Below are 69,832 nucleotides of genomic sequence, written 5' to 3'. Positions count from 1 at the left end.
CTTCTCATTTGTTTCCCTCATGAGATGGCATGTGATGAATAGGAAGAGGAATTCTTTGTGTGAGAAAAGAAAAAGAGAGAGAGAGAGAGAGAGAGAGAGAAAATCATGGGGAAAAAAGGGAGAACAAGTTGCAAAATTAAAGGGTTATAACTCAAAAGGTGCGAAAAGATGATGGGTAAGATAGAGAGAATTTTACATTGATAGCTTACATACTATTTGTTGTGATGTAATATAGAAGCTCTTGTTTTTTGTGTATATAAAAGGGTTAAAGTTTCATGGTTATATAGATAGATTCCTAATGTTTACTTCTTTGTCTGTTCTGCTTGTGGTTCGATTTCCATGATGTAGTTAATTTAAAATGGCTGAAGCTTCTGCAAAAGTGACATCAATTTTATGATGGTACTGTTGCCAGATTTTGACTAAACTTGAGAAGGAATATATATATATAATTTTTGCATAACAAAAATCTTAAATTAAACTTTCAAGTGTTAAAAATACAAGCTCCAGACACCCTAATAGCTAGCCTCCTACTGAAGCTAGAAACAACAGCTTCTAAATAGAGCTCCTGCTTTTGAACCTTAGCCATTCAAATCCAAGTTCCACTCCAACAAGAAGCCTCGGATCCTTCATTTGACATTGCTCAGCTTCTGCTCCTCGATTAAAGAAGTTAACTAAACAATAGCTTAAGGTTCTTTTTACATAAAAATAACATAGATTTGTGTGATTGATGTTTCAGATGTCCCTAAGAAAGAAATCATGATTCAAGGCCTCACATGTTAGGAGATTGAAAGCACAACTAATAGGGCTAGAAAAAAGATGGAAGGGTGGGGAACCATCAATGCCAACTGAAAGGTAAAGAAAGGAACCAGAAGTGTCAATTTACTTTCTTCTTCCTATACAAGCATATGCCACAAATTATTCACCCAAGTCACTGTTCTTCAAAAAGTGGCTCATATGGGCAAGTTCACGGTATCGTCGCAATCGAGACAAATAACAAAATATTCAAAAATCTAAAATTTAAACCATCCATTGGTTGATGGAAAGGGACCTCACCTAAGGGACCAGCAGAGATATAGGTCAGGGTCACACTAAAAAAGTATGTATGGCCATATTGTACCATGTGGGCCAAGAGAATTCGGCCTGCGGATCGCATCGATACGATCCAAGAAACCGTAACTCTCTATTTCACAATCAGCATGCCGTGCGTCGCCCACGATCACAATCATGATGTTTCATAACATTTTAGAGAGATGTAGCTCTGATATCTTTCACCGTCGACATGAATTTGTATTGAGGAGAGCAAACTAAAGGTTTTGACCACAAAACACATTGATTAAATGCATATTGTGTTTTAATAGTTATTCCCAAATAAATATCTATTTGGTCACCAGATTCTTCAGGAGCTTAAAAAGCAGCAGAAGTGAAAAAGTTTGACAAAAAAAAAAAAAAAACAAAACGACTCAAATTCTTTACTACGAAGGAAAGCTAAAACGAAATTCAGAGACCCAAAAGGGAAAAGCTTAAGCCGAAGCATAAAGCTATTGAGATAGAAAGAGCTGTCAAACAGTACTTCAAACAGTTCTATAACATTGCAATTTTGCAAAATAATAAGTGATATCTTTTTCATCTGCTTCTACTCCATTCTATATATCCTTATAAGAGACGAACATATTTTCTTTTACTTCGACTACATAATTTGAATTCAATTGTACCACCCTCCATATGCTAGCAAGATAAATATGTATAGCAGAATGGCCAATTTTAACACTAGGAACAGTTACTTTTGAAACATGCAATGATGCAATGTGACTAATTTGATGGTAAAATAAGCAGTACCATTTTGTGGACTATAATTGTGCATTTAGCTAGCAGACGTTCGGTCTCGCAGGAAACATTTGTCTCTAGATTCACATTTTTCAGGTATGAAAAGCGTGCATCCATGTTGATAGAATTCATGACATCCGAAGCGAAAAAGCAAAAAACAAATCCACCGGCCAAAAATGATCCAGCAGTGAAGAGAGTACAAGGTATGCCAATATTACGTGAACAAAAAAGAGTATTGATTCTCTCTTAGATACATAGAGCTATTAGTTAAATATACAGAAACAGTTGCAGATACTTGATGAAATGGGAGTATTAATTTGCATGTCTAAGAAGATAAAGAGGTCACAGAGAGTGAAATGATTGTCTTAGCAAATTATTTCACTATTGACCGTTAATAAGAAACTTAGAAAACTCTACTTTCAGCACTAGATAAAACATGCAAATTAAATCAGCTGAAAGGAGATACCATAAAACAAAATATTTCAATACGGCGTTTATTTATAAATACAGAGCAACAAGAATTTGATTACCTCAGTTTATTTAGAGCACAGATTGAGGGAGGACTTTGTAAGGGTTCAATATGCAGTTGGGGTCCAACAACTTTTTGATAGAAGCCATTAGTTGCACCTGACCATTAATTCACAAACTTTAGAAAGAATACTAAAACATAAAATGACTCAATAATAGGAGCAGTTAAAATGAAAGACAGCGTGAAGCATAAGTTATTTCAGAACCCACAAATAGAACAAAATTGATTTGCAAGTTTTATATCAGCAACTAGGAAGAAGAGAGTAGATTGTATAAAATAACCAATCCAGTGAATCCTTCCAATAATAGTACCAACACTTTTTCCAAAAGCGGCCTTTGTTTCTTGAGATTACAATGATGATCAAAACCAGAAGCAACTACTATTAATTCCATACGTAGCTAAGCGGATATTTTTGAAATAAATTGAAGTAGAAAGATAGCCACAGAACCTCAAGGAAAAATCTACTATCTCTTCAAATCAAACAGAATTAGTCGACAGCGAATATAATGCTTCACTTCAAAAGATATAATTACAGCAATTGATAAACCACAATTCTAGACTTTAAAAATGATGCTATTACACATAATGCTAATATCTAAGTTTATTCATATGGGAGTAAACTCACAGTTTCTGATGACTTGCTGTAGTGAATTTTATCAGCTTTCATTAATCCTAATCCATGCTCTGCACTGATACTTCCTCTGTGCATGGAAGTCCACTCATAGACGAAAGGTTCAATTTTTGCGAGAATCTGAAATTCATTAAATAAGGAAACATTTTTCAACGTAGTGAAATTAATATCATTTTGGTATGAGATGGATAGTAGCCAAAATTAGGAGTTAATACATCATCACTGTATTCGGCTGTCAAGATGTTTAAATGCAAGTTTCCATCTCCGAGATGACCATACCCCACTACCTTCGCCACGTCACCTGAACAAGGAGGATAAAGAACTGAGGGAGTTGTAGATATATCCCCACAAAATCATCTACTCACAAAGTTTTCGAAAGTGCGGTTGCTTACAAAAGTTCAATTATCCAAGTGTGGAGAGTCAATTGAATCTGTTGGTAGGAAGCTGATTTTGTATACCAGTTGTTTTTTCTAAAAAGGGGACATTTTGTCTGTACAAGGGTTTATATGTAAGAAATCAAGGACTTGAGCATGATACACACTAAGAATATACAGGGATGTTTATGTAAATATGACATGAATGAAATAATACTTTGCAGAAAGATCAAGGATGACAAAAAGATCGAGTTAAGGATAACTACCAAGCCGTTGACTCATTTCTTCAACGATATCATAAAGCTTCTCAACAGGTAATGATAAGTCATACTTGTAGACAGCTCCCAATTTCACTGATGCTTCTGATATACCCTGCAACCACAAGGCGTTCCTTGATTTCTAATATATTTTATGCTCTATGGCAGTAACAAAGTAAAAAAAGGAAAAATTACAATATAAAAAATCATCAATTAGAATTGAACCTAAACAGAAACTAAAAATATAAATTGGAGGATAGACGATATTTGTAAATATATTAGACAAAACATTATTGTAAAAGAAAACATAAGAAAACAATCATATTTGATGAAACTCTCATGAAGAGAGAAAAAACAACTCATAAGCTTGATGAACAATTCCAAAGGACTAAAGCTACATTTTGTTTCAGTAGAGCAGTAGCATACATTAAAAAGCAGTCATTTAACCATTCATTTAAATTTTTGTGAATTCACCCCACCTCTTTAAGGCCTGTAATTGTAGTAGATAAAAGTACACAACAACAACAACACTTAGGTTTAGTGCAATCATAAACATCTTTAATCAGAAGAAACCTCTCGAATTCTCCAAAATGTGGATGCTTGGCTTATATCTTGAGCTATCACTCCATCTGAAACCAGAGCACATTCCATCGAGTGTAACAGAAAAGCTTCAAGCTTTGCTCTACAAGATGGCATTGAAATAAAATAGTGAACTAAATGCTGCAAGACTTGGTTCTTGTAGTGAGTCCCACTAGTTTCAAATGGTACATCATTTGTAAATATTAGCCAAAGTGCAATATTTTAATATAGCATAGAAACTGAATACATCAAGAATGTTACACTCAGTAGATTACCGTTAATTTGCTAACCTTCAGAAGTAAAGCACCAGATTGCAATTAGAAGTCAAAAAAATTCATTGTGAGTTTCCATATATATATATATATATATGGATGCTAACACCATGATTTTAGTTCCAACTTGTTAGGTTCACCTATACTGAATCATTGCCCCCAGTCAACTATATATACCCACTTGCGTTTATGTCATTGCTCAATGCTTTCATACACGAGACAAGTAAGACAACTAAGAAATAAATTTATTGTTCTCACAATTTGGAAATGAACTTACTTGTCATATGATTCATCACTACCCGTGGTCTCAATAAGAACGTAAAATTTGTACGAGGATGTTGGTAAAGGATTGCGAAGTCCCTCTAAGTGACCCAAAACCTTGGTATCCAAAAAGGAAAATAAAAAGTAAAAACAATGAAAGAACTAATGGAAGTAATATTTTCTGGAAAAAACGAAAGAGTTCCTAGAAAATAATAATGTACATCAGCAGATCATACAATACATTTTTTTCGTCAAATTAACTAGTATTTACCATTCAATGAACAGAGATGTGTAAGGAGCCCAAATAGACAAAAAAAGGGGAGATACCTTAGCGTTTCTCAGATCAAAAAATGTGAACTAAAAGTCCAATGAGAGTGACAAAAAAAACAGCAATATATTCATTCCTCTACAGATATGACATTAATGAAACCAACTTGATGTCAGGGAATTGACACATGCCATACTAAATTAACAGTATAATAGTTCATGGGCCATAGAGTCAAAGCTTCATATCATGCTTTCATATACTAACACTGTTATATCAAATGAAATAGGAACAATAAATTTTATTTCGCTGCTCAGATATGCTGAGTAATATTCATCGGAAAGATTAAACTCAGCAATCTCATGTTCTATGAAACTCGATTAGAAAGGTTCAGGACCTTCAGGTGATATGTTACCAAACAGCAGAGAGCATAGGAGCAGAGATTAGTAAAGCTCACCGCAGTTCATTCGAGGCTTTCATGCTCTCTACTTTTGAATTTAATAAAGTTTAAACAGTAGAACTTTAGTTCAAGCAATCAAATATCAAAAAGTTCTGCATTACAGTAATACCATTTACCTAATTTGAAGGTGAGGTGCAACTGCACTAACTAAGATTCATCCTAACAACTTCATAAACTAATGCTAAATAGCATATTGATGGGGGGAAAAAATTATATTAAATGAACTTACCAAATCAATAGCATGGCTATCCATGAACTCAAATGCAGAAAGAACCTCACCTAGTTCCCGCTTGGCTTCAAATAATAATTTCTGGAATTTACACGTTAAAATTAGATGCGAAGTGTTTCCAATCCTCCCAACTCAGAAGATGGGCATTTACATGTATATATATCGCTGCAAAAATCATCTATAAATATGTGAAATATTTTTATCAGTATAAGAAATGAAAATTTTCAAGGCTATATAGAAAAAATTCAAATTTCGCAGTGTGTGTGTAAATAGAGTTTTGCAGGGTATATGTGTGTGATACATGTTTTGGAAAATAGGAATACACATAAAAATGCTTGGAAATAATATCATACCTGGCAGCTTAAGTAGTCGTTACATGCCAGAAATGCAAGGTTAGTTGACAAAAGCTTAGCTGGGGTGAGTATTGAAACCTTCGTGACAATCCCTAGAGAACCTTCACTTCCTGATCATATCAATTATATGCCTTGTTATTAGACAGTAGCACTACATCATTAAAGCACAACCAAATAAGTAATGCTCAATTCATACCTATAAATAAGTGTTTCAAGTCATATCCTGTATTGTCTTTGCGTAAAGTTCCAAGCATGTCAAGGACAGTTCCATTAGCTAGAACAACTTCTAGTCCTGGAAAGCAAAATGATATGTACCAAGAAGTAAATACATATTATATATTATCCAAAGGAGATGATAATGAATTTTACAACAGTGAAGGTTTTATCACCTCCATTAAGTTAGGCTCAAAATATAATAATTTATGAAAACAAGTTAACAATCCATTAACAGAGAGGTAGAGCAAAATAGTGAGAAAAGGAGAAAAGGAGTAAGAGACCAAAATAAAAAGCTCTTAATGCACTAACATTTTAGTTAGATTCACATTTATTAGATGAACACTTTCTGCTGCATAAAAGAGAAGCAAGAGATGATGATACCTTTAATTTCCATTTGGCATTTACAGTTTTTATATTTGGAACATAACAAAATGACAAAGTAATGGCTGAATAAATGCAAATAATGCCATCATAAACATGCAGGAAGAATCACAATAAAGCATTGAGATAGAATGATAGATAGCAACAGAAACAAACAGAGTCCACCTTAAAATGAGATTGCACGGTGGTTAAAGCCACTCTGAGTCAATAAAGCCATTGCAGATGTAATTCACTAGCATTTTTAGTTTTTCTACCATGAAACCATATGCAAAATAGAAGGTCTTTCCTCGCCAGAAGATGAGCTTGGAAACGTAATACCTCCTCACCAAGAATATGAGATCACAAAATCACTTGTAAAATCATCAAGACATAACTCTTTTGAAGATTTGACTTTTTCCCCCTCTGACTCAAATGTGGAGTAAATTATGAAAGTATAATATTATCCACCTTGTTTGCAATAGAAACAGGATAGCTACTCACCAAGAATATTTCCATGAAGTGATCCATAGCGTATGAAGCGCAAACCACCTGCATTAGTTGAAACATTTCCACCAATTTGGCAACTTCCTTTTGCCCCCAAGTCAAGTGGCATGATAAATCTAAATGAGAAAAAAGTTTCAGCACTATCAAGATGCCAAAATTGAAAAGAGAGTTAAACAAGCACTTCAATATGCTTATGATTTTTCAATCGAATGAGTCATACGTCAAAACAACGGCAAAAGAGGGGGAAAAGCAAAAACCTAGCCACCATTGACGAGTTCAAGGCAAACCCCTCTCATGTCTGATTTTGCTAAAATCAGAAGATGAGGAAACTCCAAATCACAATTCACAAGGGATCACAGTTCAATAACCTTTAAGTTATCTCTGTCCTAAACACCCAATATACAGTTCACAAAGATCACAGTTTCACTTCTGATAGTTACCCATCATAATGAATGTAAGTTGGATCAATTAGATTGGCCCATCATGGAGCTTGAACTAATACAATTCAACTTCAATGCTTCATAAACTTCTATCTGGACCTACGCTACCCTAATTAAAGGAGTCTTTCTGATTGACCCACACATCATATCTAAAAGTAATATGATTAATATCCAAACTAAGAGTAAAGCATGAATAACCATAAAAGGAAAAGAAAATAAAAAGGAAACCTTGTTTTCCTTATGGCCTACACATTATCTGCCATCCATATCTAATTTCCAATTAAAACAAAGCCACATAAATAATACCGATATAATAGCTTATAATAGTTACCCTTCACTTGTCAAATAGTTGTTTAAGTTCTCCAAAATACATCCTGCTTCACAAGTGAGTATACCATTGACCTGAAATGTCATCATAATCATACCTCAGGAATCCTTTGGTGCGATACACGCGACTGACTTTGACAAAATTTATCAAGAGAAACATTAGAGTTAAACTGTTATCTTGTTTTTCAACAATCTTGAAACAAATAAGAGGTTGGTAATTCACAGTAAAATATCTTTCTTATGAACAATTTGAATGATAGGCATTGAAAAAATTTCAATCTCACGCCAGTACAAGGAGTTATTAGGCAGACACAGCAGAAACGAGAGACAAAAAATGTTAAACAGAAAGTTTAAACTTTCAAAAAATTTCCAAGAGAACAAATACATGAACCATCACGGACCCAAAAGGAAGAAAAACTTTTGAAAAAGGGACTAAACCACTCCGCAAAAGACGGTGACTTTCTTGAATTGTCAAAGAACTCGCGGACATACATGAAATAAACCCAACAGCAAGGGAAATTATCAGCTCTATCCATATGGCATTTCAGACCCAAAAATTATTTAAGTTCATGTGGTTGAGGGATACTGCTTATTATGCATAGTATGGCGAGCATGAACACATTTTCTAGTTGAATGAAAAGTCAAGATGTGTATTGCTGAATGAATAATCCACAATAAGGGACTGTCTGGGGATTGTAAGCAACAAAAGATAAATCAACATCAAAGAGAGCGCATGAAATTTTAAGCCATAATCATGCCAATGAGTTTTCTACAAATTGAGACAATAGCATGTACATACCTTGTCAAGGGAAATTATCTTGTCCATGGAAGCCATATTGATGATTACCTGCACTTAAATATGTTACAATGATGTATCTATCTTGCCAATGTAGATTGCAAATAATCCGCGATCCACCAGCATGCACAAGATTTGAGTTTCAAAAACACAAAAAAGATAAGCAGAACAGACTCAAACAAATTCTACGATACAAGTTTTATGGTGTGACAGATACGGAAAAAGCACACGGAAGAAGAGAAGTTTTTTTCTATTTTAGGATGAACAAGTATTTCTATCCAAAATCAACCAAGTCTATTCTTCATGTGTATTATAGTTCTTAAACATTACAAGTCCAGCAAGAAAGGATTATAATACCTCATTAAAAACAGGAACACTACCCCCTACAAGACCAGTGTTGCCACCCTGGGGAACAACAGCCAATCGTCTGGAGTTGCAATAAAAAAGAATTTTAGATACCTGAGAAACCAAACATAGATACAAGGAATATAAAGTTAAATCCACAAGTTTGCATCTCTCTCACAGAGTCTAGTGGAAGGTACAACATAAGAAAGGCTTATACCTGAATCAGAAATATTATGAAAAAGAACTAAAAGACAGCAAGGGTAAATAAAATACACGTGAAATATATATTATTGTCCAATTCAGTAGGGATTTAAAATCCTACTTAAGTGACAAATTTGTTACTCTATTGTAGTCTTATAATAGATAGCCTTTTACACAATAAGAACAATTGGCTTGTTAACTAGCACTTTATCTCCGGTTAAAGTAGTGGCTTTACTCATTACTACACACTTCAAAAGTTTTTCTATATGATAAAAGAAACTAATAACATAAGATGCACGAAGAATAGCAGTGAAGCTAGTAAACCTAATGATTTCACAGTTTCTCAACCTTTGCTCATTACTCATAAGGACACAGTTTGACTAGTGTAAATGGAGAAAAATCAAATGGTTATTATGAATGCTCACCGTTACCACCTAAATACTACGTTGTTTTGACTAGAATAAATGCAGGTCACCAGTATCACATGAACTTTGAAGCTAATGAGAACAACGGACTGATTCTATGAGATGGGAGAAGTGGGAAGTTTTTTTTAAGAACTCCTTTAGAATTGTAGCTATATATCAATGTGTCAAAGCCCATATCTATCACCCTGACAAATTTCTGAATGAAGAATAAAGACAACTTGTTAGAAGCACAATATTAAAAGCAAGAAAATAGAAAAGAAATAGATTCATCTTGCATTGTACAAAAAAATTAGTATTTACAGCGGAAGTACCTCTTCAGTGGTTTTCGGTAGGAGCAAAAGCTGGCTCGAACCTTTGTACTTCCGCATCCAATCCGTATTAGCAGCCGACAGTCTATCTTCATCCTGAACTACATTCTTGTCGCCCAAAATACTTCTAAAATAGGTGATGTCACTAGAATTTAGCGTCGAATAGGATGGGTTCCTTTGAGCGTATGTGGCTGCAGAACTATACGACCGACCCTGAATTCCACATGGTCTATCAAGACAGAAAATTCTCGAACCTTGAACTGTTCTCGTGCAAACCCGCGGCATACTGTGGGGTAAAACATTACGCAACTTCGTATTGTATTCTCTTATAAACTGTTCTTGAATACGAGATTGGCCTGTAATAGTACATTACTAGAAATCAAGAAATCAAGAGAGAAAGAAAAAAAAAAACTCTCCCCATTAGTTATTTAAAGCATCAAGAGATCAACAAGTATATGTTTTGGCATTCCCTACTCAGAGATATCATTTAACTTAACCCAAAAGATTTGATTTAACGTCCCACCACAACACAAAACTATATTATGTTAGCTTTTTTTCCCCCTCCGGATCAAGATCGTGTGATTCTTGTTGAATTATTAAAAAAAAAAAAAAAAACCGCCTAATTTTCGATCATTTACAATGATTAAATTCTCCATTAAGAATCCATATAATATAATAATTATTACTCCAAGACGACAACCAATTAGCAAAAGAAGCTAACAAAGCTCTTGTTTTATTTTCTTTTTTTGTCTTGGGATTCAATCAAGAGGAGAGAGATTGAGCTGGTGACAGTACATAACTAAAAAGAATCAAGAAAAAATCAAGAGGAAAAAGAAATTGGTCTAATTAAGCTAAAATCTTGATAAAATCCAAAATTGTAAACATGAAAATAAATCATTTAATTTAAAACATAAAGAGACCAAAAACTATAATCTATTCACATTCCCTACTTGGATTCTTTTTCCTTTTCTCCCCCTAATTTTCGATCATTCGCCATGATTAAACTCTCAATCAATAATCCATACAATAATTAGAGATTGAGGAGGGGGGATTCGATCGAGAGGAGAAAGAGATGGATACTACCTGCGATTGAGGATCCGCACGGACGCTTCGAAAGGGATCGGGTTTCGCAGGAGACGTATCGTAGAAGGATTTGCGAGGCTCTCCGATACCTCTCCATGGCGATATACTACTACTCGTTCACTGATGCGAGAGAGAAAACAGGTTTTGGGCGTTAAAGAGTGGCGTTTTTTTTTTTTTTTTCCATTTTTCACACTAAATTACTAAAAAATATATTATTTAAAAGTGACAAAGCTTATATTTAACTCATTTTAATACAAATATATATATATAGGTAATAAAAAATAATTAAAAATAAGTTGATGGAAGCTTCGATCAGTTTATTATGAAAATTTATTTCGTACTTCTTCTACTATTTTAACTTATATCTCTTAAAAAAATTGTTAGATTTTATTCAAAATAATAAATTTGCTAAAATTAATATAAAGATTAGTGAAAAAAAAAGTGGTAATATTTATGAAAGATAATAAAATATAATAATATAATAATAATATTGTTCAAAAAAAATTTCTTAAGTACAGTGCAGTAAGATAAGATGTAATTAAGCCTTAAAGATAATAGATAGAGGGGCAATTATTTGCTTCAACCAGCGGTTACACTCCCTTCTGAATTTTTACACATTTTTTAGATGCTTCAAATTGTAAAGTTTCCTTCCTTTTTGAATATATTTCAATTTAATTTTATAGTATTTTTCAAATAGATGTGTGAACTTTAAAAATAATCATAACATCTGTTCATTCGTACCCGAAAGACAAGAAAAAAAAAAAGAAAAAAAAAAGCTTCAGAATTATACAGAAGCACAAAATGAAAATATAATGACAAAAATAGTAACAATTATACCGCATAGCATACATTCCAAACTCACTCAATTGTGTCATGTAAGATAACACAAGGTCTAATCAGAAATAATATGATAAATTATAATAAGATAACATTACATGATCTATACCGTAAAAGAGCATCATCTTTCAGTAAACTCACCATTATATTGATCAAAGCTTTAGTTAGTCTAATAAACAACAATATCGTGACAGTAGCGGAATCGTTTCGCAAGTCACAATTCGACTATCCGACTGAGAGACGCAAACTCTGCATCAATATCCGACAGCATCCTCTGATCAACATCAACAGCAATACATACAAAAGGAAGAGAATAAGAGAAAGAGTTAGTAGTCTCTGCTTCTTCTTTACATGCCGAAGAGTCCCCGACGTTCAATTCCTCACATTTTTCCGTTGCATTACTAGCCGAGTCTCTGAACAGCTGAGACCTCATTTCCAAGCAAGATATCAAATCTTCCTCGCCTCGCGCTCTATTCATCTTATCGATTAGATCGTTCAGTGCTGCAGTCCTCTCGCCGCGTTTTTTAATGCTTGCTAGGTCATCTGAGAGTGCACCCTCTTCATTGCTTCGCTCTTTTTCGCGCAACTTCTCCAGTTTTTGATCCAAGATGTTCCTTATTCTCTCTCTAAAGCTCTCTTCCTTGTCAGAGTTAGACTTTAGCTTTATTTTTATCTCAGATACCAATCTCTGCATCTTGTCTTCTGAAGTGCTTTCAGCTGCGGCCCGATTTTCTTCTTTGAGCTCATCTGGGATGACAAATATTTCCTCAAGTAGAGCCACATTCTGCAAGTACCTCTCAAATGCTTCATTTTCTGCTTCGATATTACCTTCAATGTACTCCCTTAGTTTTGCAAACTTCCACTTGTTTATATTCGCAACATCCTAGAAAAGTTGCGAAGGGTGGCGTTTAATTTAGATAAGAAATTATTTAATAATCCAGTAGAAAGATGGAAAAGTGTTAAAACCTTTTTGTTAAGAGGTTTCTTCGCTCGAAGTGCATTCAAGAAATTGTGTGGAAGTTGTTTGAGTGCGTTCAACCTCCAAGCAGAGCTGTCTCAAAAAGTGTAGTCATGTCAAAAGAAATTATTGGCAAATAATGTATAGTAGGAATAGGAATTGAGTCGAGTGCTTGAGAATTACCCAGTAGAAGGTATATCAATTGAGGGTTGCTCGATCGAAGGAGATCTAGATGGAGGTGGCTTGTCGGGTAAAATACTGCTTTGCTTCAAAACTGACACACCATACCCATAAATCAGTATTAAGATCAATAACAAGTTCTTAAAATGCATAGTAGTACTAACCAAAACTATAAAGGGTAAATTAGACTTTTAGTCCTCAAACTATGAGGAGCGTGGCACTTTGTTCAACAAACTTTAATTTGTTGCAATTTCTGGTTCGAACTTTCTGAATTGTTGTAATTAAATCCCACAACCCAATTTAGTTGGCTAAATGTTGATAAATTGTTGATATAGAAGTGACGTAGCATCTTAATTATTGCCGCATCATCAATCACAATATTTCCACGTCACTTCCACATTAACAATTTGTCACCATTTAGCCAATTAAATTGGATTGTGGGACTTGATTGCAATAATTCAGAAAGTATGAGCAAAAAATTGCAACAAATTAAAGTTTGAGGACCAAAGTATTATGCACCTCGTAGTTTGAGGACCAAAAGTGTAATTTACCCAAACTATAATGATAATCTTTACATAATATGAACTCATGTTTAGTCTATAGGAGCATCAATTTATGCGGCTGATTACTACATAGAAGAAGAGGAGACCAAATCCACTTTGCTGAGTCTTTCTGCTGTTGGAAACAATACACATACCATGAATATGGCATGGATTCTGAGCTTTGAAGCAGCAACTCTTACAACTCTGAAATGGGCACCTGGGAAACAAGAAGCATGTCAAATATATTGAAATGAATACCCACTAGCGTTAGACAACTGAGTCATTCCAAGATTCATATGGATATGATCATGTATTTGTGGAGATCTACACAGAAGTAATAAGATATTACAGTAAAGACGCATTCCAACTCTAAGCCACAAGATGAAAAATAGTGAAGGATTCCCATTTTTTATAATGAGAGAGCACAATAGCAGAATTACAGTCTGAATATGCCCGCTCTTAGAATTACAACTATTTTTTAAAGAATTTTCATAAATATAAGATAGCTCAGTAGTACGCGTACAGGTTAAGTAAAATTCAATTTCTTGATACTTTTTTTTTCTTTTTTGACGTAGAAAATCTTTTACTTCATAGATATAGCAGAAATTAAGATACTATACTGATACCTCAATTAATACGAGATTATTACAGAGAAGTATAGAGCAGACATACGTACCTTGAGCGAGCAACATTTCCGCACTTGATACACTTAGGCTTATTAAGGCCACGAAGATTTGGCCTCGGTGTATCAATGACAGTAGTACGTTGCGGTGTTGTATTGCCATTTATAGCAGCAGTACTCCCGATGGAGTCGCCGCCTTTGCTACTAGAGACAGGAGAGGAAGTAGCCATCTAGTAGATAAAATGTAAAGTGCCACTGCAAGCATCTAGAAATTAATTAGAAAGAACCATTCATTTTGTCATTTCAGTATCATTAACCGAAATCATAACAGTGAGTTCAAAATAACATATTTTTTCTTGAAAATGCACAGGATAAGGAGTATGGGTTTCTAAGAATCAACTATAAAAGCTACATCTCTATTGTGTATATATAGAATATGCAAAACTTTTAATCTGCGCAGCTGCCGTGCAAACCATGCAGAATAAAACAATAATAATACAAAGATCATAAATTAGAAAAGGTTAGGATCTTTAGGGATGTGTAAGAGTCTCAAGTGGAAGCATAAAAGTGACCGCCAAGAGAAAAGGAAATAACGATTAAAAGTGATAAATCAAGAAAATAGAAGAGAGTTTGCACATAATTTAGATAAAAGGTTGATAAGCATACACAATGTAGCGAACAAATAAGCCCTTTTAAATCACATAAAGGTATTTTACACTTCAATTCATCATCCCCAATCCCCATAATTCCATATTTTTTAGATGCCCTGCACTCTATGGACCAAAAATCCATGTTGAGAGCATGCTATGAGGAAAACAACATCAATATCAAAGTTAGTATCAGATTCAATGAAATATGCCAAAAACCTACAATAACTAAAAAAAAACTAAGATAAATGTTTCTCTTTGATGGAATTAGGGTTGCAAACGAGCCAAGCGTTGTTACTCTTGTTCTCCTAAGATACAGATCATGAAAATTTTTTAAAAAAATCAACAACTTTCGAGCAAAGATTATAACTTTTTTGCACACAATCACACGTTTGATCTAAAGGAGCTCGAAATCAGAGATTGAGCTAAAACTCGTCGCACACCCACATCGAGCTCAAGGGAACAAAATACAAGAAGGCCACGAGCAACTCACCGAAACCCTAGACGAAGCGCGGCGGCGGCGGCCGCGAGAGGCGGTGGCGGCGGCGGAGGAGGAGGTGGACGGCGTCGGATCGGATCGGGCGATTACCCCGGAGAAAAAGGAGGGGGAAATTGAGAATTAGGGTTTTGTTGTAGGGGAGACGAAATAGACTCGACCTTGCGGTTTAGGTCGAGAATTAGACCACGATTTTTCCTAATCGAACCTGATTCGGACGGGTTTTTAACCGGTTTAAGAGAGCGGGAACCGAGCCGGTTTTAGTTATAATTGGTTCGGTTGGTAACTGGCACGGTTCGGGTTTAGTAAAGAGCTTTTTGCACTTATACCCCTCCTCAAAGTCTTAATTTACTGACATGTCAACCTTAGAGGCAGCTGATATTTGCACGTATAACTATCTTAATTTTATTTTGAGCTATTTTTGCATTTGGCCCCCTCAAAAAAAAAATATTCAAAAATAACTCCATCAAATTTATAATTGTAATTTTGACCCTATTCCTGTAATGCAGACGCCACATCAGCGCCACGCAAGCTGGCTGGGGAGGGACCTCAAGTTGAACACAGTGAAACATTCACCGTGTTCCATATTTCTAGGCACGGTAAATCATTCATCGTTTCTAGACACGGTGAATGAATTACTGTGTTCAACGTATTCCAGCACCTCCATCCTTATTTGTGTGGCGCTTACGTGGTACCTGCATGGCAGGGATATGACCAAAATTATAATTATAAATTTGATGTAATTATTTATAAAAATAATTTTTTTGAGGGGGCCAAATGCAAAAAAAGTTCTTTTATTTTTTATATACATCTTTCAATTCATAAACTTTTTACATTGTGGGCGTGTTTGGTTTGAAGTCAGAGTCGGAATCGGAATCGAAATCAAAATAAACTGGAATCGGAATCGGAATGACTCATTACCTAATTCTGTTTGGTTAATCACCTGAATCGGAATCGGAATAAATCAATTCTCATTGTCAGTGTTTGATTCAGATGGATATAAAAACGTAATCAAATTAACATACTACATTATCTCTATAATATATTAATTTAAATTCAAATTAAAAATTAAATATTAAAAATTTACATCAAAATTTTGAAATAATGTCAAATGTCAAAATTTTAAATCTATTTTTTTAAAAAAAATTAAACTTTGAAGTTGAGTGGATAATTCAAAATATGAAACTAAATTTTAATTTATTCAAATTCAAACTTAAAATTACAATTTAAATTTTAATTTGAATCCATAAATTTAATTTAAGTTTGAAATAAAATTTGAATAAAACTTTATATAAATTAAAATTTAATTTAAATTCAAATTCATAAGTTAGATTCGAAATACTTGATTAAATTTTAATTTTTAATTTAAGTTCAAATTAAATTTTAAAATTATATATTTAATTTTTAAAATTTAACTCATATTTTAATTTAAAAAGTTGAAAACATAAATGTAATCCGAATAAATAGATTCAACTTCCAATCCGGCCTTCTAAGTCAGATTGAAAAAAGATGTGATTGAGAAATTTCCATTCTACTCTGGAATCAAAATCGGAATGAGATTCCTGCGTACCAAACACCCACAAACCGAATTCCAGGGTAAAAAACAAGCAAACCAAACACGCCCTGTAACTGTAGTGTGTTGGAAATAATGGTCAGTGCAATTAAAATAAATCTTTAGTATATGAAATTACTAAGCTTTGATTTTCCTATACTCAGAAAGAGTTGATTAACTTAACATGAAACAAAATAAGCAAGCAGAAAAAATAGTGCAAATACTAAACAAATGCATCATCAGCAATTACAGCAATTTAACTAAAAGCCCAGTAAATAGTTTTTGATCTGATACTCGCATTGCGCACAGATTAGGTTCAGACAAATAGATGAAAACATGAAGACGATCCAAACAGAATAACAATATTTATTTAAACATTGATGGGCATAGGAAAATTTATTTTAATTAAATATATATACTAGACAATATAACCCAAATCAGAATTCCTGCAAACCTGTCCATATCAGGCCTGATCAAAATGATGAACACTTTCACCTTAGTATTGGCTAACCAGGAGGAAAAAGATATCTACCATTAAGAAACCACAAACGGGCAGTAACATAAATTCAAGGAACTACCGTTAAGAAACCATAAACGGAAGTGAACATAAATTCAAGGAAAGTACAAATTATTCAAGATACAATTTATTCAAGACACTCTTTTCTCAGTTCTTATGCAACGAGCAAGCTCGCTCTTCAGCTCATGTTCGAATTTTGGTGGCAAAGGAAGACGCTCTTCCAGTCTTAAATAATATATTTCAACCAGTTAGGGCAGCATTAAGTGCACTGTGGACGTCAACACCAATTTGTGCCTCAGCCTTTTCCAAATCCGTAGTAGCTGAGTTGAGCTTCTGGGTGAAGTCAGCGAGGCCCTTCTGTACCAGGCTAGAGTCGATGCGGTCAAGAGGGACGGCCTCGACTGCCACTATATCCGCAAAAGAGTTTGCATGGATGAACGCAAACCCACTGCTCACAAAGTACTTGTTCACCTCATTCCCTTCATGCACAGAGAGAAGGCCAGGCTTGAGCTCTGCGATCGTGGCGACGTGACCGGGGAGAACACCCATTTGCCCTGTGGTTGCTGGTATGATCACCATATCGACCTGAAATTAAAGAACATTTGTACATGGAAAAGAGTAGGACGAATGGTCATGACAAATAATAAATTTTGTATCTGATGTTATTATAGTAGCAAGCAAGGTTGCCTCAAAGATGTTCAGCAGACACAAGATTCAGCAAGAACCTAGAGGTGCATCCAGCACCAATGGAACGCATGATAAGGGAAAAGAGAAAAACAAGGACAACTCCACAGAACAATGGTAACTTAGTTGAGTAAACATATAAAAAACAAAACACATTTGAAAAATACCAAGAAAATCCTGCAGGAAAGCACACACAATTATCAGGTAATGATATATGAAAAGGAGTTGAGCAGTAAACGAAGCATTAATGTGACGAATGGAAGATAGATAATAACCATATATAGTGTGCAATTTACAGAATGAATGGTCATGGACATGAGGAACTGGAGTTCTTCCTAGTTATCCTAGATAACCAGATCCAAAAGTTAAAAACTGCTATCCACTGCCAAAATATGTTGCATAAGAACTGGGGGATAACTCGAGCTATTCCCTGCTGTATAAGGATCAACCACGGCATTAAGAATCAATTTAGTTTAAGACTTGTAGGTCTATCGCAAGATTCAGATTCCCAAGAATCCAATAATGGGAACAAAACAACCAGGAAGTGTTGTGTTTAGGCTATGCAGTGATCATGTATCAAATTACTAAGAACAAATGACTATAACTGATAAATAGTGTAGAGATGACGAACAAGAATTCATTCCAAATTTGCTCCATTGACCACCACCACCACCAACGAACATCTTTAAGCACTGCCATTCACACCAGCTAACCACATTGGTTAGCAATCACCACTTTTGCATCAACACTTTTGACCACCTCAAATTACCACTAGCCATCATTTGCTATCCCAGCTACCACTATAATGGGCCACTTCAAGCTATGGTCAGCAATGACAACAAATGCACAAAACCAACTCATGTTGACTAATTAACCAAGCACCAACTGATTAAGCAAATTCAACTATCATAATATTATGCATGGACATGGTAGTACATATCATTTCTGTAGATATCAAATTGCCCAGCAAGGAGATCCATCACGTGGCCTTTTTGTCCAAAATTCACAGTTTTCAATTAGATTAGATCAAGTATTCGTCCAACTTAATTTAATTCGAAATATTCAGATTCTAGCCGAAACTTGCTAATTATCTTAATATGGCTCAATTGGAGATGATATAAATCATTGTAACATAAAAATCTGCTGGAGAAATCACTTCTCGCCACAAAGTCTTCTCTCCTAGTAGCAGTTTTGCACACTAGACTACAGTAATTCTAATTCTTGTGGGAAATAGATGGCATGCGAAAGTAAGGCATAGAGTCAAGAAAGGAAGAGATAAAATAAAATAAAATAAAATATAAATATACATAAAAAGGGATGAGAGGGAAGAGAAAAAGAAGGCCAACGGCCAAAATTCCAATCAGATCTCTAAACATCGCCCACAGATAGTGCTTCATTCTGATGTCTTCTTTCAGAATTGATGGAACAGTTGCAACCTTTTTTCTCCTCTTGTTCTAACTCCTCTCGGTTGGGATCCTTCCACTAGATAGCATTCTCCAGCAGATAACAACAGACAGCTAAATTTGAGTCCACTAGGGCTCCAACCTAATCAGCTAATGTAACAGAAACCAAGAAAGTAAAGTCCAAGCCCAAATGCATGCTAGATCAAACATGACCGGACTAAGATTAAAAGATTAAGGATTGCCTCCATACAGTTTTACATTACTTACATGTAATCACTTTTGTAGTCCTAGTCGTAAAGCATAGAGGATCCTAGGAAGGGAGAAGCGTGACCCGAACAAAGCTCCACTGTGCTCTTGGCTACTAGCCGAGTCTGAACAGTGTAATGTTACCTGTAGGACTTGCCATGCAAATCTGGTAACCTAATAATCTAATATTCAAATAGAAAACTGGTATTACGAATTGCAAATCTATGTTCTGCCCTAATCCTCGATTCTTGTTTTATCGTAACTAATAAAATTATTTTCTGATTCTACTATCTTTTCGTTTTTTCTACTGCTTGTCCTTGAACATACAAGAGTATGTCATTAGTCGATTAACACAACCAAAAAATCCAAGATATATGAATAGCCAGCATTTTTTCCATTTTTCTAATTCATATTAGCAAGTTGATTATAATCTAGATGCAGTACCAACACCTTTCGACTTCAAGAATTTTCACGTTATGAGTTCGAGTACTAATCTTAACAATTCCAGCTCCAAAAGAAATTTCTATATGATTGCCAACAGCCACCGTTTTGATGTTCCATTTGGTAATATCTTCTCCTTACTAGGGTACATTCAGTATTTGATCCATATTGATCGACACTCCACAAAAAGGGCTTGTTTGGCTTGGATATGGAATGGAATTCAATGATTCTGATAGTTGTTGTTTGTTTTACCGGCATCAAATTCTGATTCCCATTTCAAAGTGGAATGGGAATAAATGACCCAATCCGGCTTCCTAGATTGGCCCAATCCAAAGTAAACAATTCAAAATCTTCTCACAAACATCTCCTCCTCCTCTCCCTTGATCACTCTCCTCTTTCAAAATTCTAGATGTCCTGATTATCTATTCCAATTTCCATTCCAATAATGAACCAAAAAGTTTGGATGATTCATCATTCTACTTCCCATTCTAATGCAATCCAATTCCATTTCTCATTCTCATTCCAATCATGAACCAAACATGCCCTAAAGTAAGAAATTTTGAATCAAATCGAGAGAACCACAACCAAAACCAAAACCAAAACTGAAACCCTAGGTAGTGCCGAACGAAACCAAATATGCACCGAAACAAACGTACAGTAAAGGGCATTAAGAGGAAAATAGATAGGGATCTGGACCTCCTTGTTGGAGATCTCGGATTGGTAGGGGAGGACGAAGTTGACGGTGAGCTTGGAGGGGATCGAGGAGGGGGTCGGTGGTCGGGGCTTCATGAACGCCGAGGGCGTCTTCGGGGGCTCCAGGCTCGGCGCCACCTTGCGCCACGCCTCCACGAACCCCGTGTCCTCCGTCGCCGGCGCCGGCACGTCGGTCGAGAACGCCGCCCGGGGCCCCGCCGCCGCCGCCGCCGCGCGGCCGCCGGAGGCGGAGGAGGAGGACGATCGGATCAGGAGGCGCGAGGCGTGGCGATACATGGCGGCGCTTCTCTCTCTTTTAGCTCTCTCTCTCTCTCTCTCGTCTCTTTGAGGCTTGAGCTCTCTCTCTCTCTCTCTCTCTCTCTCTCCACGAATGCGGAGCGGAGCGGAGCGAAGCGGAGCGTATGTTGATAGCACATTGTAGGATGTTGGCCTATGGGCTGTAAAGCCTTTCAGCCCAATTTGTTTGTGGGTCCGGGTAATTTTTCTTTTCTGGTTCAAGTCCGGCCCATTATGAGGCTATGCAAGGCAAAGGTTATTGCATACCTTGGGATGAAAAAGGGATAGGATATTGTCGTGATAAAACTATATCTACATCCATATTCTTTTCCGAATATAAATGCGGATATAGATATGTATTAAATATTAAATTTTTATTATTATATTTGCTAAAAACGGATTCAAATACCGTTAAGATACTTTTTCGAAATGGAATATAGATTGAATAATAATAATAATAATAATAACAATAATAATAATAATAATAGAATCGAGCTCCTATGCTTTTAAAAGTACCAAGTTATTAGTGCTTATAGATTTTTAGCCATTGGATTAAAAGATATGCGGTTAAGATGATGTGGGCTCCCTAGGGTTTAGTGGGTGGGTTGTTGGTTGAATAGTATAATCTAATGGTTGAAAATGATCCGATGACTAGATCTAACGGTAAAAAACTTACAAGCACCAAGTGCTTGGTACTTTTACAAGCACCATAGCTGGACTCATAATATATATATATATATATATATAGTAGGGCTAGAATACTTGTAAAAGTATCATGGGGGTGATACTTGTGTGTTTTTAGCCCTTGGATGGAGAGATGTGAGGTTGAGATGATGGTGGTAGGTGGTGGTAGGTGGAATAGTGTTTAATCTAAGGGCTATTAATAATCAAAAAGTAGATCCAATGGCTTAAAACCTAATAGTACCATGATGGTGATACTTGTAAAAGTATCATAGCTCAACTATATATAATATTGTATATATATATAATATATATATATAGAACTAAGGCTACTTGCATAATTAGCACCAAGTCATTCTACTACCAATTTTGGCCATATGATTAAGCAAGATGTGGCGTTTTGATGATTTTAGGATGACTGCTGGGCCCTTACGGGTTGAGTGTGTGCTTGGTTGAATGAGTATGATCTATACAGGAAAAATGATCAAAAGAGATCTAACCGCAGAAAACTTGGTACACCAATTCTTCGTGCTATTATAAGCATAGTAGCCGGACTTTAATAATATAGTATATATATATATCAGTATTATATATATATATTTAAAAGTTGTAGCTCCTCCATCTTTTTAAAAGTCATCAGTCATTGATCTTGTAAGTTTTTATTCGGCCCTTGATTAACAGGAGTGCGGTAGATATATGTGGGCCCCTTATGGTTGAGTGGCTTAGTTTGTTGAATAGTGAATATCTAACGATGAAAAATGATCAAAGGACATAAATCTACGGTAAAAAATTTACAAGCATCCAAATTTTTTGTGCTTTATAACAAGCAACCATAGCCGGACTATATATAATATAGTATATATATATATATATAGTATATATATATATATATATATAAAATTGAGCTCCTATGCTTTTAAAAGTACCAAGTCATTGGTGCTTGTAAGTTTTTAGCCCTTGGATTAAGAAATGTGCGGTTAAGATGATGTGGGACCCCTAGGGTTAAGTGGGTAGTTGGTTGAATAGTATAATCTAACGGGTGAAAATGATTAAAGGCGTAGATCTAATGGTAAAAAATTTACAAGTACCAAATACCTAGTAGTTTTACAAGCACCATAGCCGGACTCTATATATATATATATAGTAGGTCTTCCGTGTTTTCGAAAGTACGGAGGCCTCTGTGCTTGTAAATTGTTTTCGATGATAGGACATCCGATTCGACGATCGGCTCCATTAGCCATAATCTATGCTATTGGAACTATCTAGAAACCAAATTTTATAATTTTTCGACTTCATTTACCAAATGATCAAAAGCTTTCAAAAATGACTATTTTAACGGCCGATGTGGCACGTTTTTAAATTCAACGGTGTAGAAATATCCAATTACATGAAACTTTAATAGAAAATTCTACTTAACATCAAGAGCAAGAACAATAATTCCGATTTGAAATTTGAGTCATTTATCGCTGTTTTTTATGAGATTTTTATTTTCTGCCGTTCATTTTGTGGCTACTCGTTCACTAGGCAAACGAAGCTAAAAAATTATGAAATTTGGTTTCTAGATAGTTCTAATAGTGTAGATCTTGTCTAACGGAACCGATCGCCAAATTGGACGTCCCATCATCGAAAACAACTTACAAGTACGGAGGCCTCCGTACTTTCGAAAGCATAGAAGCCTAGCTCTATATATATATATATATATATATAGAGAGAGAGAGAGAGAGAGAGAGAGAGAGAGAGAGAGAGTTTTGACGTGGGTAACAATCGATAGTAGAGCTGCTCGGTTTACTACAATTGTTTTGATGATAGAGCTTCAAATTGACGATCGGCACAGATATGACATGATCTAAACCATTGAAATATCTAGAAGAATCAAATTTCATGATTTTTTTGCTATCACTAACTGAACGATTTAAAGGTAGTGATAAAATCATTAAACCTTTTAAATAACTGATATGGCTACTATAAGAAGATTCATAAATAATAAATTTTTGTTAAATAAATCTGCTTAAGGACTATTTTAAATAACTTTAGTATCATGCTACTTTGTGGCAGCGAATATTCATTTCCAGCATTTATTTCTAGTTCATTGTAGATGGACAAATAACAATATCGAAAGAGTAAATACATGAAAATTGATGTTTCCAGATTCAGTTTAGAATAGTTTAGATCATGTTATAACGGTGCAGTTTATAGTCCTCTGCCGATCATCAATTTGGAAGCTCTATCATCAAAATAAATTAGTAGTACCGAGCGTTTTTTAATACGATAAGTATTCGTAGCAAAACCTATGCCATATATATATATATATAGTGCACACATATAAATATAAATTAGAATTGGCAATAATATAACTAAAGTTTCAAATGCATATTCAAAGTTTTATATACCTATATTTGATTGAATACAATTCAATATTTAGCAAACACAAATGAAATATTTATATGAAAATCATAATAAATAAATGATATTATTACAATCAAATTTTATAATCTTATTTAGTTAGCTAAGTATTGATATATACCTAGTATTGCAGTTGCAGCGATGAATTAAAGTTGTGATGGGTAATGTGCTAATAATTAAAATGTCACATCACTTTTACACTAAAAATAATGTATGAATATTTAGTTAACTAAATTGAATTATCCAATTAAACTAAACTTTTGCCTCTCCACTAGACATTTATACGTGGGGTTGTGTGTATTAATATATGACGTTTCCAAGAGTACGATTGGACTAATCCATACAAATCCATCCAATTATTAAAATAATAATAATAATACTTTTCCTTGGCACTATTTTTACATAAAACTTTTTAAGAAAAACTATTTTGCTGCACTGTTAAAAATAAAAAGTAATTTTTATCTACCGAAGGTGCTTCTAACAATTTCACCATATGTTAAAAAAAAAAAACTTATATAGTATTATTATTATTATTATTGCAATAATTTGTTTTTGATGAATTTATAGTAATATAAGATTTGCCACGCAAATCCAAATTTTACTTTCACAAATTTCTCTTGTTTCCTTATCTATTGTCACTCCTACCAATTTTACACAATTTTGTATATCGATCCTCTCGGTTTAAATCGAATTTTCGAATCATAATGAATCACTCCATTCGGTTCAATTTTTTATATAATTTGATTTATTTCAATTATAAAAGTTAAAAACTAGAAAAATTGAATAAACCAAATAACCCGAAATTTTAGTAAAATCAACATATATTAGTCTCAAATTTTAGAGGAAAAAATTTGTATCTTGATTTTAAATAATAATCAAATAATTAGAGATATTAACGTAATAATTTTAACATAAACTAATTAGGACTATATTTTATTTAAGTAGTGTTAAAAAATTTAAACTAAATAAAAATATTTTATGAAAATTAAATAGATCCGAATTATTTTTGTGCAATTCCATTCGATTCAATTTTGAAGAGCTCTTTTGTTTAGGAATGTCAACGGGGCGGATTTCGGGTGGATTTTTAAAAATCCGAACCCCAACCCGACTCCGAACCCCAACCCGACTCCAAACTTGAATCTCAACCCAAAACCTGAATTTCAACCCAACGGATTTTAAAAATTCATATCCAAATCCAAATCCGAACTCAAAAATTTGAAACCAAAACAATTATTTCTCATTTCATATACATATTATATAATATTAAATTTTCATATACATATTATATAATATTAAATTTATATATACATATTATATATAATGTAAAATAAATTCAGATTCAAGTCGAATTCGAATAGGGTTTGAATTCAGATCGGGTACAATCAAAATTCATATCTATCAAATTTTTATTTTTAATATTTATATCTAAAATTATATTTATTTAACATAAAATAAATTTAATCCGTTCAGCTTCGAATTTGGATAAAATTTGAGATATCCGTAACCATTTACATCGTTTCGTATGGCCAACACCTGGTAAGCGCATACGTCAGCATACGTCAACACCCAATAGCATTTCGATGTGTGTAACGGAAAATATTGACCAGCTCCAATTTCCTAATACGTCGAATCGAGACGTATATTTGGAAACTATTCATTCATTCACATTATATACGTAGGAATATGGAGGTCAACGGGTCTGATTAGATTTGGGAGGGATTTTTAAAAATTCGAACCCGACCCTCATTCCAAATCCGAAATCCGAATTCGAATCTAAATTCAAAAAATTTTAAAAATTTATATCCAAATCTGAACTCGTACCCGAATATGAAATTCCAAACCTAAAATAATTATTTCTCTTTTTAATATTTCAAAATATNATATATATATATATATATATATATATATATATATATATATATATATATATATATATATAATGTAAAATAAATTCGAGTTTGGGTCAGGTTTGGTTTCGAGTCGAGTACAATCAAAATTCATATTGGTATCCATATCCGTCAGATTTTTATTTTTTGATATTTTCATATCCGAAACCATATCCATTTAATGTTGGATAAACTCGCTTTCTTCGGGTTCGGGTTCGGGTTCGGGTTCAGATAAAATTTCGGGTATCTGTATTCATTGGCATCCCTACGGAGGAATGGCAAAATGCATGAAGAGGTCAACACTTGTGGACGTTTTGGAAATAGCCCCTATATTATTTTTGTAAAAAAAAAAAAAAGAAATTGGCATCTCTTTAATTTATAACTTTTGTAATTTGAATCAAAAATAAGGGATTAAAAAAAATTGAAAGGTGATTTTTCAGAAACTAATATAGGTGAGGGATCTCCATGCATTTTTGTACATGGTGCACGAGGAAGGAAAGAGAGCGAAACGGAAACTACGAACGTGGGCAATTACGTAATTTGACACCGCCTAATACGCCTATATAAACTCCTCGATCGCCGGTAGGGTAAAAGCATCGAGCATTTCGGTTTTTTGTGCTTTTTTATTTATTTTTATTTTATATTTTGCGATCCCACCGAGGAAGAAGAAGAAGAGAGAGAGAGAGAGAGAGAGAGAGAGAGAGAGAGTGTGTAGAGAGGGAGGAGAGAGATCGATAATGGCGGAGGAGGGAGCCGTGATCGCATGCCACGCCGTGGAGGAGTGGAGTCGCCAACTCCAACAGGCGAATGAGTCGAAGAAGCTGGTGATCTCTCTAACCCTAAAATTCTCTTTCCTGTTTCGTTTGATCTCACATTTTAGCGTTTTCTTTGGAATTAGTTGAATCCTATGGCACATTTGGTGTGGATGATGAGTCGTTTGTGATCTTTTAATATTTTTAAACCAAATCAGTAAATGAGTTTTATATGAAATCTGTTTAGGGTTAACATTTTGATATCATAGTTAGAAATATCTAAGATTTTTTTTTTTTACTTTTTTTTATCAAAATGTAAAATTTTCATGTATATAGGCCTCAAAATTGCAATTTTTCATATATTTTTGGATATTTTAACAAAAAGTTTAATCAGGGATCTATGGTAATTGTTTATTAACTTTGAGTGTTTGAGAATTAGGTTGTAGGTATATTGAGTTATGGCACATTATTCGTGGGGTGTTCATTTCATTTGAGAGAGATTGCGAAATGTTGCGTAAATGTAAGCAATGGGTCAGAAGCAGCAAGGAAATAAGGGAGAGGAAAAGGAGTAAGAACAATAGTGAGAAGTAGAGACAAAGTATATATATATATATTGAAAAGTGTGATTAGTCTCCTTGTTTCAAGATCAAAATTTCCAGTTTTTCTCTGCTTCATGCTCTGTTTGTGCCTTCATTTGATAGGTTTATTAATTTGCATAATAAATAAAATACATTTATGTGATTCACTAGATATTATGTTCCTTGTATATTTGAAAGGTGCGATTAGCTTCTTTATTTCAAGATCAAAATTTTCAGTTTTTCTCTGCTTCATTCTCTGTTTGTGCCTTCATTTGATGGATTTATTTGCATAATAAATAAATTGCATTTATGTGATTCACTGTATTTATGATGCATCTGTAAATACTTGGTGTGAGTACATGATGCCGCATTGTCTCCTCAAACAGTATCCACGATGCTTGTTCTAAAATATACAATTTGAGGGTTTGTTTAGCTCACCTATTTTAGACTGTAAAATCAGAATGAGATTCATTAACTCTGATAGTTGTTATTTCTTTTACGGGAATCAGATTTCTATTCTCATTTGACTCTGGAATGGGAATAACCCAATCCATTAATGGCACAGTTTAGCTTTAAATCTCGAATTGGTTCATTCCAAAGTAAATCATTCAGAGTTCTCTCTTACAAACACCTTCTCATTCTCTCCATTCATCACTTTTCTCTTTCTTAACCAAAATACTCTCACAAAGTCCTAGATGTTCATTCTGATTTTCATTCCAATAAATAAATGAAATATTTTTGAATATTCGTCATTCCATTTTTCATTCCAATACAATTCAATTCTATTTTTCATTCTTATTCCAATCATAAACCAAACATGCCCTAAGTGTGTATGTCACACCGGTCTTGTTAATAGGAGTTTCAGTATTACTTTTGTATTATATTTCCAGCTTAAAATTGCCCCTAATACAATGCAAGCTTTTTCAACTACCAAATGTTTTGATTTCTTATTTTTTAGCTTTAGATGTTTTCCAATTGATTGCGTTTTGCGAATTATATAGGCAATGTATCGGCTAGAAGTCTGCTTAGATCTTCTTGTTACTCTTACACCAATTTTTCTACCTCAGCTTGATTTTACTTGATCATTCATGTCGTTCAACTGGTTATTTTAACTAGTAGGCAAAATATATATACATATATATTATTATTATTTTAACTTGGCGAAACCTAAATTTCCTTGTTTAGGTTGTCGTTGACTTCACTGCTTCGTGGTGTGGCCCTTGCCGTATGATTGCTCCTGTTTTTGCTGAATTTGCCAAGAAGTACCCTGGAGTTGTTTTCCTGAAGGTGGATGTTGATGAATTGAAGGTGGGTCGCATTTCTCTCACTCTAACACTCTGTGTTCTAGTCGAAAACCAGCTCTCGTTTTGGACCAAATTAAATTGGTTTTTATGCGACATAGTTTGATTTCCAAATACAGCCTTATATCTAATTTTGCTACTATGCTGACAGAAGCTTTTTCTATTCGCAGGGCGTCGCACGTGAGTGGGAGGTCGAGGCGATGCCGACCTTTGTTTTTCTCAAGGAAGGGAAAGCCGTGGATAAGCTCGTCGGTGCTGTGAAAGACGAGCTGCAGAAGAAGATTGAGCTGCTCAAGTCAAACTAAGCGCGACTAGTCGCTCACATATCATCAGCTTAACTTATGCTATATAGATATTAGGTAAAATGTGTTTGCAGTTAAGAACTGAATTTGAGACTTGTTTAGTTAGTAACTGTGTTATCTGGATATATTGCTGCAGTGTTGCTGGTTTGTTTGTGGACATATGCTTATCGCTCTTGTTTGAAATAAACTTGTTGCTTTTATATTTGCTCTCTCTCTCTCTCTCAATAATCTGATTTAATAACTACTTGAGACTACCTTATATGCAATGTCCTCTTTATTTTATATATATTATTATATTTTACATATCGCAATAACTAGTTACGATATAATTTCTTATAATTTTACCAGCAAACACTGATTTGAAATTCTAGAAAGGCTCCAAACTTACATGGGTTTCGGGACCATCTGCTAACGCCTCCAGTTTTTACTATTTGGTTGGGTAATCAAATCTAATTTTCAGAGCAAATTCCTTGAGCTCTCGTTTCTCCTACTTTTTTAACGTGTTGGTAGGTTTGAAAATAAAAGTTCCATATAGTCTCAAAGTCTCAATGACCTTCATAAATCTTTTACCAAAAATTCAAAAAAAAAAATGACAGAATATTAGTGTGCGACTTGGAACCATTTATAATCAAGCAATGCATCAGTTAATAATAATAATAATAATAATAAGGGGGAACAAAAAGAAATTTAAATGTTCAATGATCTAAAGTTACCCATTTTTTTTTTGGACCGTGGGGAGGAGACTCCCCCTAAGACTCAGACAAGCCTCTTCAGTATCAATTCTTAATAGTTCAAGTAAAGCTCAAATGGCAAGATAAGGATTAATCTATTCACAGCTAATATATGCACGACAGTTTTAAGCGCATTCAATCTAGAATACAAAGAAACCGGTTCTAACCAAAGCTGCTATGGCGAAAAGCTGTGGTTTGAGCATCGACAAGCGACCAGAATCAAACCAATAAAAATGAAAAAGACCTTTTAAGAAGCTAATTTTGTACATGGAAGGCTTCTGCTTCTGCACATTAAGTCCGATACCGTAAAACTATGATGGGTGCGATTCGGCGCCGTCGTGTAGAGCACAGCAAATAGCAGCTTTATGATGCCCCTGATACACCCTGATGGTTTCTCCCGTGGACATTGTCCATAGTCTTGCAGTTGTATCAGAAGAAGCTGCATGTCAACATATTATTCATTAGGCAAAATTGGCTCGCGACGCCTACAGTTATCATGTTTACCCTCATAAAGTTGATAATTAACAAATGCCCCTGTACCCTTTCAGCCACCTGCAAGATTGATAATTGATTTTAATGTGATGCAATGTCTTACCTGTTATTAAATATGCACCGTCAACCGAGAACACGCAATCCCAGACCCAGCGTTGATGACCTGAATATGATTTATGTATGAGTTTAAACACGCTGATGAGTGTGCCCGTGAAAACAAAATTTTGAATTTTGAACATCTAACAATGGTAAACAATGCTTACCTACTAAAGTTCGTTCCAGTGTAAAACCATCGACGTTCCATATTTTAACCGTGTGATCCGATGAAGCAGTTGCAAGATACCTAGAAAAAAGTTCGACAGAAAAAATGTCAGATTCCAACTGTAGCGGAACATATGTAATCCGTGGTATACTACTCCATCTTTTCATGTAAGAACAGAGCTAAGAGCAAATCGAAAATTCTAAGATAGGTCACTAGTACGCTTCCCTGCTATAGACGATTGATGTTTCAATACAAGTTGATGCAGTAGCAGCAATAATTCGTAGTTAATGCTAGATTACATACCTCTGCGGATCACAGAATTCTGGAGAAAGAAGGCACTTCAGGATGTAGCCATCATGGGCTTGTAATTTATGCAGCGGCTCAAAGTATGTCATTGTCTAAATAAAACAATCTGTTAGCTCAAACATAACTAAAAAAAATAAAAGATAAAAATGTTCATGGCCTACAGAAAAGGGTTCAGCAGATGCGTATTAATTGATATTTAACTTATTGCTACCATGTGCTCTTATGGACGTCAGAAATTTCTGACGGAAAACTAACCAGGGATGACATTGTAAAGTTAGCTAAGTTTGAGGACTAATCTGTTTAAAATTATAAAAAAGGGCAAATTCCAACAAATTCCAACAAATTCAATAGTTCAGGGAACACCGCAATGTTTAACCCAAGAGCAAGCTTAATACCTGTGTTCCCTTGAGCAAACGCCACACATAACATGTCCCACGATTGTTTGCAGCAACCACCATGCTTCCATCCCACATCACAGTTAGAGACCTTATTGCGGTATCAACCTCTGGTACCTGCATTCAAGCGAATTATGGCGCAAACTCAACTACGGCAATCTTTCATTTTATCTTTTCATTAAAGATGTAGGGAGGCAAATTGTGACAGCTGAAGACTAAGAGCAGCAAAAAATGTACTCACCAGCTCACAGCTGCATGAATTTGCAACTAAATCCCACACTCGTATATTTCCATTTTGATCGCCAGATATTAGTTCCTTCTGCAAATGTTGGCGAGATACTGATTACATAAAAGGGTTTCTAAGATCTGAGAATGCTTGCTTGAACTACAAAATGACTCATTGAAACGACGAGTTCTATAAATATGTTCAAGGACACAGAGGTCAAAATCCAAAACATATTCAGGTTCTATAGACAAAACTGAAGTAGCGTGAAGATGTGACCAGACAATGAAATGGGAAACCAACAGATTGAATTCAGAGAAAGTCTGATCTTCATGCATACTTTCTTTCACAACTACAAAAAGATCAGAAATGGAACAGTACATAAGTCAACCTGATTTGGGTGTAGAACGACTGTGTTGACAGCTGCACGACTTTCATACTCCCGTTGACAAGTTGCTGTCCTGAAACCAATTACGATAAGAATATAGTTATTATCCATTTAGAAAATAAAACATGTCATGATAAATAAGAGAGTCCACAAATCCATCACTGCACATATTTTTTAGCATAGTAATTGAATTAGAATAACTGCTTGAGATACCTTATATCCCAGATCTTTACAGTTCCATCTTCAGAACCTGAATACATCCAATTGCCATCACATTGAAATCCCACTGCCATCACATTGTTTGTATGCGAATCATAGCTAATAACCTGGCAATGGGGCAATGTAAGAAAAGAAAACACAAATAGATGGCACCGGAAGAGTCAATTAACTTCACGGAACATGGGCATACTGGTTGAGGGCTGTTAGAATTGACATCAAAGAGGCGGATGTGAGGATTTCCAGCTGCAGCCAAGAATCGCTTGTCAGGAGTTATCTCAAGCCGATTGATTTGCTGCCAATATGAGATAAGAAATATATTTAGAATCAATAACATTACTAACACCGTAGTAATCATGCAGTAAACAATCACTTAGTTGCTCGGGTTCACAGATTTCTTAATGCAGTAATAATTCAGATAACTGAATTGCAGCCGTAGTAAAGTTAGATAGAGATAATATACAAATCACACAAAAGGAAACAGATAAGCTGGCTACGACATTTGAAAACTCACGGAATCTGGGTACTGAATAGTGCGGTAACAGCGCCCGCTCTTCGCCTCCCAGAACTTAATAGTGTGGTCATAGCTGCCAGTGGCAAGTATCACAGAAGGCTGGCTCATCTTGAACCCGTCAATCAGCCTCCCCGACAAAACTGATATAGTTCAATAAACCAAGAAGAAAATATAACTACAGGATAAAGGAACAGAAATGAAGCTATACAGACAAATGTGATTCACCCTCCCAATCATCAAACTACTCAGATGTTAGTCAATTGCATAACATTTTCAACAAAATACCAGATCTATCACCAAGGAAAAACAAGATTCCAACCTCAGAATCTCTAATTTGACCTTATTTAACTCCAATTGATAACTATGATTAATAAAAGAATGATGATTATGAAACAAAAACACGAATTCAATCAACTGTACCAAGTGTCAGCATAAAATCAGATTTTGATTAAGAGAAGAACAAAGAGGAAGCAAAAGAACAAAGAGATGCTGAAAATTTTGAGTGGTTTCTAATCCTTGCCTTACATATAATCAATAATACAATATAATACATCAAATTTATGCCATAACTCCTGAGAATATATTCTTTGCAGTTCATAAGCCTTAATAGCATTAATACTAGCAATAGCATGTTCCTCCATACACTAATACTGCAAATGAAAACTTAAAAACCAAAAAGGTATTAACTTGTTAAGGAACAAAAAAAAAAAAAAAAAAAAAGTCTTCTTTAAGCACCAAAACTGCAATCAACAAATAATGTAATAAAACCACTGCACTAAGTACACAAAATATTGCGGCCAAAACCTATTTTGGACCCAATAATCTCGTATTCAATTGTTTCAATTAACCAAATTAGATACAATCCACACAGCAAAACCGCAATTATCAAATCAGGAACGAGCTAAAACGAAACCAATAAAACCTAAACGATTTCGATCGCAACAAAAACCAAAGAACAAGCACAAATGGATCGCATGAATCTATATCCCCAATTAACATAAAATTACCTCCCTTTTCACATCGCCCCGAACCCTAGGTTACCACATGCGATTGGAGCATTGATTCCAAACTATTCTTCGACATCGTTACCCCTCTCTCTCTCTCTCTCTTTCTCTCTCTCGTCCTTGAGCACGCCACAGGGACGCAGAGGAGAGAGGGTTTACATTAGTGGCCTATGGGAGTATAAATGGACCGGGTCGGGTCCTGATCGAGTTTAATCCAAACCAAGCCCAATAAATCTATTAGTAGGCCGGGTCGGGCTCATAGCCTAATGGGGCGGGTTTTGTTTGATCCGGATTTTGCCCATGCGAAATTGGCCTATGGGCTAGAGATGGGCTTCAAAAGTTGGACTCGAAATGGTTTTGGGCCTATCCGTGTTTACTTAAACCATGCTTAAACCCAGGTCAAACCCACTCAATCATGATTAATTAATGATAAACACGCGCGTAACTTGCATGAACTATCGACCACTTTGAGTCCACTACCAATCTTTCAAAATTTTGATTTTACTACTCTACCTTTCAATTGTTTACTCGTGAACCGCGCTTTAATTTTAAAATTTAAATGTGTCGTTTAATTACTATTATTTCATTTAATTCTCGCAACTGTAAATTTATTAAATTGAGTAATTAGCCTAAATTTTAAGTCAAAATGTCGTTAACCAACTCAAATTAAACGAATTGAAAGGTAGAATAGTAAAATTAAATTTTGAAAGGTTGGGTAGTCGATTCAAAACAATTTATAATTCAGATAAGTTTTGTATGTTTTTACCTTAATTAACTTATCTATCTTTTATTTAGTACAATGAGGCAATAAAATTTCTTTTAATTTAGCCTAAGTTGTGGCAGTAAATTCAATAAATTTAATTAAAAAGTCAATTTTCTTTTTTTGGTTTTTTCGAGGATTAAATATTTTTATTTTTTAAGTTATTTATTTAAATTTATCAAATTTGGTGAGAATCTGAGAGACTAAGGATATTTTGTCTATTAAATTATATAAAACAATCGTTATTTTTATATTTTTATATTATTTACATGATTTTATACTTTATATTAGAAATTCCTCCTCTTCTGAGATGGAGAATTTTTTTATTGGCCCACAACGTAAACTTGAATTAAATAAAAACAAATCAATTATGCCGGAAATTAGCTGTTTCTCGAATTAAAAATTTTCTACTCTAATATCAAATTATATAAAATAACTATTTTTCTTTAAAAAGTTAAATCAATAGAAAATGATATTTTTATATTTTTTATATTTAACAATGCCCAGATTCAAAGGCTTTTAGCCACCGTCCATTTTGCATCCCAAGCGTGGTCGGTGGCTTTCCCATAAAGTCGGCGCCGTACCATACATTATTCCTAAATTACCTCACCACCGCCCACTTGAACTCGGCGCCGAGTTCACCCCATTAAAGAAAACATAAAAAAATATATAATAATATATATATATATTTTTTTAAAAAAAACGAAACTATTTATAGGTCGCATGCAACTCATCTCCTCTTACTACTACCACTACTATCGCAAGTAATTTCTCTCCTCTCCTTCAAAGTTAGCTCTCTCTACCGCATAATTTGTATTATTATGGGGAAGTACGCAGAGTGGCTCGACATGGGGGTGAGGATAGCCCTTCGTTTCCACTCCCATTGTCCGCATACGGCGCGGAGGTACTACAAACCCCCATGCGGTAATGAAGTCGGCGGTAACCACACAGCAGGTGATGGGATTCACAGCTCCAGGGAGAATTCGGCGACGGGCGGGGACTCGGCGACGACTTCCGCAGTGAGCGGACCGCTTGCCGAGTCCTTCGGGGACGGGTTCATGTTCGTTGTGTTAGCTGAAACGTAGCTAACATTATTTTATTTTATTTTATTTTTGTATGTGTGTGTAAAAGAATTTTATAAATGTTTAATAATTGTATAAATATATATTCTAGGTATTGTTATATGAGGATAATTGGAGGTCTATGCTTGTATTAGAGATCCTCCATTCTCTTGTTTTTTTAAAGGCCTTAATATAAATATAAAGACCTAACCTGCTAGCAATAAAAATTTATTGGGCCCAAACCATTGGCTAAAAATACTTAAACTCGATTATTATTACTAATTCACATTATTTCTTATATAACCAATCATAATCCATTCCCATCCGATGTAGGATTAATGAGGTATTACAGTTTTTTCTTAGACTTTTAAAAACCTATATTTTTTTTACCCTTAAAATTTTAAAAATATTTTTTAGGAGATATATTACAGCGTCAATGAAGAGGAGGAAATAACCAGATTATCCTTAATTTTTCTATAAAAAAAATAATTTTTTAATATATTTTTATTATTATAAGAGATAGACGAAAAAATGATGGAATCCTGTAAATTTAAAATTTTAAAAATCAAAATATAAATTTTAAAAAATAAAAAAATAAAAAATTATAGCAAAACTCTTGTATTTAAGTTATAAAAAAAAAATAAAAGTTTAAATTTTGCGTGACATTCGTGTATGAAATGTGAACAGAATCTTTCGCGTGAATGTGAATCTTTGAATCTTTGGCTATTGAAGTAGCATTGCTATGAGTACCCAGGCGTCCCCTAAGAAAGATATTATCGTGTTAAAATCTATTTGGTATTGAGTGCCATCTTAGTACTATTTGATAAAACAAAATTACGAAAAAAAGCATATAATTAAAGATACATTTCTTTATTTTTTAGCCAAATCATAAAAAAATATATGATATTATGTACCGAAGCATACAAAAGGAGTATTTTTCTATCATAACTCATCATTGCACGTAATGTTATTTTTCTCATAATTTCCAACGGAGTCGTAGAAAAAATTATAATATTGTATTTTGTTTGGATGCTGCAAAATCAAAAATGCCAAAATCATTCAACATAAAGCTTTAAGCTTGTAGGACAAAATCCAGTAGCATATATAGGTCTAAAACTACAGATTCTTTAATTGACTTGTCTTTTGAGAATTAAAACTGTACTTTTAACGGCCTTATTTTATCTTCTTATTTAAGAGAAAATTGTAAGATTTTTTTTTTGGAACAAAAAAAGAAAACTACAACTTAAACAGGAGGGCTAGAGCTCATTTAGTTTAAAATAGAAATAAAATTTTCAGACTCCAAACACCCATAAATGAATTCATTCATTTCGATTCGAATTTTTATGTAAAAAAGAGACGAAGCATATACGAACCGAACAAGCCCATTATGCCTTAACCATGTGTACTCCGATGGTTTAACTTACTTGGGGGGACATTCTCGGGTACACTTACCCAACCCCAATCAACCACCATCCATTATTTAGTAGGAGAATGGACGGTGGAAAACACTCTAAATTAATTAATATGGTTAATTGCATATAATTTTCTATAAATATATCGAATAGCAGATATATTCCTATAAATTTTAACTTTTTATATTTATCTATATAAAAATCCTAACGTTTTTAAGTATACTCCTATTTTTAGGATCCGTTAGAAAAATTATAATTATTAAATGAGGTAAATTGGTTTTTTTTCTCTCTTATATTATTTGTAATGGTAGAAAAAAAGGAGATAATCGTTAAAAAATTTGGAAGGATATTTTTGTATAATTCTAACAATTTAAACTTTTGAATGGACATATTTGTAATGGTAAAAAAGTCATTTTACTTATCTTTTGTTAAAAATAAACTATACTTTAACCATAACAAATCAGAGCGATAAATAAAAATATTACTGAACTTTTGTATGAATAAATATGAAAAGTTAAAATTTGAAGGGACATATTTGTTATTAGATATGTTTACACAAAACTGTATAAAATTAACTTTAAAATGTGAACTCATATTTTTATTTTTATTATTTCAAAAATACCCAGAAATCAACTGTGTGGATGGAATTTGTTAACACGTGTTTCTTAATAAAGTCACGCTATAATAGGGGGAAAAAATGTAAGTGGACCCTCTCAATTTTAGCTCTTTTGCAAACAACCATCAAATCTTTACAGTTTTGATAATTTGGCCTCTTAAATTTTATCAAATAATTCAGTAAATTCCTCTTCTCAATCGAATAACTAGTTACGCAATTATTTTGATCGCGTGCCGTCCTCTTAAATTTGTAAAACTTCAAAATCTAAAGAATTTTATTTTTTTCTCCTCTAACTTTAATGATTAAAGAATTAAAAATTAGGCTGAGCTAACTGTCAATTTTTGTTATGTTTTATATGCTAGAATGAAAAAAATAAACTTTTTTATATTTTAAAACTTTATAAAGCTATATATAGGATATACAGCTAAAATACTTATATAATTAGTAACTTTAATTAAAAAGAGAAATTTATTAAAAACTATTTGATAAAGTTTCAAAAGCCTAATTGTCCAAAATTGAAAAATCAGTCAAAGTTCACGGGTCCCTAAACTTCTTTTCCAAGCAAAATGAAGGGACAAAAAAAAAAAAGAAAAACCTCAATATGCCCCCTATGATGTAATGCACTTTTATTTTATCATCCGATAATTTAAAGAATTACACTTAATTATTCTATAATTTATTTTTATCAAAATAAATTTATCGTGAAATCGGATAGTAAAGTAAAAGTTTTAAAAAAACCACATAATGATACATTGAACAATAGATTCTTATAGTGAAATAAAAATAAATTGACCAGATAATTAGTTTAACTTTTAAAATATATAGTATACCACAAAATACTCAGCTGCAATTTTTTGAGTCATGAGATGGCAAAGTAAAAAATAGCTCTACCAAGGGCAGGCAAATTAAAGTTTACCAAAAAAAAAAAAAAAACACTAAATATACACTTCATTGTTGGATGTACCTCCTATAACCCTTTAATACAAAGGTTTAAAAATTATATTAAAAAATTGTATTAAAAAGACAATAATAATAATGTGTCAAGTGCAAGAATATACATTTTTTAAGGCTAAAGTGTAAAGTTTATACCATAGCCTTATATAGAAAAAAGTCTAAAATGTATCAGTTATTTTGTTGATATAGTATTTTCAACCAATCAGACTACTTTTTTGGATTCACCAAACCACATCATGATTATTAAAAAAACTAATTTTATTATACTTTTCTTTTGAAAAAAAAAATGATTGACTGATTATTAATGATGTGATATAAGTGTTACAAAATAGACTTCCTCCTTATATAGGGATGCAAATGGATTCGGGTTAGTGGAGCTCCTATCCTATTCTTCTCGAACGGGTAGTTAGTGAAAACAAAAAAAAAATGTAAAAAAAATATAACCCATCTCAAATTCTTTCCATTCCTTCGAAAATCTGCTCTCACTTAGATCGATTCCCAAAAAAACAATAAGTAAGATCCAAAAATATAATTAAAGTTAACCCGCCCCAATCTCATTCAACTCGATAAGAAACAGAGCGGAAGGTGGAGCACCCCTTGTGCTCCTAGATTCGCTCCGTTTGTATCCCTCATAGCACAGGGCGTACGGATAGTATTGCTAGAAAAAAAAAAAAAAAAAAAGATTTAATAAACTATTGTTGTGGTTTTGCACTTTCTTACTTCAGTACCCTATGATTTAAAGTGTATAAATTTGGTACCCTATGGTTTCATTTTTTTCTTTTCATCAGCCCCTCCATAAACGTTTCTTTAAATCATATACAAAAAACTTCAGATCCTCTACCTATAGTTTATTAAATATTTACTTTAGTATCCTTTAATTTTAAGGTTGTCACTAATTTAACAAAAAAAATTAGTGAAGGAAATAACAAAAAGAGAAAAATAAAATCACACGATACGAAAGTGATATACTTTAAAGGAAAAACTTCAAAAACCCCCCTCGTGGTTTCAATTTTTTTCACTTTAGTATCTTGTAGTTTAAAATGTATCGAGTTAGTACCCTGTGGTTTCTCACTTTATCACTTCAGTATTCTGTGGTTTAAAGTGTATCAAATTAGTACTTCGTGATTTTGCACTTTATCACTTTAGTACCCTGTGGTTTTAATTTTGTATTAAGTTAGTGCCCGTGGTTTTTTAAACCATAGGGTACTAAAGTGATAAAGTGTGAAACCACAGGGTACTGAAGTGATAAAGTGCAAAACCACATGGTACTAACTTGATACACTTTAAACCACAGGGTACTAAAGTGATAAAGTGAGAAACCACATGGTACTAACTTGATACACTTTAAATCATAGGATACTAAAATGAAAAAAATATGAAACCACAAGGAGGGTTTTTAAAATTTTCCCTACTTTAAATCTTAGAATACTAAAGTGAAAAAATATGAAACTAGGGGGTACTATTTGAAATTTTCCCAAAAAAAAACGAAAAAGAAAAAACCTAATAAAAGGCGGTAAGCTCACCTCTTTGACGCGGCGCGAGTCCAAACGCGGTCTCCAACCCCCCACCACTATAAATAGACGCCGTTCTCTCCTCTTCTCCTCCTCTTCTATGGCCCCTGTTTGGGACGTCTTCTGATTTAGCTGCTATTCTCCCTCCCCCTTTTCCGTGTTTCTACTCCCTCTCCGTCGAGCTCGCACCTAAGGAGGAGGAGGAGGAGGAGGAGGGGACGATGGGGAGGTACGCGGAGCTCTTGGACATGGGGGTGAGAATAGCGGCGCGGTTCCACTCCCACTGCCCCCAAACGGCGCGGATGTACTACAAGCCCCCCTCCACGCCCACCAACGACGACGACGACGACCACCCCGGTAAGATCACCGCCGGCGCCGGCGCGGAAGGCCCAGATGCTGCCATGTCAGCGCCGGCGACGACGTGGCGCGCCGCGGCGTCGTCGATGTCGTCGGCCGGAGCTCGCTTGAGGGTCAAGAAGCCCTTCGACACCGCCCAGATTATTCTTTACACCGTTGTTTGAGTACTACCAAAAAAAAAATAATAAAAAAAGAAAAGGAAAAAATATATACATGTGAATTTGTGGTGGTTCGAATGCGTTGTTTACATCCTATGAAGGGAGGAGAGATTATTACTATTATTTTTTCTTTATTATTTGTTCAGTTTTTTTAAAAAAATTTACAGGAATTTTATGAGCAGCAAAGTGTTATTTACTCGTTCTCTGTGGACTTTGATGAGATTGCATGTTTGATAACTTGGAAATTAAAAAAAAAAAGGAAAAAAAAAAAAGCTTCATATTTTTTAACCTTCTCAATTTTTAGGTTTTCCGAAAAACGTGGTTGATCAGGAAAGTGAAACGAATGTGATAGTGCAGGCCGGTACGCATTAAAAATTTAATTAATTAATTAATTAATTAATTAATAAGGAGAGGAGAGGAGAGAGATTCCACATTCCAGGAAGGCCGGGGAGGGACGAAAAAGTGCGTGGGCTGGCTGGACTTGTTCCAACTTTCAAGCCCGCCGAACGCCTGCCAATTAAAGAAAAGGAAACAGTCTGCGCGCGCGCTCTCGTGATTCGTGAATGTGGAATTTATTCTTCTTTTTGACCGCATATGCTCAACATGCGGTGGAATACATTGAACCACCATAGTAAAGATATTTTTTGATACTTTATTTCATTTGATTTCAGACGTTACAACTTAACACGTGGCGTGTTTGGATTGGGTAGGACTGTTTCATTATTAGCGGTGGTGGTTCTACTTCTAAGTTCTAACACGCGTGATTTTTTAACGAATTAATTGCGTACAGCATCTCCTATGAACATACGGAATATTAAATATCTTTTTATAAAATTTAATTTTTAATTTTTATTTTTACAAAAATTTTAATATTTTTAGATATTCCCATGCTATTAGAATTCATTAGAAAAATATAATTAAACGTGAGTAAAATACTTAATCGTGATTAGATAAAATATTTTTTTTGAAAGGATATTTCTGTATAATTCTAACTCTTGAGACTTTTGGAGCGATATATTTATAAGAACAAAAATGTCAGTTTATTTATCTGCTATTAAAAAATAAATAGTGCTTTAACGGTAATAAATCAAAAGGAACAAATATGAATATCACTGAACTTTTGCAAAAATAAAAATACAAAGTTGAACTTTTTAGAAATATATTTGTTATTCTATATGTTTATAGAACGATGTATACAATTGGCCCTTCTTTTAAAAAAACTGCTATCTCAACCTCTGCGCCCCTATGTTGAGAGAAAGCCTACTATGTAACACCTATATTATATCATCAATAATCAATTAATCACATTTCTCTATTTGGCTAAATATACAAAAAATACTTTTTTAATAATTATAATGGGATGGATGAATTTAAAAAAAATAATTTGATTGGTTCTAGACTTTTTCCTACATTGGTGTATATCTTAAAAAAAAAACTTTTATTTTTTTTTATCTCTGACTACTACTTAAAATTATTAAATTATTTTAAATTATCAAATTATTTTTCTAAATTTTAATTTTTATTAATAAATTCTAGGAGATTGCAGATATTTGAAAGAATTTTTAAAAATCAATCAGGGTATTTTGGCCAATCATATTAGATATATTTTTGAAGTTTTGAAAAATATTTTATATATTATCCCTATTAGATTTTTAGTATAATAATAATAATAATAATAATAATAATAATAAGACTTGTGAATGATTTCTAGCCGTCCAAAATATAGGGTGTAAATACTACAATTAGTTTTTAGGTGTACATATAGTATTGCTCAAATTTTTTTAGGCTAATTGCAATCTCTATAGCGTTCATCACTGTAACTTTTTATTTTTTGCAATCAAATTCGTAACTTTTAAAATTAATTGTACTATTGGTCTCTAATCTTTTTTTTTTTTTTTTTTTTTTTTTTTTTTGATCTTTGGTTCCTAACCTTCTTTGTCAAATGCACACACACATCGCGTCAAGTCTAATTTTACTATCTTTGTCGTCATCCTCTGCACCTATGACTATCTCGACAAAAATCAATGTCAAATTCGACTAAAAGTTATCGGACCATGATCCTGGCCTATATGAGTGATCGGAATTTTAGTGGAGATGATGTGGACCATTTCATCGAGATTAACAAAAATTTAGATGGTTGTAATTGTACTAAATCAAAATATAAATGTTATAGACCTAACAGTAAAAAAAAAATTAGAATTTTGAAATCAATTGTGAAATTAATTTTTTTTATTATTAAATCACGAGTAATTGAGATCTTTCATTTATGAAAGAACTTCGGAAAAAAGTACTTTCGGGTGGAATTGTTGTCCCATTGGAACAACCATTCCTTCCTTTTATAACTCTACTAAATTAATAATAAAATATTATTAATTAATATATTATATATTATTTTATTAACTAATTAACTAGATAAATAATTAACCACTTGATTTATTACTATAACAATTATTTAATAAACTATTTGAGTCATTAATTTATTATTCATAATTAATTAGCTAATTAAAAAATAATTATTTATTGTATTTATGCAATAACTAATATTTACATTGCTTAACTAATTAAGTAATATTTTGACCAATATAACTAATTAAATAATTAACTAATTAATTTACTAATCTATTAATTTATTAACTTAATTTGTTAATTTATCAAATTATTTACAGTTAGTTATTTTATTAATTAATAGTACTCATGGTTAATTAATTAATGATTAATTAATGTCCTATTTATGATTATCTAATAGTAGACATGATTAATTAATTAATCAATTTATTAAATTATTATTTAATTAATATTTTGTTATTAATTAATTATATAAAATATCATTATTTTAAAATTATAATTGCTCTTATTCTTATTGTTCCTATCTAACTATTTAAACATTATTTTTTTTAGGGTAAACTTTAAATACCATCCCAGTGGTTTTCCACTTTCTCACTTTAGTACCATGTGATTTAAAATGTATCAAGTTAGTGTCATGTAGTTTTATTTTTATCTTTTCATCAGCTTTTTTGTTAATATTTCGTTAAATTATATGCAAAAAACTTCAGATAACCCACCTAGGTTTATCGAATATTCATTTTAGTATCCTTTAGTTTTAACTTTGTCAGTGATTCAACGAAAAAAATTAGTAAAATCGATAATAAAAAGATAAAAATAAAACCACATGAAACTAAATTGATACACTTTAAACCACATGGTACAAAAGTGAGAAAGTGTGAAACCACAGATGTGGTATTTGAAGTTTTTTTTATTTTCAAAAATAACTTAATTATCATCTAAATGTAAAATTGATCTTATCTCTACTTATTTCCCAAGTTGTATCTATTCCAAGAATAACTAAAAAAAATTTATTTCTGAACCAAACGATGCCTTACGCAGAAAGGAATAAATTAAAGCGCGAACTTCGTGGTGTCTTAAATAGAAAGAAACATGCAATACAGATTATTTTATTTTTATTTTTATTTTTATTTTTGTATGCGTGTCGCAGCGGAATTAAAGGTGCCAAACCCACAAGGCTATATTAGAGATACGAATTATTTTAATTAAGTATAGAAGTATCTATGTCAACGAAAATATATCCTATCTTTAAGTGCAGTTATTTTGAGTCTTAAAAAAAAAATCTTTTGCAAATATTCTGTAAAAGTCTTGTGCTACTTAAAATAAAGCCAAACAAAATTTCTGGTTGAAGTATTCAAAAAAAAATTTTAAAAATTACATATATTAAGTCGCACCGATATTAATTAAAATCGAATCGAATACCGAAATATTTTTTATTAATATAAATATCTTACTTGTCATTGTCCAGATAAAAAATAATAATAAAAAGAAAAATTGTTTCAGAATCCAAGCCAAACGATTGCGTCGATAGGTAACTATCATGTACGCGTCTCAAAGTTCCTTTTGTGGTCCAGCAATTACAGTGACCCCAAATTCTGGGGCTAGGTATCAAGCAGTTGTTGCAGTGCCTCTTTCGGAGCGCGAAGAGCTTCCGCGCAATTTCTCAACAGCGAAAGGTGTTTCGTGTGCGCAAAGGTCGTCGGTCCCTTGACAAGATCATTTGGTAACGAAAAGAAAACACGGAGATGCTGTTCGTATCTGGCGTAATTGGTTAAGGCTCAGTGATTGTTATTCGGGATCTTAAGCTCAAAACTAAATTATTTCATATTTTTAGCTGAGTTTATTTTAAAAATTAAACAAAGCGAATACTCTACTGAGATAAGTGTCAAATAGACGAGAGCACATGCACCTCATACACTAGCTATTATTTTCACTCCAATAATACCTGATTGCGAAGATACCAGGATCATATATTTACTATGGATAAAGAGATTTATTAAATCAGATCATTATTTATGAGCTAAATTTAGCTGGATTCAATAAGTTTTATTGTTTATAATAAAATGAAGTTGTGAACTGCCATATTTGCTGCAAATTACAATAATTAAAACGCAAAACATATACCCACCCCTAATAAGAGACTACCATATTTGTATATTTTACATGTGAATAAATATAATTCCAATACTCAGAAAGGTAGCTGTATACAAATCACTCGTTCAAAATTCAAACGATATCCATTCAGGAACTTCACCCAGATCAAAGATGCATTTACATTTTTATTTTTTTTCTGAATGTAAAATATTAATTACGAAAAATAAATTTCATTACGTACCAATCACTTATTATTAACAGGGCCTTTTTTCTTCAGTTAAGCATCACATTATAAAAAAAAAAAAATCCAAAATTGGCGAAAAGAAAATAAGCACCACTATTTTCATGTGGTGACACATTTTTAGCATTTTATGAGGTCAACAGCATTTTAGTTAAATAAAACATGCACAAGTAGAGGTGGAATACTGTGTCATTGCGCTCAGTTGACTCTGTTTTATTGGCTCTCTAATCCTTTTCATCTCAACCACCACGTTTCTTTTTCTTTTTCTCCCCTGTAAAAGAAAAAAAAAAGAAACCTTCAAAAAACCCCCTGTGGTTTCGTAGTTTCTCACTTGGCCCCCCTGTGGTTTAAAGTGTATTAATTTGTCCCCCTGTGGTTTCCTTTTTCTCTTTTTTTTTATCAATTTCATTATTTTTTTTCTTAAATCAGTTATAAAGTTAAAATTAAAGGGTACTAAAGTGAATATTTGATAAATCTAGATGGGTATATAAAATTTTTGTATATAATTTAATAAAATATTAACGAAAAAGCTATCGAAAAGATAAAAACGAAACCACAGGGAGGCAAATTGATACATTTTAAACCGCAGGGGGGTAAAGTGAGAAACGATGAAACTACAGGGGGGTTTTTGAACTTTTCCCAAATAAAAAAAAAGGAAAAACGTTCTGCTTTTTTATAAAAACATTAAACAACAATTCCCATTCACATTTATCTAATTACTTTATAAGGAAAGCAAAGACAACTTATTTGGTAATTTTCTTTAATATTATTGTAAATAGAAAGCTTACTTTTTTACTTCTTAAAATATTTTACTATTCATAATTTGATAAGATAATATATTTTTCCTACGACGTGATATATCTTATATATTCTAAAAAAATGATTTGAAAACTGAATACTAAAGTTTGATCAACCTTTTTGTCTCACCGTCCAACTATATAGATTTTTTTGAATAAATCATAAATATATACTGAGTAAGGTATTCATGCATCCAAACAGATCCTTTGAGCAGAGGAGTTCAATAAAATATAATGATTTTTTATCGCTAGAGTTCTTTAGGAGTTGCTTGTTTAAGTTTTTTTAAATTTTTCGAGAGAAAAATGCAATCTATCTGCTTTATTCATAAAGTAATGTGCTTGCTAAAGTTAAAAGGCAGGAAAAAAAAAGCTAAAAGGCAGGAAAAAAAAAGAAAAAAAAAAGATATATCAAGTGCTACAGAACTCTTGAGAGACAATTAAAATGTTATGCACAAAATTGCTCCCACTATAAACGTTTTCTCTTCTAACATCTATTAACAATTGGATTGATCATCTCCTAATGTGCTTGCTAAAGTTAAACTCAGAAACTTCAAATTACTTTAATTTAGAATTTTTAAAAAGTAATGTGTTTAAAGTTTCGAATCTAGAGCATAAATTAACAAAAGAAAAAGTAATAATCCTTAAAAAGAATTTTACATTTTCATACCTAGGATCTGTTTTGACATGAAATGAAAATCTCTGTATCTTCGTTCTTTTTTATATCTCTAAATTATAGTATGCTTGTACTTCTATTAGAAATATCCATATAATAAATAAAAATATAAAAATACGGAAGATTTCATCAATCTTTAATTTTCATCAAACGTGTTTTTTTGATTTTTCTAAGAAAAAAGTAGCATACTACCCGCTTCGTTTATTATTTTTAGAAATATACTAGCTGAACATATGAATCAATAAGGATTCAAACCTGCAACCTTGGGTACTAACCGTCGAGCCTTATTTTCATCAAAAGCGTCTGTTCGATTTGAATGAAGTTTACGCAGAATTATTTTTTTTGAAAGATAAGTAGTATGCTATCCGCTTCGTTTATTTCATTTAGAAATAAACTTAGCTGGAAATTTGAATCAACTAGGATTCGAACTTGGGACCTCAGATATCAACCACCAAGCCCTTTGCCACTTACGTTAGGGACGGCCGGTGTTTATGCAGAATTATCGTTTGCCACAACTATCCTACAACAAAAAGCTCTATCCGAGAGGCAAATGCTTAAACTCCCAACTATATATGTTGACGTTGTATATTGCTGTTGATATGCTGACATCAATGATATTGAGGCTTTTAATCAGCTCACGCAGACGCTTCCAACATATTAATAACATATAAAAATAATATTGTGAAAGAAATATATATATATATATATACCGGTGCTTTATTTATAAGTTCTTCCAAATTGTACAATTATCTATGAGGAGAGCAAATAAATTATTTTATTACTTATTTTTAAATTAAAGATTTATTTTTTAAAATTTAAAAATAAATTTTATTTTCTGCAGTGGTAAAAACTTTACCATCCATCTACTGTCAAGTGCATAATTAATTGTTGCCTTTTTTTTAACATAAAAAAATTCTTTGAAAAGTGAACTATTTGTGGCATGTATTTATTGGCATTTTACTATTTTCAGAGTGAGAGATCATTAAATAGGTGCCAGCATGAATGTATGTGATGAGAAATCATCAGAATGATGATGATAAACAACCAGTTTTAAAAAGCCCTAAAAAAGACAAAATCACAGCAATGGCTATCAAAGTATATACTCTGTCCTTTTCTGAGGAGGAGTCACATCAAAAATCAAAATCACATGTCAAGATTTTTTGCACTGACACCCATCACATTAACAAACACATCTACCCATACAGTCTGCCCTTTTGGTCACTTCCAAGCTCTCCTTTCAGCATCTCTTTTTGGCTGAAAGACATTCTCATGTGATCTCAGACAGCAGAAACTGCAACCATAGTAGTGCCCTTCTCAGTTTGCAATTTTTTGTTTTTTTTTTTTTTGTTTGTTTGTTTGCATGCATACACTTTCTACTATAAAAATTAAGGTTTGTATAGGATATGCAAGAATATCTACCAACTTTCACTGTCACATATTTGTGTGGGTATGTTGGCATAAAACTCTTTTTTCTTGAAAGAAGATAGTGTTCATAATCTGGAGCTATTCTCACTTTTCTCTTTTCAGCACACAACTTCCAACAAAAGTTACCAAGCAGTGAAAAGAGAGAGAGAGAGAGAGAGAGAGAGAGAGAGAGGGACAAAAAAGTTTTTTTTTTTAAAAAAAAGCAATGGTTGGGTGAGAGTTGAGAGTGTCCAAAAAGACAGAAGGGCAATAAATTAGGACTGAAATTTTGCTATCTCTGTCTCTGTCTCTATTGCTTTTTCTCTTTCTACAGAAGGGGACCACCCTATCTACATTCTAAGCTTTTTATAATACTTTTGTGAAGGTCTCTCCCTGTTCTTCTTCCACTTCTTGAGCTGCTTGAGAGCTTCAGAGGAGTTTAAGAGTGAAAAAGAGAGAGAGAAAAAAAAAAAAAGAGAGAGGAAAAAATGGAAGAGTCTTTGGGTGTTGCAAAGTGAGGCATCAAGTAGCTAGTCTTTCTCTTCCATCTCAACAAACCCATGTATGTAAGCTTTTCATGATGTTATGGACATTCCCAGTGTTTACAATTATATCTTCAAGTCCTCTCTCTATCTCTTGATGTACATCTCAATTTATTAGTCTCAGTTCCTGGTCAGATTACTTAATTATTACAATGTTATCATTTGTTCTTCCTAGTTTTTCCTTTGAATATAAGTATCAGAGCGGCAGGACGAAGTCCTCCTGAGTTCGAATCCCGTCAGACTCCTAGTATTATTTAATTTTCTCCAATTTAATTCAAGTCCTGACGTAGGAGAGTGTTGAATATAAATATTAAAAATGTTGTTCTGTTTCATATGATTTAACGGAGTTCATAACTACTAATGGATCAGTATTTATGCTTCCAATTATTGCTCTGTCATTTACAGGTTAACCATAGTGGTGCAGGGGTAGTAGTGATTCAAGTAAGATGTCCTCAGCCATAAACTAAATCTGACATTATCAGTATTTGTTTACTGTGATTGCTTAGAGTGCAACTATTTAATTTGAGCACAAGTTAATATGGTTACAAAGGAGGTTTCCGAAAATTACATGCACGACGGCCCGATTCGCGACGACGATTTGGCCTCTGCTCTTCACTGGGACGGAAGGAATCAAATCAATCTAATTCAAATCCAGCTGAATAGTTTGCCGCCTCACTTAGACTCCCGAGGGCAACAAAATTCTGATTCGGAGGAGAATATAGTTCGTAGGCGACACTCGGCAACGAGGTGTTCGATGAATTGCCGAGCTGGGGAAGAGAATGGTCACAATGATTGTGTTCAAGGCTGCGGTAATAGTTTGTCGCTTACTCTCGGTTCTTGCCTCTTCTACGATCCCATGAAGCCTTTCAAGCGAACACAAGCGAATTTTATGGGCTCCAATTCTTCATTAGATAGAGAGAATTTGAGAGAATTTGATTCTGCAAGTGTTGACCATTTGAAGCATTATTGTGTGTTCAATGCGGAAAAAAGGACTAGTTCTCCGCGTAACACTGCCTCTTTGAGCTCTTTTTTACAGCGTTCTCCATATTTAAAACCCGCGCAAGAGTTACTCGATGAAGTTGTATGTGTAAGCGACGCAATTGAGCTAAATGTGGAGAACGAGGAGCTAAATGTGGGGAATGAGGCGCGGAACAATGAGTTAGATGGAATGGATGCTCAAGCCAATGACAGGTATCTTAAATTGGGAGAAAGGATTTATACTCACAAAGAGAACATGCCGCCGGGTAATCAATTGTCGTCTCAGGATAAGAACAATATTCAAGCCAAGCTGATTGCTTTGTTGAATGAGGTATCAACTCAAAATTCTTTCTTCTTCTATCTACGCATTCTTAGAAAGGTTGTCTCGTACACAGATTAATGTCAAAACAAAAAAAAAAAGGCTCCTTGCTTGTAAATCTTATCGAAGAAATGAACAATTAAAGCCCTTGTGATTTCTTGTTTGAATAGCTCGTACTTTCACTGTTGTTCGCATTGTTGCTTCCCTCGCCGAAGAAGACTAGTTAACTAAAATCTGCTCAATTGCTTCCCATAGCTCTAGAAGCAGAAATTTTAAATTGGAGCTTCTGCGTTTTGGGATTGCATATATATCGACAGGTGAATAGCAAATGCAAACTTTAATAAGACTGTAAATGACTATATTTCGCCCCTTTTTTTTCAGCTTGAGACTCGGTATGAGCAATATCTTCATCAAATAGACCAAGTGGTATCATCATTCGAAGTTGTTTCAGGCAATGGGGCTGCTGCTCCCTACACTGCCCTGACAATTCAAGCGATGTCTCGACACTTTGCGAATTTAAGAGATGCGATAGTCTCTCAGTTGCATGCTTTGGGAGAGTCTGAAGGTGAACAATACACTGGAAACTATAAGAACTTCTCTGAAGGCAGATCCTTGTGTCGAACAACCGGAGAGAAAAGGGAGACTCTTCAAACCCTGGGATCGATCCAAATCCGACAAGATTGGAAACCATTGAGAGGACTCCCAGAAGACTCAGTTGCACTTCTTCGAGCTTGGCTCTTCGAACATTTCCTTCATCCGTAAGTTGAACCTTTCATTATCTACACTTACATTTTTCAAATGACTTGTCTTCAGTTTTGCAAATTTTAGCCCACTTTTTCGACATTTCAAGATCAAATTGCCCCTTCACAATAGCATAGCAACACACATTTTTGAATAGCATTTGCAGTTTTGACAGTATGCAATGTAGATGATGATCGAAACTATGCGTCATGCTCATGTACCGGAGGAGCGTTTTGGTTCAAACTCTGGGCTATAATTGCAAAAAACGAAGAAAATGATCCTTTTTTTGTGAATTCAGAAATCCATTTATTTCCTACAAATGGATCTATCTACTTTTCCCCTGTACAAATCTTACATGTACTCTGCGTCATCTGAAACAGTTATCCTAATGACAGCGAGAAGTCCATGCTATCTTCGCAGACAGGCTTAACCAGAAGCCAAGTACATTCCTCTTCGAACCTTTTCGTAGACATTAATACTTTCTAACTTGCTTGTCATCGAACAAGTTTAATAACGCGAATTCTACTGTTATTCTCGCAGATTTCAAACTGGTTTATTAATGCGCGCGTGCGGCTGTGGAAGCCAATGATAGAAGAGTTGTACAAAGAGGAAATTTCCGAGTATTAAAGGGATTTAAACACATCATCTTGACGAATTCTTTAATATGGTTATCTTATTGGCAAGTGGTTATTAGAGTAGTAGAGTGAATATGGAAGATTTATCTTTATCCCTCCGAGGTTCATTCACTTTCGTTTTGGGATTTTTTGGTCATTCAACGTGCGCAAGGAGGTCAAAATGTGAAGATCATATTTCATGTTTTTTGATATAACTGCATTGTCGAGGGAATGTTGATTAGTTAATAGAGTACTAGAGTGAATATGATAGATTTATCTTTATCCCTCTGAAGGATTTTGGGTCATTCAATGGAAGCAAGGAGGTCGAAAAATGAAGATTATATTTCATGTTTTGATGTAACTTCATTGTTGAGGGAGGGCCTGCTAAACTTTCTATCTAATAAGCTATTCAAGGAAATATCAGTAGTGTTTTCATTAATATCTTCTCTATAGCCTTTCATTGTGCCGGAGACAGAAAGTTCAAACTATAGCTTTCATTTTTGGAATGCAAAAGCTCATTTTAACTTTCTGCCGCAGTACATGTTCTAAACTTTTTATTTGGAGAGCCGAAGGCCTAACTTAACTACATGGTTGAATCTGTTCCATGATTAAGTTGTTTGAACCTTTCAAAAGTTTTTTTTTTCTTTCCTTTTTTCTCCCTAAATTGAAGAAATCTAAGGATTCTCATTGCAGGAGATTCATTAGAAACATTTAAGGGTAAATTTCTGCCTAGATGGGGTGACATCCTTTTCCATTACTTCTAACTTGTAAATTAAAACTGCGAAATCGTCAAAAACAAATATTGGAAATGGTTAATGACTTGAATTTTCCAATTACCTTACTGCAAAGTAGAAGTAAGGCATTTGACAATTCAAAAATAAAAAATCTGTGTTGAAATATAAGGAAATTGTTCGTTTATATTACATTTTTGGCGAGTAATTAGTTGAAACATTCAGAACCTAGTTGTAGTTTTATGAACTACCAAACAACAATTCTAAAAGGTTAAATTCACACAGATCTTCTAAAACTTCATACTCTTGTAGAGAGATTAAATAAATTATCTTAACAATTCTCCCAGTAAAATTAACCTCTGGTCTCCTTTGTTTCATTACATTTATCTGACATCCAATTACCTCCTCGTTTTAATATCCACTTGAGATTTGAGCCATTGACATGAGATAAAGAGTATTTCTTTCACAGTTATTCTATATAGAAATAACAATATTTGACCAAATATTTCTATTATGCATAAATATACAAGGATAATTTTTTAAAAATATTATTTCAACGTTAATTACTATATTGTTTCTGACTAAATTATTTATGTTCTCACGCGGTGTAAAAAAATTTAATTTGGAATATATACTGTGTGGTGCGACTTGATTAGGGGCCCTGTTTGTTCCACCCAAAGTAAAATTTAGATCAACATACTAGAGTTCGGATGAAAATTACTTTCTAGTTCTGTTATTTATTTGGCAAAAAATAAATAACGTAAAAACTAAAAATATGATAAATAAGTTAATATTTTATTAATTTATTTTATTTTTTATGATTAAATGGGATGGGTCCGGCCGAAGTCAATTACGATATTCCAGGGAGCTTCAGTTTCAATCGAAAGTAAAGTTACCGTGAACCAAACATGGATGGCGACCATTTATGTGTGAAAAACCTCTTCATCCTCTTCGACTTTGGTGAAGCAGTACTTGAACCGGGAGCTAATCGGTTTGAACCGGCACCGGTCGAGTGGCCGGTCCAGCTGAGTCGGTTTCAAATTAAAAGGTAACGGCACCCGAGTGAGTCACCCTCCTCCCCCGACACATCAAATTTTAAGTTCTCGAACCGTTGAGTAGGGGTGGAAACGAGCCGAGCTCGAGCGAGCTTATGTCAGCTCAAATTCGGCTTGAAATTAATTTCGAGCCTAAATCTAGGCTCAAGCTCGGCTTGAAATTAATTCGAGCCGAGCTCGANTTATTTTTTTACAATTGATTTCGGTTTAGAGTGGACTGGGCCGAAGTCTCAATTATGATATTTGGGGGAGCTTCGGTTTCGATCGAAGGTAAAGTTAGGGTGAATCAAACAACTATTATGGGTGAAAAACCACTTCATCCTCTTCGCTTTTGGTGAAGCAGTACTTGAACCGGGAGCTAATCGGTTTGAACCGGCACCGGTCGAGTGGCCGGTCCAGCTGAGTCGGTTTCAAATTAAAAGGTGACGGCACCCGAGTGAGGTGACCGGTGGTGAACCGTTGCGGTTTTATTTCAAATTTTAAGTTCTCGAACCGTTGAGTCACCCTCCTCCCCCGACACATCAAAACCCTAGTTCCACCAATCACTCCCTCTCTCTCTCTCTCTCTCTCTCTCTCTCACCACCGCGATCGCATGCCGAGGAGGGAGACGAGCGATAAAGGGGCTTTGTGGGGGTGAAGGGGGTTTGAGGGGATTCGGGTTCTTCGTGGATTTGTTCGAGTGAGATGGGGATTTGAAGGGTGCGAGGAGAATTTTGGGAAAAAGAAGGGCGCGGCATATGTACGGCACCGGAGCTAGATCTGGAGCATGAAAAATTAAGGTTTGAACGCATATTGATTCCTTTGTTCTTTAATTATGCTTCTTTTGATTATGAATCTATGAATCTCGTAATGTCGTGGCGTATATCTATAAGAATGATGCATTTGGTGAAGAAGAAGGCATGTACATGAATTTCGAGGAACAAACAACGGAGATTAATGGATCTTGATCAAAGTGGGAGGATAGTTTGAAGGGTTTTGTGCTCCAATTTTTCCCTTGTTTATATCTTTCTATTTGTTCTGAAAGATTAGTTTGAAGGGAAACGCTTATGCAGTTTACGGATAACCCTTCGTGATTTGTAGACGAGACATAAATATAATTTTATTCAGAATATTTTTAATGCATGTACCTGTATTAATACCGATCCTCCTTTTAGCATCGTGATGATGTTTTTCGTTAAGTAGTGGTTGAAGCTTGACCAGATGCATCTGATCTTGCACAATGTTTCAAGCTTGCAGAAAAAAAAAAATGGCATCTTTTGTTTTTTTTTTTTAAAAAGGCAGCTGCATGGTGCAAGAAAATTCTTGTATTCTCCTTTTCTTTTATCCAATTATCTTGAATCTTTCTTTGCAGGTGAAGTATACGGCAGATATTTGATAGTATAGGTGCATTTTTTATTCGGGATTGGGCAATGGCTGGTACTGTAGTCGCTAATTATGGGTTAGGCAATAGGCCTTCATCTCTAGAGGGGATGTCGAGCTACTCATTTGATTCTCTACCAGATTGGCGATTTTATAAACAAGTTGAAAACGGAAAACAGTCCACCTCCCTTCCTCAACGGACTGCTGTTACTAATGATGATGACTGTGGTATGGCCACCTTTTATATTCTTTATTTTTTTGAATTTCGGATCAGGATTAGATTTGTTACTTCAGAACTATTTCTTGATATTTTCTTGTTTAGTAGCATACTTAACAGCAATTTTTGGAGAGTATTATATGTTAAAATCAGCCTGTTTTCCGCAGGCAACTTGAGGCTTCATTTAGTTGAAGCACTATAGCATTGACAATTTTTCCTGGTGAATTCTATGAGATGTTATACCACTTGATTGGTTTTTAACTACGGGCCATTGATTATTTCCTAGCTTGAGATGGAGTTGGCTTAATTTGGTGTTTCGTTCTCAGATTTGTTTTTTCTGTCTTTTCTATATCCATGCCTTTTTTTCTCTTAGACTTGATTGCAGAATTGCCCTATAATAACTTGTCTAATGTACTAATAACATTGTGTACGAGATATTATTGAAACTATTGTTTGTGACACACTTTTAATTCTTATTCTCTCTCTCTCTCTCTCTCTCTCTCTCTCTCTCTCTCTCACATCAAACAGGTTTAGCAAAAGTTGAGGATTCTGATAGTTTTATCACTAAGCTCCACTTTAGCATTACAAAGGGCCTTCATCATGCAGCACCAATCTCCAGCTTTAGAATTGACGAACATGAATTGGTAACTTTGTCAGTTTATATACCCATTGCAGAACCCCCTCTAAGAATTGTAATATGTTGCAAAGAATATCGTTTAGTATTTCTGTCACATACAGGTTCGTGCTGTGCTACAAATGCTCCAAGGGTTCTGTAGTGATTTATTTTACTGGGATGAGGCTAAACAAGGCTTTCTTGTCAAAGATGGAATATATGCTAGTCACTTGTCCCAGACTAGTCTGAAAGGCATACTAAACATATTCTTGTTTGCCGGAACCTGCTTGAAGAGAGTGGAGATTTTTGTTACAAAGGTTGGATCATCTGGTAAAAGGACTCCCACACTAAGTGCATTTGCAAATTCTGTCTACTCATGGCTTAAGGTATGCACTGCTTCATGGGGTCCCTGTACAAGTCCTCTATTGTGCTTTTTGCAGTCTAATTGTTCTTATTGTGATGGACAGAGACTTCGAGAAGTTGCTCTAAAGGAGGAAGAACAGTTGCTTACTTCAGATACGGACAACAGAAAGACTATGACACTTCTTGGATTAACCAATTCTTTATCAAGGTCGAATCTTTTCATTTCATAGCAGTGCCTATGTCTTCTTTACATCTTTGGCATATAAGTATTAAGTAGGTACCATTTTCGTTGAATTTATTGTATAATGATGGTGTTAATAACAGTGTAGTCATTAATTTTGACTACTATTGTTCTCAACCTGGAGAGATCAGTCACAATGCTTTGGAATAGCCTTTTGTCATTTTCTTCTAATATATTGGATTACACAATCCTTTGTTTGTCTGTTTTTTTTTTTGCATTGTTTGAATGTAAGAGTCATGTTTTTTTGGTATGCTATGTTTTAGCTAAACAAATTAGTTATTCTTGACTAAAATTTAGCTCTCAATTGGTCTCCTTGATTCATATGAAATTTCAGATTGATTAATTGTTGACTTTTCATCAGTTAAGGAAACTCCCTATTAAACCTAGAACTAGTCTTGGTACCTCCCATTACGTTTTTTACAGGATTTGTTTCAAATTTTAGTATTACTACACTCATGTTTAATTATCTATTGATCGTGTATGGTGCAAATATATGCATTCATACACGTAGTAACCAAAAAAAGGAAGAGTTATAAAGAATGTGCTTCATAACCTTGTGTATTTCATCGAAATTTATGCCTTTATTTTCAGTATTTAAGCAGCACACATCTACTTTTTGCAGTCTCTGTGCTGGAGCAGAGCTTCTCTGGGAGCTTAGGACTGGAGCTGTTCCAAATGTTTTTATTGACTCGGGAAATACTGTCTCATCTAGTGAGATTGCAGTTTATATTCTTAACCATCTTTTCAAGAAGTTGAATGAAGACTGTCTTGTACAAGGTGGCGAGGTTGCGGAAAAAGTTGATAATCTATTTTTTTGTATTTACCCTTTTTACCGGTCTATGTAAAGTAATCTAATTTATCTGTAAAATTTTAGGAGATTCCTACCATATGCTGCTAGCAATATTTACAGGAAGTTTGCTGCCTTATCTGCATGGGCTTGATTCCTGGCTTTATGATGGCATTCTTGATGATCCCTGCGAAGAGGTATTGAAAATGCATTTTGTTGATGGTGGTTCATAAGTTATAACAGTAACGACATGTTTCTGATGGCTCCTTGTATCTGGATTATGGTTTCGAAAAACATTTGGATGCTTATTTTGCTTCAGACTCCTAAGTTAGGGTTTCACACAGTTCCTTGTGGCTCAGCCTTGAGATCTACGAGGTGATGGTACATGCATTGCGTAGAAATCGACTAAACCAGTTGAAGCTTCCGATGGAGTTCTTGACATTGGTCTTGATAATTTATGTAGAAAGTTTGACAAAACGTATTCTTTATTCTTGCATAATATTTTGGTAATGAGACTAACTTATGAAATAGTGATTTAATATAATATATATTGTAACCAGCCGCCTATAAGTGTATACACGACTTAGTGCAGGCATTCTTGAATTCTTATAAAGTTTATTCTTAATGTACAAATACATTTTACCTTTGTGTTGCTACCGGTATCTCTTGCACCTCTATACATTTCAAGAATATCGACGAGTCTTACACCCTACAGCTTGAGGCAGTGAGCATTCCTCATTAGATCTGATTACCTTGTCCTATATTGCTTTCTTGTAAACATTGATTTAAATAATCAACCAAGTTGGACTGCTTAGGCTGTTAGCTTATGTTTTTTATGTCTTCTTTTTTCTTTTCCTTGGAACCTTGCCATCAACTTGAACTAATTCTCAAACTTTCTCTACCTTTGAAAAACTATGTTCTCCCCTGGTTTCATTTGGCTTCTTTTTAAGTGTTCTTTACTTTTGCAGATGTTCTTTTATAAGAATGTTGCAGTCTCCATTGATCAACCAGCATTTTGGGAGACGAGTTATCTTTTGAGAACAAGTAGGTTAGAAAACTTGACATCTAGTGGTGGTTCTCTGATTCGTACTGGTATCGAATCTAATATGAAGATAGAAACAAGTAATCAAGATGATATGGATATTGCTATCTGCCCCATTTTTTTAAACGACATTGCTAAGGCCATTGTATCTGCTGGGAAATCACTGCAGCTTGTTCAACATGTTCAAGATGAGTGTGCAATTCCATCTGACTCTGAAAGATGTCAATTTCCTGATAATCAAAATAAAATGGGGCATAGACCAGAAGTTTTAAGCTCCCTGGAATTTGTAGATGGAAATACCGGGAGTGATGATTCTGGTGAAGAATCTTTTTTTGATGTTCAAATCAGCAATGATGCCCGCATTATGGGAGTGTTGACTTTGCCTGAGGTTTTCTTGGTATCCTTGGCTGGCTTACTAGATGATGGAGATCATATTTATGAGTACTTCAAAATGTTCCCGACTGATATCAATCTAATGAGCAATGCTCTCATGAATAATCAGTATGTTGAAAAGGGAATCAATGAGAACATAAAGAAGTCACTCAATTATGATAAGAATTGGTTGCAATTCCTGGTGGATGCAATGCAAGGTAGGAGACATGTAGGCATTAATGAAAAGGTCGCTTTTCAATCTATGGCAAGGGATTCAGATTCTTCTACTGAAAGGAACAAAATTGAGGAAAGAACAGAACTTTCTGATTCTTCCTTCTTCCCAGGAAATCCAGTCATTACTGTGTGCAGAGATTTGCTACAGAGGAACTTTGCCTCATGGGATGGACTTAATTTATCTAGGAGTTTCCATCTCCCTCCCTTGAATGATGAGAATTTGCGAGAGGCAATTTTTGGTTTCAAATATTCTGATGCAACTATGAATGATAGTTCACAATGTAAAGCAATACTTCCCAGACTTGACGGAACTGACTATACTTTTGGTTTTCAGTTCGATGAACTGCAACACCTTCGATTAGATGATGATAGAAGAACTTTGGAAACGCTCTTTGCTTTTCCAACACTTCTTCCTTCTTTCCAGGTAACATCAAACTTTTAGTTTTTGTATGTTCTCTATATGTTTTTCTGACAGTGTTGCATTCTTATTTTTGAAACAGGAAGATATTACTTTATCGGAGATTCTACCTTCGCAGAAAGATAGCACGCTAGCTTCAAAAGTTCTTAACTTTATCCAGAGTATTAAACTGAAGGATCCACCGGAGCCTGCGGTTATCATACAGGAGTGCCTTTCTTTGTATATAAGAAAACAGGTGGTTAGCTTGGCCCTTTTTTTGGGGCTCTCATTTGTATATATTCATGCAAAATCATCAATTTACGGTCATACCCTTGTAAAACAACTTCCTTCACAGTTTTCAAATATACCTTTATTTCTTCCGGGAAGATGGTCTTGTATTAGAAACAGGTATTAACATTGGGACATTTTTTGGTAACTAGTAGGGATATTAGAAATTTTGATTTTTGAATGGCATATACGGAAATTCATATTGTTTTCCAGGAGTTGATACTAACATAGATAAGTTTGCAGTGGTAAAAATCATAGTGTTCCAATTTCTGTAAGAAAATTAGGTAATATACTGCTGCTAAGGGCTCTACTACTTTTACCCCTTAGGTGGATCACATAGGTAAACACATTCTCTCAAAGCTGATGGATGGTTGGAGATTAATGGATGAACTCTTTGTCTTACGGGCTATTTTTTTGCTAGGCTCAGGTATTCTGAAATATTGAGTTTCGCCATTTTTTTAATTTTATATAGTTGTAGACTTGACTGATAATTTATATATATTCAGGTGACCTTCTGCAGCAGTTTTGGACAGTCATTTTTAACAGACTTGACAAGGGAGATTCCTGGGATGATGATTTTGAGTTGAACACTATACTACAGGTGTGGCACTATCAAAACTTGCATATTGCTTATGTCTGCTCATTCTAAAAAATATGCTTATGGTATTCAATACCTGCACAGGAATCCGTAAGAAATTCGGCCGATAGGACACTTCTGAGTGCCCCTGATTCTTTGGTTGTTTCAGTTACAATAAGTAATGCATCTGATGATGAGGAAAACATGTCGACTCCCCGAAAACTTCGGAATCAATTTTTGGGCGTTGATGCTCTTGACATGCTAAAGTTCAGTTACAAGGCATGCACTCAATCACAAGATGGGTTCTATCTATTAATGTGTTTCTTGTTGTTATTATTTTTTTTCTCTTAATTGTTGCGCGTACCTTTTTGTTGGTAGGTTTCTTGGCCCCTTGACCTAATTGTGAATATGGAGGCACTTAAGAAGTATAATCAGGTATAACTTCAATTAGGTTTTTGATTTCTTCTCTTTTGACTATATGTCATTGTTTGTTACTCTTTTGCCGGATGTAGGTCATGGGCTTCTTATTAAAGGTCAAGCGTGCAAAATTTGTCCTTGACAAAGCACGTAAATGGATGTGGAAGGTGCACATGCATTTGACTATTTTTGCCATTGTTCTTTATTATTTCCTGTTTCGATATGTTAAAATAAGAAAGCTCTCCAGTTGTTAGGACCTGCGACATCAAACCTTTCCTTTTGCAGGGTAAGGGCAACACAGCACAGAATTACAAGCATCACTTGTTATTGGCGCAGAAGCTCCTTCATTTTGTTGATGCATTTCATCAATATGTGATGGATCGGGTATGCAAGCACAATCAACTAGGTGCTCCATTTTCTTGAGAGCAATTATGACTGAATAACCAAATCTTAAGTGGGTAAATTAGGTATTTCACAGTGCATGGAATGAACTCTGTAGCGGCATGGCTGCAGCCCGTTCCCTTGATGAGGTCATTGAAGTACACGAGGCGTACCTCCTATCCATTCAGCGGCAGTGTTTTGTGTCTCCTGATAAGCTGGTTCGAGTTCTCTTCGGCTTACCTATTTTTTCCTTATTTATGTAATAAAATTTGATGGTAAAAATGCCCCATATTTTCCCTTCACGCAGTGGGCTCTTATTGCGAGTCGACTTAAGACCATTCTCGGGTTAGGACTCGAGTTTTATTCCATACAGCAAACACTGAGCAGTGGTGGTGCAGCTACTTCAGTTAAGGCTAGATGTGAGATGGAAATAGAACGGATCGAGAAGCAGTTTGATGATTGTGTTGCTTTCCTTTTAAGGGTAGTTTTTTTATTCTTTTTTTCCCCCCTCCAATTCTGAGAAGTGAAAAGAAAAAAAATAAAAAGAAGTAAAGACTTATGATAACTTGAGAACTTTGAACAGTAGTAGTTGTGTTAAATTGTTTGAGCTGACCGTGTCTTCTCATTGCTTTGCAGATCCTTTCATTCAAGCTCAACGTAGGCCATTTTCCTCATCTCGCTGATTTGGTTACTAGAATCAACTACAATTACTTTTACATGTCCGAAAAGGGAAACTTGCTAACTGTTCCTGGATTTGAAAGTAGTGCAAAGGCAGGAAAGGCTCCGACCTTTAGAGCTTGACCAACTTATATAGATGGGTGTCTTCTTCTGTTCTATGAATCCCTACTCTCTCTCACTCTATGTTTTATGTCAGATCGCGGATTTCTCATAGACTGGATGTGCAGGAATTTTTTGCGTACACAGTGATATATCTGCCCCTCTAAAGGCGGGGTCGATCTCTCGACTGCTGGTGATTTAAGCAAAAATTGTTATCATCAACTAATCCAGCGGCTTTGATCAATCCCATTCCAGGTTTGCAATCCCTAGATGTTATTGTTTACTAAATCTCTACAAAATGGTCTGCACTTCTTTTGTACTTACTGTTGAAGGCAAAATCATTACTGGTTTGTGCATCGAATTCCTGCGCACATGCGATCTGCAGGGATTTTGCACCTTAGATGTTATTGTTTCACTAAGTTTGTACAAATCTGCTTTTGCACTGATGTGCGCGAAGTGGGCAATGATTGATACCTTTCTTTTGAAGGGTAAACTTGCAATTTGCCTCCCTAATCCCCCTCGCCAATGCAAAAAAGAAAAGCAAAATGTTTTAGCGCATATTTAGGCTTCGTTTGGTATCATTGTGTTATTTTTTTTATATATTTTAAATGCTAATTTTGTATAATTTGTTGCGTTGGAGGAAAGACGTTTCTTTTATTGTTATAGTTTAAGCAATACAACTTGATTAAAAAATTATTTGAAGCAAACATTAGTTACTTCCAATTTTTTATTTTTTATTATCAAATAAATATTTTGGATGAAAGGATTGTAAGTAATTTATTGTTCACTTCTATATTTATATATATATATATATATATATATATATTTGAAAAAAAAAAAACGATATCCAACCAGGTCTTAGTTTGCCATTAGTTGATCAGAAAAGTTTTGAGTGAGTTTTTTTTTTTTTTATTTTACTTTTATTTCATGTTAGTACCTCCCCTCCCTATGGTTTAGTATATTTTTACTTAAATCACACTATAATTCAAAAAATTGCATTTAGTTATTTTATCATTTTATTTTTTTTCTACTGTAGGGTTCTACTGTCAAACATGATAGTAAAGTGAAATTTTGTCAAATCACTGGGTGGTATAATGTTGTATTTTGCCATTCTTTGTTTTGAATTTTGCTATCCCTGGTTTTTTTTAAAAAACCACTTTGCTATCTTGTTAATTTGTTTTAATCATAAGGTGGTGAAAACAAAAGTGCACTAAACCAGAGGGGTTAATTGAAGTTAACCCCTCGACGGACCAAATACACATCTGTATTCAAATCTAACATAAAAAATATAGATATAAGGTGAAAACGTATACTACTTGTATAAATTATGGATGGTTTTAAATTTACTATCCAATCTTTCAAAAATTTAATTTTACTAACCAATTTTTAAATATTTCAATAAATTTATAGCTGTGAGGATTATATAAAATATATTAGTTAAATCTGTAAAGATAAATGATGCTATGAAATTTAAATTATCGTTGACTAATTTAAAATCAAGCAAATTGATAAGTTGAATGGTAACATTAAATTTTTGAATGATTTGGTTATCGATACAACATGCTTCATAGTTTAGATAAATTTTTATATATTTTTATTTCTGACATAGTTAAATTTTTAGATAAATTTTTGAATGATTAAGTTAAACTGCTCTTGCTTGTTTCTGACATAGTTATAACTTCTGGAATAAGTAAAGAATTATACTAATATAGTGTTTGGATGAGAATTAGGTTATTCGCAAAATAAGAAAAATAACGTTTGAATGGTTCAACTAGAATAATAGGAATAAATAACATTAATTTAAATTTTAAAATTAATTTTTTTACCTAAATAATAAAATTAAATTTTGAATAAAATAAATAATTTAATAAATAAATAAATTTAATTATTATGAATGTATTGTACAAGATAATAAGGAGAAAACACATTAATTAGTAAATTTAATATAAAATAAATTAATATGTTAATTATTAAATTTTTAATTAATAGATAATTAGTTAATAAATTAATTAAATTAGTCAAATAATAATTATTTGATTAATACAAATATAACTAAATAAATAAGCACATAATATAATATAATTAATTATTAATTAGCTACTTGAATATGAACAAAAATAATTTTTAAATAGTTAATTAAATGTTTATTAATTTAATAAGTTAAGTTATTAATTAATTAGTGAATAAGTTGTTATATAATGTAGTAAGCAGTAATATTTTGTAAGATTAATTACTAATTAAGTTGCGGAAATGGAGAGAGGAATGGTAGTTCCACCCAGGATGTGAGCTGTGGTGGAAAAAGCCATGCTGCATGGCGAAAATAACTTATTAAGTGGGAAGCTCCCCAACAAAGCCTTATTAAGGATTTTTGATTCATTTTCACGTGCTAGTTTTGATTGTCACGTGCTAGTTTTGATTACATCCAAAAGTTATAATCATCTTATCTAAGATTTTATTTTATTTTAATATTTGAATATTGGAATAATTGCCTATATATTTCTGATACGTTTGAAAATATTTGATTTATTCATATTTTTTTTATCTTTCTAAAATACTCCTCATATGTTCTACCGTTATTGCAAAATACCCTCACAGCTATCTTCTGTTAAGTTAACTTAGATTAAACGTGAGTTAAATATTTACCACAGTTAAAAAAAATTAAAATGTCAATTTTGCTCGTAACTTAAGGGCAAATAAGAAATGTTGGTGACTGTAGAGGGGTATATTGGAAAATACCAAAAATTAAAATATTTTTTGTACCCGTAACTTTAAGGACAAATAAGAAAGTCAGTGATGGTGGAAGAGTATATTTGAAAAGGTAAAATAGTAATTTTACAGAAATAACAGAATTAACTCTAAAGGTATATTAGAAATAGGTTGGAACGTAGAAAGTGTATTTTCAATATTAGCCTTCTAAGAAAGGTAAATCGGAAAATCGGAAACTTTTCAGAAGTATATAAGCAATTGCCCCTTGAATATTAAAACATGCCCAATTATTTTTTAGATATAAGTAAAACTAACACGTAGCAACAGATCAGGGACTCGTAGCCACGTGTTAGTTTTGTTTTTATCTAAAGATTTATAAATTTAATTTTTTTTAAAAATTTAGTATTACAAACTATGCAATTTTTTTAAAAATAAATTAAAACTAATACGCATCAGATTGAAGACTTTAAAAAAGATATATGTTAAAATATGAACGGCGAAAAATAGATCCAGAAAATAATTTAATGCAGGAAACGAAAAGAAAAGGAAAGAGTACACCGATAATTATGTAGTTCGGCCAACGGCCTACGTCCACGGGCGAAGACAGAATAAATAATTTATTAATGTCGAAAAGGCGGAGTACAAAAAAGATCTCTCAAAAAACCGAAGCTTGATTAGGTCGGAAACGCCGCAACAAACAACTTCAAAAAAATGGCTTCTCTCTCAACCCGTACGGAACAACAAATGCCAACTCTCCACCAATGTGCATGACTTAATTAGAACTCTGCATACGCACCATGATGCCGTTGCCACGTAGCCACCAGCTAGGGATGCAAACGGATCCGGGTTGGTGGAGCTTCCGCCCCGATCCGTCCCGACGGGGATAGTAAATGGGAGAAAATAAACAGATTCGGGGCGGGAAACGGGATAAATTTTACGATCCGAGACGGATTCGGGGCAAAAAACGAGAGAAATTTTGATCCACCCCGAATCCGCCCTGAAAAGTATTTATATTTTTAAAAAATATTTCTAAAAAATAATGTATTTACAAAAAAGTTTAAAATACAAATAACTTAGTACTCTCATTTCTAATGTATTTGAAACTTTTGAATTTTATTTTGAATTGTGATTGAGATTTTTTATTTTTATAATTAATATTATTAAATTATATATATAATATTATTAAAAATTATTAATTTATATTTTACAAAATATTAATAATATTATAATTTTATAAAAAATATTAGTTGGCGGGGCGGATTCGGGGCGCCGGCGGGAGGCGGGTTACGAGGCGGGAGGATTATAGGATGTATTTTTTAACCCGTCACGGATTCGGGGTGGGAGGCGGCGCGGGTTTTTGCTAGTCGGGGCGGGAGGCGGGGCGGGGCTCCTGCCCCCAGATCCGCCCTGTTTGCATCCCTACCACCAGCACAATCTGTTAGGCCCTTTAATTTGAGCTCTCTGTTAATTAGAGCATGGCCTAATTTGAGCGCACCCGCTTCATTAACTTGACCGGCATATATATAGACTATGACTTCGAATTAGAGTCTAAATAAAACTCTAATCTAATTAGATTTCTAAACACAAGTCTAATATAATTGAAATTAGATTCCGACTTATAATTCATATTTCCCAAATTAAATCTAAATTATATATAATTCTAATTAGATTAGGATTTAATTTCAATTTAGGTAACTATAAATCTAAACCAAATATAACAATATATATACTTAGGGAGCTTCCTACTGGAGTTTTATTCTATTTCTGCACTTTCTTATTTTGGTGGGAAAAAGTCTAGAGTGCAATAATAATATTGCTGATGTGGCATCTCCAACTAATCAGATTGTTCTCCTTAGATTCACCTATCCCAACATGATTATTAGAAAAATATTTTATTATATTTTTTTTCAAACAAAAGATGTGATAGATTAATTATTAATATGATAATGTTGTTGTAAGTGTTCCATAATAGACGTTTTCTTTTCTTTGATGGGGCAAGGGACGAAGGGAGGAATAAGACCCCAGCAAAGCACTTTTTTACAAAATAATTTTTTTAAATTTTATAATTTACAAAATAATCCTATCAAATTTATATTTGACAAACTAATCCTCTTTTTGCTACGTAGGAGCCGGGTAGGACTTCACATTCGGTAAGGCGGTGAACCACTTACCGTCTTTAATTATAATATGAATATCAAATATGATGAATCCTGTCTTCAGATAGTGATGAATTATTCACCGTCTTCAGAAGACGATGAACCATTCATAGTATTTAGAGAAAAATTCATATTTGGCTTTTACATGGTAAAACAAGATTAGTTTGTCAAATTTAAATTTGACAAAATTATTTCATAAATTATAAAATTTTTTAAAGAACTATTTTGTAAAAAGATCCAAATTAGGCGTAGAAAATCTATGTGGTCTACGGCTGAGTGGAAAGCCTCCGACCTTCGAGGGAAGTTTAGTGGGGGGATGGCGACTGTCAGTCAACCAACTTGTGGGCGTCAAAACGTGTCATTCGTCTCCCCCTTACCCTTCCAACCGTCAACTTAATAATTGAGTTAAAATGCTGATCTCCAGCTTGGAACGCTCTTTTCTGATGCGCCACTACACCCTCGCTACCCCTATCCTCTCTCATCTTGTCACTTCCTTCCCCTTTAGTTTTTGACCAATTTGTATAAAAAATTTACTAATTTTGAGCTTTTGTAAAAGTAGGTCACCTTTTTAGTTTTTACAGATTCGGACCAAATTTTCAGAAGAATAATCAAACTACCTCTCTTTCAAAATACATAAAAATTACATGCTTTAAATGCCTAAAAAAATACAACTGCTAAGACATTTAGTGTAAAACTTCTTAAAAATAATAACTGCTAAACTATAATTACTTGTACCTTTCTCGTGCAACGAGAATTCTCATTCAAAACAAAATAAAAAGAATAAAATATAATTAATAAGATAAAAAAGTGCAACATCCTCTCAAATAGTGCAGCACGCTCTTCCAAATATTGCAATATTTGTATGAGTAGTATAACATATGTATTGTTAATACACATTTTGCATAATTTTTATACTAAATTATGTATAGTTTAGTATATTACGCGAAAATAATGCATATGTTGCACTACTTATATATGCATTATTTTTGCGTAATAAACTAAACTGTACGTAATTTAGTGTAAAAATTATGCAAAATGTGTATTAATAATGCATATGTTGCACTACTTATACAGATATTATACTATTTTGAAGAGCTTGTTGCACTATTTGAGAGGATGTTGCACTATTTCATATTATTAATTATTCTTTATTTTTTTTATTTTGTCTTGAATGAGGTTTCTCGTTTCACGAGAAAGGAACATGTAATTATGGTTTAGTAGTTGTCATTTTCAAAAAGTTTGACACTTTATTTAATATGCAATGAAATTTAATTTTCAAAAAGAAAGAGTGTAATACACATCTAAATGGTGCAACATTTTCTCATAATAATGCAACATTTTACACAAATGGTGTAAATATCTGTACAAATAGTGTAAAATATGCAACATTTGTATATAAATTGTATAATTTTTATAGTATGTTGTAATATATTATATTATTTTTTCGTAATATTCTAAACTGTACGTAATTTAGTGTAAAAATCATGCAAAATGTGTATTAACAATGCATATGTTGCACTACTTATACAGATATTGCACTATTTGAAAAAGCATGTTGCACTATTTGAGAGGATGTTGCACACTTTCATCTTATTTATTATTTATTATTCTTTTTATTTTTTCTTGAATAAGGTTTCTCGTTTCACGAGGAAGGTAACATGTAATTCCAGTTGTCATTTTCCAGAAGTTTTACACTTAATGGCTTAGCAGTTGTATTTTTTTAGGCATTTAAAGTATATAATTTTTATGCATTTTGAAAGAGAGGTAGTTTGGTCATCCTTCTGAAAATTCGGCCCGAATCTGCAAAAGTTAAAAAAGTGGCCCACTTTTCCAAAAGTGCAAAATTAGTGGATTTTTTTTGTAAATTGGCATTAGTTTTTTTTAAAAATTTTGCCTCCTGCCTTCGGTTTACTCGGAGGCCTTAGCTGCTTTCATTTTGTAAAGCTCAGTTCAATTTTCTTAATGAATGAAGCAGGTAGCGTGCTATATTTTTCTCAATAAAGAATAATTGAGTTAATTTTATTGTCAAAAATTAAAAGTTTAAACGTCTGTTTATAAAAAAGCTCAAGTTTAGTGGGAATAGCAGTGAAGAAAAAGAAACGAAAGAAACTTTTGACCGTTCAAAGACATTGAATTCAACAGTACATAGACGCTCATTTGATATGTAAATATGTTGCTTCCATACGCTACTCCTGCTCTCTCTGTATACATCTAAACTAATATTTCCATCATCGAGAAATCTATAATAATTTTATTACTTCACTAACATTTTTTATAACTATGTATTCCACTTAAGTTGGATGATAATAATTTAAATATTTTTAATAAACAATATAAAAAATTATCGGAATGTTATGAATTTTGAATCATACGTCCCAGACAGATATATAATAAATTTAAATTACAATAAATATAATCTTAATAGATTATGAGGAAGTTTTTGAAAGAGCTAACTCTCTCTCTCTTGTAGAACACTCTAGAAACAAGTATTCTCTCTCTTTAGAATACTTTAGAACTAGTGACTCTTTCTTTTATTTTCTAATAGAGTATTTTAAAAGGTTCTAGAAACAAATGCTCTAGAATACTCTAGAGTGCTCAAGTGGCTGGGTTGGAGGTCTATAAATAGGTGGGAGGCCTACACACCAAGTGTGTGTGTGTGAGGAAGTGTTGTGAGGTGTAGTGGAGTGGTGAAGTGAGTGGGTTAGACTTGTAGTCTTTTGAGTGTATGTATTAGTGAGTGTGTAAGTTAGAATAATTTATATGTGAAAGTTATTATGTCTATAATAAAGAGAGTTTTATTATTGGTTTGGTACGTCAATATTTTACGGTCTCACGGGAGAACTAAAAGCATATCCCTGTATGTTTTTTTCACCAATTTCTACAGTGCTTAATTTCAAAGAGGGAAAAAGAAAAGGTGCGAAGCCTCTCCTTAACTATCGCTGTTTGGCAAACAACGGCCTTATATTTTTTTTAATTTTAAAAATTATACCTTCTCATCAATCAAAGTTTTTTGAAATGGTAATTTCTAATTCCCGCATTTAATTATTAATACATAATAAAAAATAATACTTATCCGATGTTCAGGTTTTTTTTTTTTTTTTTTTCATGAGTTAAATTAGCATCAAACGATAAAAGTTTATTTGAAAGAAACAAGATACAACATGAAATTTTGACAAAGGTTTTATACTAGCAATACAATTAACCACCATTTTTTTTAAAAAAAAAGTACCGTGTAGGGCGGGGTGAAATATCTTCAGCCTTGAGGGGTTCCTTTAATTTGGAAGGCTCCATCCGTCGACCCGTCAACCAAGTAGTAGGCATCAAAACTTTTAACCCGTATATTAGGGCTTTTTTTGCAAATAGCCCCCTAAAAAATTTTATTTTCGAAAATAGCCCTGTGTAAAAATTATTTGCAAAAATGGCTCTGGCCCCGCCCCGTCAGCGCCACGTCAGCGCCACGCGGGCGGGGCTGGGCCAATTGTATAAGTTGAACACGGTGAACCATTCACCGTGTTCAATACAAAATCATCCGACTTAGCCAAAAATGGCTAAGTTGTGGGTGTTTGTATTGGACACGGTGAACCATTCACCGTGTCCAATTATTTGTATTGGACACGGTGAATGATTCACCGTGTCCAATACAAATATATCCCACTTAGTCATTTTGTATTGGACACGGTGAACCATTCACCGTGTCCACGGTGAACCATTCACCGTGTCCAATACAAAAATTTTGTATTGAACACGGTGAATGGTTCACCGTGTTCAATTTAAACACTTGGCCCAGCCCCGCCCGCGTGGCGCTGATGTGGCGCTGACGGGGCGGGGCCAGGGCCATTTTTGCAAATAATTTTTACACAGGGCCAATTTTAAAAAAAAAATTGTCAGGGGGCTATTTGCAAAAAAACCCCCGTATATTATTCAATGACTAATATACATGGACTGTCACATCCTCC

The 69,832-nt window shown here is 33.7% G+C and overlaps 9 protein-coding genes across 19 annotated transcripts in view; 5 read left to right on the top strand and 4 right to left on the bottom strand.

Moving 5' to 3' along the window:
* Positions 1–309, top strand: part of LOC109712752 (cytokinin dehydrogenase 5-like) — a 21,544-nt gene extending 21,235 nt beyond the window's left edge. The window contains 1 exon segment of the mRNA XM_020236502.1: positions 1–309. This exon segment is cut by the window's left edge and continues 323 nt beyond it. Within this exon segment, the coding sequence (XP_020092091.1) occupies positions 1–23 (23 nt within the window). The 3' untranslated portion in view covers positions 24–309.
* On the bottom strand, positions 2,013–11,219 carry LOC109712668 (probable D-2-hydroxyglutarate dehydrogenase, mitochondrial). Of its 3 annotated transcripts, none has more exons than XM_020236380.1 (15): positions 11,040–11,216; positions 9,960–10,312; positions 9,035–9,136; positions 8,681–8,728; positions 7,886–7,956; positions 7,112–7,230; positions 6,231–6,326; positions 6,035–6,144; positions 5,682–5,762; positions 4,744–4,844; positions 4,189–4,297; positions 3,625–3,730; positions 3,200–3,285; positions 2,979–3,104; positions 2,013–2,451 (listed from the first exon to the last, which is right to left on the bottom strand). In XM_020236380.1, exons 1-15 carry the CDS (start codon positions 11,134–11,136, stop codon positions 2,365–2,367), a joined length of 1,692 nt encoding a protein of 563 aa, XP_020091969.1. In that variant the 5' UTR covers positions 11,137–11,216; the 3' UTR covers positions 2,013–2,364. The 3 variants fall into 3 exon arrangements, 2 of the variants coding, with proteins under 2 accessions (XP_020091969.1, XP_020091970.1); XM_020236381.1 differs by having other exon boundaries at positions 9,035–9,104; positions 9,960–10,169; positions 11,040–11,163; XR_002216938.1 differs by lacking the exons at positions 2,013–2,451; positions 2,979–3,104 and adding an exon at positions 3,377–3,474 and having other exon boundaries at positions 11,040–11,219.
* On the bottom strand, positions 11,842–15,487 carry LOC109713514. Of its 2 annotated transcripts, none has more exons than XM_020237639.1 (6): positions 15,319–15,487; positions 14,233–14,443; positions 13,712–13,773; positions 13,018–13,108; positions 12,843–12,927; positions 11,842–12,759 (listed from the first exon to the last, which is right to left on the bottom strand). In XM_020237639.1, the coding sequence occupies exons 2-6, from the start codon at positions 14,406–14,408 to the stop codon at positions 12,091–12,093; spliced, it is 1,083 nt and encodes a 360-aa protein (XP_020093228.1). In that variant the 5' UTR covers positions 14,409–14,443; positions 15,319–15,487; the 3' UTR covers positions 11,842–12,090. The 2 variants fall into 2 exon arrangements, with proteins under 2 accessions (XP_020093228.1, XP_020093227.1); XM_020237638.1 differs by having other exon boundaries at positions 14,233–14,433.
* LOC109712983 (ATP synthase subunit delta', mitochondrial) lies at positions 17,302–21,263 on the bottom strand. Its single transcript, XM_020236882.1, has 2 exons — positions 20,861–21,263; positions 17,302–17,975 (listed from the first exon to the last, which is right to left on the bottom strand). Exons 1-2 carry the CDS (start codon positions 21,152–21,154, stop codon positions 17,631–17,633), a joined length of 639 nt encoding a protein of 212 aa, XP_020092471.1. The 5' UTR covers positions 21,155–21,263; the 3' UTR covers positions 17,302–17,630.
* LOC109712482 (thioredoxin H1-like) lies at positions 26,766–29,240 on the top strand. Its single transcript, XM_020236066.1, has 3 exons — positions 26,766–26,948; positions 28,640–28,762; positions 28,926–29,240. The coding sequence occupies exons 1-3, from the start codon at positions 26,862–26,864 to the stop codon at positions 29,058–29,060; spliced, it is 345 nt and encodes a 114-aa protein (XP_020091655.1). The 5' UTR covers positions 26,766–26,861; the 3' UTR covers positions 29,061–29,240.
* Positions 29,873–33,748, bottom strand: LOC109712291 (protein LST8 homolog). Its single transcript, XM_020235777.1, has 11 exons — positions 33,592–33,748; positions 32,585–32,724; positions 32,264–32,365; positions 32,068–32,180; positions 31,858–31,927; positions 31,485–31,562; positions 31,244–31,360; positions 30,846–30,940; positions 30,544–30,623; positions 30,384–30,443; positions 29,873–30,227 (listed from the first exon to the last, which is right to left on the bottom strand). The coding sequence occupies exons 2-11, from the start codon at positions 32,690–32,692 to the stop codon at positions 30,100–30,102; spliced, it is 951 nt and encodes a 316-aa protein (XP_020091366.1). The 5' UTR covers positions 32,693–32,724; positions 33,592–33,748; the 3' UTR covers positions 29,873–30,099.
* Positions 39,988–40,615, top strand: LOC109712450. Its single transcript, XM_020236012.1, has one exon. The coding sequence runs from the start codon at positions 40,124–40,126 to the stop codon at positions 40,421–40,423; it is 300 nt and encodes a 99-aa protein (XP_020091601.1). The 5' UTR covers positions 39,988–40,123; the 3' UTR covers positions 40,424–40,615.
* Positions 48,119–51,607, top strand: LOC109712408 (BEL1-like homeodomain protein 3). 5 transcript variants are annotated; one of them, XM_020235961.1, is made up of 5 exons: positions 48,142–48,531; positions 49,018–49,820; positions 50,190–50,566; positions 50,930–50,990; positions 51,090–51,607. In XM_020235961.1, exons 2-5 carry the CDS (start codon positions 49,050–49,052, stop codon positions 51,174–51,176), a joined length of 1,296 nt encoding a protein of 431 aa, XP_020091550.1. In that variant the 5' UTR covers positions 48,142–48,531; positions 49,018–49,049; the 3' UTR covers positions 51,177–51,607. The 5 variants fall into 5 exon arrangements, with proteins under 5 accessions (XP_020091552.1, XP_020091550.1, XP_020091548.1 ...); XM_020235959.1 differs by having other exon boundaries at positions 48,143–48,531; positions 48,917–49,820; XM_020235960.1 differs by having other exon boundaries at positions 48,143–48,535; positions 48,917–49,820.
* LOC109712667 (gamma-tubulin complex component 5-like) lies at positions 53,518–61,677 on the top strand. 4 transcript variants are annotated; one of them, XM_020236376.1, is made up of 18 exons: positions 53,521–53,728; positions 54,301–54,536; positions 55,054–55,169; positions 55,264–55,524; positions 55,606–55,709; positions 56,365–56,519; positions 56,617–56,726; positions 57,498–58,601; positions 58,678–58,830; positions 59,190–59,289; positions 59,369–59,463; positions 59,545–59,718; positions 59,818–59,874; positions 59,952–60,023; positions 60,142–60,240; positions 60,324–60,455; positions 60,545–60,718; positions 60,874–61,677. In XM_020236376.1, exons 2-18 carry the CDS (start codon positions 54,359–54,361, stop codon positions 61,036–61,038), a joined length of 3,249 nt encoding a protein of 1,082 aa, XP_020091965.1. In that variant the 5' UTR covers positions 53,521–53,728; positions 54,301–54,358; the 3' UTR covers positions 61,039–61,677. The 4 variants fall into 4 exon arrangements, 3 of the variants coding, with proteins under 3 accessions (XP_020091965.1, XP_020091967.1, XP_020091966.1); XM_020236378.1 differs by lacking the exon at positions 53,521–53,728 and adding an exon at positions 54,693–54,836 and having other exon boundaries at positions 54,394–54,536; XR_002216937.1 differs by lacking the exon at positions 60,874–61,677 and having other exon boundaries at positions 53,518–53,728; positions 60,335–60,455; positions 60,545–60,687.

Source organism: Ananas comosus, linkage group 7 (assembly GCF_001540865.1).
Source record: "Ananas comosus cultivar F153 linkage group 7, ASM154086v1, whole genome shotgun sequence".
Classification (NCBI taxonomy): Eukaryota; Viridiplantae; Streptophyta; class Magnoliopsida; order Poales; family Bromeliaceae; genus Ananas; species Ananas comosus.
Note: the sequence above shows the minus strand (reverse complement) of the source record. Positions and strands in the feature narration are given on the sequence as shown.

Bases quoted from the DNA above. Each gene is read 5' to 3' on its own strand.
- LOC109712668 (XM_020236380.1), bottom strand. From the start codon at position 11,136: ATGGAGAGGTATCGGAGAGCCTCGCAAATCCTTCTACGATACGTCTCC. The intron at 7,231-7,885 runs GTAACTATTATA...TTTCTCATTTAG, and splicing joins AACTATTTGACAAGTGAAGG to ATTTATCATGCCACTTGACT. The intron at 6,145-6,230 runs GTATGAATTGAG...TGATATGATCAG, and splicing joins CTTGAAACACTTATTTATAG to GAAGTGAAGGTTCTCTAGGG.
- LOC109713514 (XM_020237639.1), bottom strand. From the start codon at position 14,408: ATGGCTACTTCCTCTCCTGTCTCTAGTAGCAAAGGCGGCGACTCCATC. The intron at 13,774-14,232 runs GTACGTATGTCT...CTTGTTTCCCAG, and splicing joins GGAAATGTTGCTCGCTCAAG to GTGCCCATTTCAGAGTTGTA. The intron at 12,760-12,842 runs GTTTTAACACTT...CAACTTTTCTAG, and splicing joins AGAAACCTCTTAACAAAAAG to GATGTTGCGAATATAAACAA.
- LOC109712983 (XM_020236882.1), bottom strand. From the start codon at position 21,154: ATGTATCGCCACGCCTCGCGCCTCCTGATCCGATCGTCCTCCTCCTCC. The intron at 17,976-20,860 runs GTCCAGATCCCT...CTTTAATTTCAG, and splicing joins CCGAGATCTCCAACAAGGAG to GTCGATATGGTGATCATACC.
- LOC109712482 (XM_020236066.1), top strand. From the start codon at position 26,862: ATGGCGGAGGAGGGAGCCGTGATCGCATGCCACGCCGTGGAGGAGTGG. The intron at 26,949-28,639 runs GTGATCTCTCTA...TTCCTTGTTTAG, and splicing joins CGAATGAGTCGAAGAAGCTG to GTTGTCGTTGACTTCACTGC. The intron at 28,763-28,925 runs GTGGGTCGCATT...TTCTATTCGCAG, and splicing joins TGGATGTTGATGAATTGAAG to GGCGTCGCACGTGAGTGGGA.
- LOC109712291 (XM_020235777.1), bottom strand. From the start codon at position 32,692: ATGAGCCAGCCTTCTGTGATACTTGCCACTGGCAGCTATGACCACACT. The intron at 30,941-31,243 runs GTATTAAGCTTG...TGTTTTATTTAG, and splicing joins GTTTGCTCAAGGGAACACAG to ACAATGACATACTTTGAGCC. The intron at 30,444-30,543 runs GTAAGCATTGTT...AATCATATTCAG, and splicing joins ACTGGAACGAACTTTAGTAG to GTCATCAACGCTGGGTCTGG.
- LOC109712450 (XM_020236012.1), top strand. From the start codon at position 40,124: ATGGGGAGGTACGCGGAGCTCTTGGACATGGGGGTGAGAATAGCGGCG.
- LOC109712408 (XM_020235961.1), top strand. From the start codon at position 49,050: ATGGTTACAAAGGAGGTTTCCGAAAATTACATGCACGACGGCCCGATT. The intron at 49,821-50,189 runs GTATCAACTCAA...CTTTTTTTTCAG, and splicing joins TGATTGCTTTGTTGAATGAG to CTTGAGACTCGGTATGAGCA. The intron at 50,567-50,929 runs GTAAGTTGAACC...CATCTGAAACAG, and splicing joins TTCGAACATTTCCTTCATCC to TTATCCTAATGACAGCGAGA.
- LOC109712667 (XM_020236376.1), top strand. From the start codon at position 54,359: ATGGCTGGTACTGTAGTCGCTAATTATGGGTTAGGCAATAGGCCTTCA. The intron at 56,520-56,616 runs GTGGCGAGGTTG...GTAAAATTTTAG, and splicing joins TGAAGACTGTCTTGTACAAG to GAGATTCCTACCATATGCTG. The intron at 59,875-59,951 runs GTATAACTTCAA...TGCCGGATGTAG, and splicing joins CACTTAAGAAGTATAATCAG to GTCATGGGCTTCTTATTAAA.